Here is a 72089-nt window from a genome sequence, read left to right as displayed (position 1 = left end):
AAAGAAGGAAAAGGAAAAAAAGCTGCAATAACCTAAAAAGTGGGGGGAGAGATCTTTGGGTAAGAGGGTTGGTTATACGAAGGGAAGGTATTAGCACCCAACGTATCTATAGTACTCTATAGGTTTCTTTGTTATGTTTTATTCCATTCTTGTTGTGGTGAAGGTTTTTGTGAGAAAGAGGTGGGACCTAAGGTGTTTGTTTGATTATGCTCGCAAAGATCATCGCGATCCTCTGCATACATATCCCCTAGAGGGAATCAGAGCATCTGTAGCTCGGGGTCTACGGGTGCTAAGGTTTGAATGGTTTTTTTTTTTTTGGTTTTGTTTTGCTCGCCAAGGATCGACCTTGTGCCTACGTATTCTCAAAGGGATGTTGAGAAAGTCAGAGCAATCGTAGTTCCCACTTATGCTAGTGGAAGCAAAGAAAAATAGACAAATGTCGTCTAAATGCTAGATGTATCTAATCTATATCATCACATACATCTGTTTGATTTTGTTTGAAAATCTTTTCATTATAAGCCCGGGGCCATGCCACTTAGGGTGCTTAGAATGATAAAGATGTTTTTGTTTGTTTAACCAGCCTTGTGGCAAAAGTTTCAATGAAGTCAGCCTTGTGACAAAAACTTTGATTAATCAGCCAGCCTTGTGGCAAAAGTTTCAATGAAGTCAGCCTTGTGACAAAAACTTTGATTAATCATCCAGTACGGTGGTAAAACAGTTTGATTGATTAGCCAGCCTTGTGGCAAAAAAAGTTTGATTGATTGATTGATTGATTGTTTGTGATGATATATAAGAGATACTCCTAGCATAGAGATGAAAAATGTCTAATCTCCTAGGGTATTTGTTTGGGATATTGGGGATGCTTATAAGAAGCCCGTGGGTCCTTGTACGAAGCCCAAGAGGAGGCTATCCGAGGGTCCTTGCATTGTAAGCCCAAGAGGAGGCTATGGGAGGGACAATCCAGGGTCCTTGCATTGTAAGCCCAAGAGGAGGCTATGGGAGGGTCACTCGTTTGTACAAAGCCCAAGGGGAGGCATGGTATAGTTGGTTTGAGCTCTTAGAGCGATTTCACCGGGAAACCATACTCTATGTCCTAACCTAAACTAGTGGAGATTCTTTGCACGAAGCCCAATAGGAGGCTATGGGGAACCTAGTGTTGTACTAAGTTGAACAAGCATATAACATAATCACAAATGTGAACAAGTACAAACAAATATGCACAAGTACATGAACAGTTATATGAACAGTTATATATGACAAAGTGTGCGTGTATAATGGAGTTTATGAAGGAAATATACCTGTAAGCATGATCCATTTGTATACACAGGGCTCGGGACTCACACTCGGGGAGAGGTCCATTATGTAAACAGGTATTTACAAAAGGGCTTGGGACTTATACCTACATGGAGGCCCATGGTTTTTTGGGAAGATTTAAAGAAAAACCTTCATTTTTGATTTGTTATTCAAAGTTAAAAATCAGATTGATCGAGATATGTACAAAAAGGCGTACGATGAAATACCTAATTTCATGTACTGGAATGGGTATGTACAAAAGGGGCTTGGGACTTATACCTACGTGGAGGCCCGTGTTTTATTTACAAAACATGGTTGATCGTTTTATTTACAGTCGCGTTGTTTGAAAAACGGTTTGAAAGTTTGTTCTGAAAGAAAGTTTATTTATTTTGAATAAAAAGACTGTGTAAAAAGAAAAAGGAGTGGGTCTTATACTCTCTAATATTCGAGAGGCCCCACATCGTTTTGAAAATCAATTGATTAATTAAAAGATTTAATCAAAAGTTTCAAAAAGAAATGGTTCATTGTTTTTGAAAAGAACCGCGATCGCTCGTTTTAAAACGATTTGAATTTTGAAAGAAGTCAATTTAATCAAAAGATCATCCTCAATTAACACTTAGATGATTAGGGTTTGTTCAAAAAATATTTACAAGTGATTTAAGTTTAAAGATTAAGTGAAAAACAATATTTAAAAGTATTAGAAAACACTTAAAAATATGTTATTTTAAACTTAATTAAAAATGTATTAAACAAATATATTTTTGTGATTTTTTTTTATATTCATAAAATACATATATAAAATAATAAGTGTGTAAAAAATGAAGAAAAAATAAGTTAAATTGAATGGTTAAATTAATGGTTGAAGTTGTGTAAAAAATCAAAGAAAATAGGTGATAAAAAGAAGGGTTTGGTCCCATAGGGACTTGAACTCGTGACCTTGAGGTCACTACTCAAAACAAAAGCCAACTGAGCCACGCTCGTGGCTTGTTAGTAATACGCGCTGGGTACAATATATTTTCAAACTGAATTTTAAAACTCATGAACCAAAAAACGCGCCAAGAACACAATCCCATTTTGAATTTGAATTTTCTGAAAACTGAACCAAATTGATCAAGTGAAGGGTCTAACTCACTCGTTTTTTCATAAGGATCATGATGGTGCCCTCATAATTCATTTATTTTTGCTCTAAGGTGATCAATTTTCTGATGAACACGAAGAACCCTAATTCTGAGATTGATCATGAAATCGTGTATGATTGATGAATTGTGAAATTGATTGAGGGTTAATGATCAGTGATAGTGCAGAAACAAGATAGCAACTCAATTTTTCATTTATGATGCATGTATGTATGAGTTTGAAGTTCAAGTAGCTTACCTTCAAAAACGGCCAAACTGGAAATTGAAATCGTGCCTGGAGGTGTTACAGATGTTGTTTCTTGATCTGGACAGCATCAATGGACCTTATGGAACATGTTTGAATGCTTGGAACAGTTTGAATTCACCTGAGCTAAGCTATGGAACCTGAACTGCAGTTGCTTCAAGTATGAATCGAATTTGAAGATGGAGATGTTACAGGTCATATGTGAGTGTTTGGATCATTCATATGAAGTATATGGAAGGTGTTAGAAGTGTTATTTTGGACAGAAATGATCTTGAATGGATTTTGGCATGATAAGGCTTAGATTATGCATATTTGAGAAGTGAGGTAGTGATTTTGAGTTTGAGATGTTTTTGGAGTGTGTGAGTGGATCAAACACATCCCATATGATGTTTGTGGTTTGTGGGAAGCATCACTTTGGTCAGAAATTCAAAGGTTTAGAGGTTGAGCATTTTACCTCTTTGAAACTTAAGAAACTTGCATTCTAAGAAAGAAAGAGAAAGCCTATAATTTGTGTGACTTTGGTGTGATTTTGAATGGAGTTTGGACCTCTATTTATAGGCCAAAGAGTCTGAACTCAGAGCTTTGCAACTTGATCAAAGTTTGATGATTTGGCTTAAGAGATAAAAAGGAATCTTTTACATTTAATGCAAAATGGTTAAAGTGACCAAACCATGGTTAAACTTCAAGCTTCTTATCCTCTTCCATTCTGATCTTCTAATCAGAAAATATCTTCAATTATTGTCTTGATGCATCATTACTTGCATTATTTGGCAATTTGGTTCATAACTTTGCAAAAATGGCTTGAAATTTCAAGTGAAATGGTCACTAATGTCAAAATTCAAAACCATAGCTACACTCCATATTTTTTCATGCTCTTGGACATTTTGGAAAGCTCATGTTACATACTTCAAAACTCTAGTTGAAAGTTTCTTCAAGATCTTTAAGGAAGTGAGTGAAAAAGATCCATGAACTTTGAGAAAAATGAAGTTTCAAGTGAATTTTTCAAAAGATGCCAACTTTGAAGCTCCATATCTCTTAAATGGTTGATCTTATGGAAAAAATTTATATGTGTCAAAGTTGTTTATTGGATCAAAATCTACAACTTTCATGTTGGAAGTTTTTTTCAGTTTGTAGGTGAAATTTTGAGAAATTCCCTTTCAAAGTTTGGAAAAAACCATGAAAAAACACAGAAATTTTTCTAAGTATGGAAAGTCAAACTTTTGACTTTTTGATTCTTGATTGATTTTCTTGATTTTTCTTGATCAAATGACTTCTCATATCATATATTGATGATTTAAAACTTCAAAAGTCATGGTTGACCAAAATTCCCCAAAAGTCAATGGTGATCTTGTACAGTTGACTTTTTCAGACGAATCGCGTTTCTAGAGATTTCAAATGAAACAGGCTATCCTCATCAAATGAATAGTATGAATGGATCACATTGAAGCATTAGAGGATATTGAGCCATGGTTTGAGTTGTGACACCATGTCCTGATTAAAAAGTCAGTTGTTCAGTGAATTAGGTCAAAAAACCCTAATTGTCGACCTGATGAAATTGATGACTGTAGGTCTTGAATTGAGATGCAATTTCCATGGGATATTGTCATAGGGATTATTTGAGGATGATTGAAACCTTTGATTGACTTCCTGGGGGTTTTTATGGTTTCCCAAATGTGATCCCTGATTTCAGTCCCTGATAGTTCAAAACCCTGATATGAGGATTTGTCTGATCAATCTTTGTGTAGGAGATGTTCTGAGCCAATGGATTAGGTCAAAGTGATGTACTTGGGGTCTTGAGGTCATGTCCCAAGCCATTAGGTCAAATTCTGAGCAAAAGTCATGAGTATGCTGTCTTCAGTCAAAACCCTAATTCAGTCGATTCAAAGCTGTTGAGTTTGTTGAAGTGAATCTCTGAGGACCAAATGTTGATTGTTGATGAAGATAGTTCTTTTGAGATGAAGGGAGAACAAAACCCCTAATTGATTGTTACTTGTACTGATGAGTGATTTCCTGATTAAATCCTGCTGAGTCACAAGTAACAAACACAAGCTATGCAGTTTGTTAGAGATGCAAATGATGCATATGCAGATGATATGAGGTGGTATCTTAGGTCAAAAATTGGGGTATGACAACTGTGTGAATGGAGTGTGGTTATAGGAGGATTGTTATATCATTAAGTCGCACGAGTTATCAGAGGCGATACTACGCTAAGAGAATGAAGGTGTATGGTTGAGTAGAAGTTGTGTAGAACTGCTAGAGTTATCATGAGCTGCAGTACGTCGTGAAGGGTTCGATATACCGGTTGAGCAACAAGATTGGTTGGAATGAAAAACATAGCAGTTGTACGCTGTGGAAATCAGTGCCAAGGACGAACCTCTAAGTTAGTGAGTATTTGGTTTTCAATGTCCTGAGGATGAAACGTGTACCTAAGTTGTGGTAGATGAACTATATGGAATGGCAGAGTAAGTAGAAGCTTGATTCTGGAAAGTACGCAACTTCAAATAGTAGTAGTCGATGATGGATGTATATAGAGTTCTGGCACGTGTTGTAATTGGACGACTGTAGATAAGGAATCATTGTGTATTAATGGGAACTAAGTGAATTATGGATATAATATGACTCAGAGGATTTCAAGGTGTGTGACTTGTTGGGATCAGAGTAGCGCAACGGATCAAGGAAGAATCAGATAAGTCTGAGGTAGGAACGAACAGACTTTTTGTAGGATTTTATGTTGGGATGAAAGTATCTTCCTAAGGGAAATTGTCGAAGCAGCGTTTCGTTCATTCCAATCACTCGAGGATCCACCATAAACTCAAGAGGTGTTGTCTATGGGCCAACTTGGGAATACTTTTTGTGGATGGCATGCAGTCCGACGTTCGTAGGTCATCAGTTTAGCTTGCAAGTCACAAGGGTTGGACTGAGTATCAGACCGTCGAAATGCTGAAGGCTAGAGAGGACATTCTGTTGGCGCAAGTTCTTTGTGGTTATGCCTTGTGTACTATGATTGTACAGGAAGACTGGTACAATGGTTACAGGTCAGTTGTTGAATTTCGCGTCTTATCAGTAGAATCTTGTTCGAAGTTGTCGAATGTCAAGGCGATAGTTGCAAGACGATTACACCTTCGCGGTTTACGGTGACAGTTGTATAAGTAAAGATAAATTTGGAACAATCATCCTAAGACCTTAGGAACCAGAGGTTAAGACCGAGGAATTTGGAGATCACCTAATGACATTGTATGGACTCGAATGGAGAATAATTTGAAGTGTTATCGCAGAAGTGACGTGGTGGCAGTAATTCTCAAACAGGAAGTAATTCAAGGAGCTGAGTGGATCAGTAATGTTTGTTGAACGAGGGTGAACACATCAGAGAATGAAACGAAGGATATCCGACATGAGTGGATTATTAGAGTTTTTGAAGTTTTGGAGATTCAGAGCAGAGCAGTGAAGGTCAAGGACCCTGGAAGGATATTTCCCCAGATATGTCAAGACGAAGTATCAGATTAGACGTGTTGCTTGAGAGTTAAGGTTTCTAATCATGTGTAGTGGGATGCAAGCGTTTTGGCAGATTATGTTTCTTCGTATGGAATGACCCTCAGACAGAGTAGTGAGATTATCTGAAGAGAAATGTGAGTAACATTCTTTTCCTTGGTTGGATAGATGTGAAGAGTTGGTTTTTCGCGATGATTGAAAGGAATTCGAGGACGAATTCTATTTAAGGGGGGAGAATGTAATACCCCGATCCCCCGACATCGGTATTTTTCTTAAATCGGCTAATTAGTTATTGGAATGCATATAGAATCATTCTATATTAATCTAAGAGGGACTATTGAGAAAGTAAGTGGATTAGTGAGAATCCAACTAGATGGCAAACTAGTAATTTTGGCATGGTTAGAGGGCACATTGGTCATTAAACATGGTTGCATGAGGACTTAAGGCATTGTTTGGTGGTAGACCATTCCAAAATCAGAATTTATGAGAAAAGTGCTTAAGAGCATGGAGGAGAAAGAAGAACTTATGTCCACCTTCTCCATTTTCGCACCTTGGGTACAGCTCCACTAAATCAGGTATATCTCTCAACTCGTAACTCCGATCGTAACGATTCTGGTCCCATTGGAAAACTAACGAATTTCTCTTCGATTTGCACCTATGGTTCGCATTTATAGCTCCTGTTTTGAAGGAGAAAAACGAGTTTGAAGTTGGGACATGCATGCTGAATGTGATGAAGAATGGGCTACGGGTTTGATGAGTTTGGAGTTGGAGTTTTGATCAAGATAGGAACTCAATTGCAGCATGTTCATCATCTAAAGCTCTATTAATCCAATGTGAGTCCTTAGATAGCAACTTGGGTAGAAATTGGGAAATTGTATGTTATGGGGCTAGGGTGAGATACACTTGATGCATGATATATGTCCTTTGCTGATTAAACTATATTGCATGTTGATAGTGTGTTTGTGTTCCATGTTGTTTCTATTAATAATCGATAATGCACTCTTTTGGAATGATATTGGGATGTTAGAAGTGTATGGATTAAAGTTAGAATGGATTTAGAACCCTTAAAATGCTGAAAAACACATTCTGATGCAGAGTAATCGGTTACGGGTCTTTGGGTAACCGATTACGCTGTTAAAAATGCAATTCTGGGCTGTTTTAGAGCCAGTAATCGGTTACTGGACTCTGGGTAATCGGATACCCTGGGCGCAGGGGGGGAAAATCAGCAAACTTCGGAAATTCGTAACTTTCGGCTCGGGTATCGGAATTGCGCAAACTTTATATCGTTGGAAAGCTAGCGACGTGTACTTTCTAATTAAATTGGTCCCCAAATCAGAATGTGTGATTTAATAATATTGGAACCCTACTTAGTGAACCTCGTCGAGCGAGATTTTACATTACTAATTCCCCCGAGAGCAGTTCTGTTCCGAATAGAGAACCGAACGCCTCCTTAGTCGTGTGAGACTTGTTTAAATTGTAATTGAACATGTTAATGATGTTAATGATCATGGATATGTTATTTTTAATATGTGAATCATTCATGATTAGAATGGATTAATCTCATTGCACTTAATTGCTATATTATGTTTAAATACGAATGCTATGTTGTGATGAGATGTGAATATCTTGTTAATGCCCGTTGTTTTGGCTAAACAATTGGGATTGTGTGCTTGTGTGATTTGGCACTTGATATGTGTGTATGCTTGAATCGAAACGGGCCGGGGTGATAAGTGCTTGATTCATGCTAAAAAGACTTATTATAACATAGCACTTATCTTACTTATTTAACATATTTCTCACATAAAAACCCTCAACTATTGAATAAAGTATCATTGTGCAAAATTACTTGGTTTAGTTTGCAGTTGTGCAGGTTATAGTATTAAAGCAAAAACCAGAAAACAGGACTTTCGCTGCAGCGAACTATATTTTGCTGTAGCGAACTCCAGGCACTCAAAGGCAAAAGACCAGAAAACAGGTCATTCGCTGCAGCGAATGGTAGCGAAGGCCCGATTCGCTGCAACGAACCTTATTTCGCTGTAGCGAACGAAGTCAGAATCAAACCTTCCAGTTTTGCTAGCAGCGAGCAGAAGCGAAGTACATTCGCTGCAGCGAACCATATTTCGCTGTAGCGAACTTTGGCGGTTTCTAGAAGATTTGAATTTCTTAAAGCTGAAGAAAACATTCGCTGCAGCGAAATACCCTTCGCGTAGCGAACTCTGGCGGTTCAACAAAAACTTAACAATGAAGCAAGGCATTCGCTGCAGCAAACTTCTGTTCGCGTAGCGAACTCAGGCGGCCAGAACAGCTATAAAAGTAGCAGAAACCAGTTCAGAAGGAGATTCAGTTTCTATCATTGTAATACCATTGTAATAGTAATAGAAATAGAGGTTTGTAAGGAGAGGGAGCTGGATATACATCGAGAGTCGGGAAATCGTCATTGATGTCGTTCCAACTCAATTCTTCCGTTGTTCATCAAGCTACCATGAGTAGCTAAATCCCTCTCTTGTTGGGATTGGTCGTAGTTCACCGAAACAGTATGTATTTTCTTTGATCATGGCATTATATATAATTTATGTTTGAATCATTATCGTTGTTATCTTTGTTTTACCGTTTATTTCATGGATTAAATTGATATTGACAAATACAATTCTAATCTTGATCCAAGATAACATCTATTAAACTCTAAATGCTAGACATAGATTTAGGTTTAATACTCACTTTAAGTATTGAAACTTAATGCTACCGTATCGTTTAATAGGCTGAGAAATTGTCGATTAAACTATGAGGTAGAAATCTCAACAAACGTTTAGACATGAACCTTGTTGTGAGCAATACGTGATGATAATGAAACAAGCATAGATTGTGTATAACTGATCCAAGATTGACATATTGAATCGGTGGATGAAAACCAATTCTCAACAAGTCTATTCCTCTGAAATTATCTTTCGTTATTTACGCACTTTTCCTTTCCGTAACTTTAAACCAAACAAATCTTGAAACTTATGCTTAGAGATATAGAAACTGTTGAACGGTTTTGATATCGCTCCAATCCCTGTGGATACGATAATATAAAATACTTACATTTGACTTGTACTTTCTACAACATCAGGGGGCTAGGTTGCGTTACATCCCAGGCTTTGTGATCAATGGGACAGCCCCGATCATGTGATCCTGGGCTCACACCTGAGCTACCGTTGCAGTGTGCTTGTGAGGGTCTTGAGGCATTTCCCACTTGGCGTTAACACACTTGCGTGCTCGGTATGATGGCGTTGTGCGGCCAAGTAGGCCTACGCATAACAGGTAAACCATCTCTAGCGGTGCCATGTAGGCTACATCACTAGGCTTTCGCCCGATGGACCCATGTGTCAAGATGGCGTATTGTACTCGGCGTTAACACATGTGCGTGAAGATGGTTAATGGGACAATGACGCCAATTAGGCTAAGGTCATCTCGCACCCATTTAGGCTTGTGCGAACCCGTCTAATCATCTTGCGGTGTGCTTGTACAAGTCTCTTGACAAGAGGCATGGGCGTGATTCATCGAGGGTGTGTTTTTATAACCTAGTCGAGGCATTAACGCGTTTCTGGATTCCTCGTATATGGATGCGGGTTTTGCATACTTGGTTTCTTATATAATTGCATATCTGCATTAATCGTCCAATGGTGGATGATTCCTTGTTTTCTTCGTACTTGTACCAGATGTGAGGATGAACCCCGAATCAGTGGTGGATTCGGTTTTGATGCATGTACCCTGTAGATCCGAGTGGACCCATAGGATAGGAGGACTCACTGAGATTTAGTAATCTCATCCCAATCAACTTATATTTTTTCAGGTGCAGTTGAGTAGTGCTTGGTCAGTAGCAGGTTCAGATTGAAGACTTGGAAGTGGTGTTGGCTCGAAGACCTCGTCAGATCTCTTTTTCCGCTGTGCAAGATCCATTGAAGACACATCTTTTGTAATTCTTATTAGGATTTCATGTTGTATTTTATATGGATCTTTCTATAACTTTAGCTTTTGTATGTACTCAATATCAATTTATAACGTTTCATGCATAATATACTAGTCAGTTATGTATGGGGTGTTACAGAAAAAGGGTAGTCTTAAACCCTAGCTACCTCCAAAACTCTAAACGAAACCCTACCTGTTACTTCCATTTCGTCTCTGATGTCTCCTTTACTTCCAAAACGAAATTCCATGGATAATCTCAAAGCTTTCCTATGCACTACGAACCAAGACAAGAACCCTACATGATTTCTCATCCCATCACAATTCCAAACTCAGAATATGATTTCTTCCTTAGTATTTTGCTTTGTGATTTTAGTATTTCAATCTGTATCTGTGAAAGCCTTTGACAAACTCGTTTTGTCAATGATCTGGTCTCCGACAATCTGTCACCATACTGAACGACCGTGTTTACATGAACCAAAAGAGGACAACGTAAGTATTCATGGATTATGGCCTTATAATGATCGGGGATTGCAACCACACAACTGTCTTCCAACAAAAAAAAGTTGAAAAATATTTGTTCCATGGAAAAAAGGTAAACATAAGACACTTTTGCTTTCTCTCCTTTTCAAAAATAAGATCGCTCTGTTTAGAGGATAAATGACCTATTCAATTGGTTTATTGTTAATTTTGTTATTATTCAATTTAGTATCCCACGTCTTTAGGAGCAAATGTAAAAATGGATGGTTTTCTATTCTCTTGATGTAGGGCTATTTAATAGCCATCTATAATATAAGAAAATTAATGGTTGTGGAAAAGTCCAAAATACCTTTATTTGACTTTTTGCCACCATATTAAAATTGTGTTTTTTTTGTGTTTGTATCATAAAGTTCTTAATGTTATTATTAAAATAATACAACTCTTATATTTTATCAAACTTATCAAATCTCTCTCTCTATTCTCTATCTTTCCTCACTTTCTCACTTCTTTCTTCCATAAAAAAAATCTATCAATCTATAATATAACAAAATTAATGGTTGTGGAAAAGTCCAAAATACCCTTATTTGATTTTTTGCCACCATATTAAAATTGTGGTTTTTTGGTCTTTGTACCATAAAGTTCTTAATTTTATTATTAAAATAATACAATTCTTATATTTTAGGCAAAATACTCTTGTTGGTCCTTTATGTTAACCTCGGGGTTCATTTTGGTCCCTTAACTTCAAAAAGTATCATATTGGTTCCTTAACTCTTCAAAAGGTGTCATTTTAGTCCTTTTTGTCATATTAGCGACTGATTTAGCGACCGATTTTTGAGTTTTTCCGTCGCTAATGTGACAAAAGGACTAAAATGACACCTTTTGAAAAGTTAAGAGACCAATATGACACTTTTTGAAGTTAAGGGACCAAAATGAACCTCGAGGTTAACATAAAGGACCAAAAAGAGTATTTTGCCTATATTTTATCAAACTCATCAAATCTCTCTCTATTCTCTATTTTTTTCTTTTTCATCACTTTGTCACTTCTTTCTTCCAAAAAAAATCTATCAATCTATAATATAAGAAAATTAATGATTGTGGAAAAGTCCAAAATACCCTTATTTTTGTAAATGATACCTAAACAAAAATGAAGTCTGTATACGGGAAAAAATCTATTATTGACCTAAATATTTTTATATATGAGAAATTGTATTTATGATCAAATATTTTTGATCAAAAAATGGTATACGAGAAAAAATATATTATTGATCTAAATATTTTAATATATGAAAATTTATTATTGATCCGAATATTTTTGTAAATGATACCAAAACAAAAATAATATTTGTATACGGAAAAATAATCTATTATTTACAAAAAACCGGTATTTATGACCCAAATATTTTTTATTTAAAAATGGTATACGGGAAAAAATTTATTATTGATCTAAATATTATTATATATGAAATTTACTATTGATCCAAATATTTTTGTAAAAGATACCTAAACAAAAATGAAGTCTATATACGGGAAAAAATCTATTATTGATCTAAATATTTTTATATATATGAAATAATCAATTATTTATCTAATTTTTTTTTCTTTTTTAACATTTTTATTTAAAATAAATGATGTATCCAAAAAATATAGGAGAATGAAAACCGAAAAGGGGTAGTTTTAAACCCTAGCTACCTCCAAAACTCTGAACGAAACCCTACTTGTTACTTCCATTTCGTCTCTGATGTCTCCTTTACTTCCAAAACGAAATTCCATGGATAATCTCAAAGCTTTCCTATGCACTACGAACCAAGACAAGAACCTACATGATTTCTCATCCCATCACAATTCCAAACTCAGAATATAGTTTCTTCCTTAGTATTTTGCTTTGTGATTTTAGTATTTCAATCTGTATCTGTGAAAGCCTTTGACAAACTCGTTTTGTCAATGATCTGGTCTCCGACAATCTGTCACCATACTGAACGGCCGTGTTTACATGAACCAAAAGAGGACAGCGTAAGTATTCATGGATTATGGCCTTATAATGATCGGGGATTGCAACCACACAACTGTCTTCCAACAAAAAAAAAGTTGAAAAATATTTGTTCCATGGAAAAAAGGTAAACATAAGACACTTTTGCTTTCTCTCCTTTTCAAAAAAAATATTTGTTCCATGGAAAAAAGGTAAACATAAGACACTTTTGCTTTCTCTCGTTTTCAAAAATAAGATCGTTCTGTTTAGAGGATAAATGACCTATTCAATTGGTTTATTGTTAATTTTGTTATTATTCAATTTAGTATCCCACGTCTTTAGGAGCTGATGTAAACGTGGATGGTTTTCTATTCTCTTGATGTAGGGCTATTTAATAGCCATCTGTAATATAAGAAAATTAATGGTTGTGGAAAAGTCCAAAATACCTTTATTTGACTTTTTGCCACCACATTAAAATTGTTGTTTTTTTGTCTTTGTACCATAAAGTTCTTAATGTTATTATTAAAATAATACAACTCTTATATTTTATCAAACTTATCAAATCTCTCTCTATTCTCTATTTTTAATCTCTTTTATCACTTTCTCACTTCTTTCTTCCAAAAAAAAATCTATCAATCTATAATATAAAAAAATTAATTGTTGTGAAAAAGTCCAAAATATCCTAATTTAATTTTCAGCCACCACATTAAAATTGTGGTTTTTTGGTTTTGTACCTTAAAGTTCTTAATTTTATTATTAAAATAATACAACTCTTATATTTTATAAAACTAATCAAATCTCTCTCTATTCTCTATTTTTTTCTCTTTCATAAAAAAAAAAATCTATCAATCTATAATCTATAATATAACAAAATTAATGGTTGTGGAAAAGTCCAAAAATACCCTTATTTGATTTTTTGCCACCATATTAAAATTGTGGTTTTTTGCTCTTTGTACTATAAAGTTCTTAATTTTATTATTAAAATAATATAATTCTTATATTTTATCAAACTTATCAAATCTCTCTCTCTATTCTCTATTTTTTTTCTCTTTCATCACTTTGTCACTTATTTCTTCCAAAAAAAATCTATCAGTCTATAATATAAAAAAATTAATGGTTGTGGAAAAGTCCAAAATACCCTTATTTTTGTAAATGATACCTAAACAAAAATGAAGTCTGTATACGGGAAAAAATCTATTATTAACCTAAATATTTTTATATGCGAGAAATTGTATTTGATCAAATACTTTTGATCAAAAAATGGTATACGGAAAAAAATATATTATTGATCTAAATATTTTAATATATGAAAATTTAATATTGATCCGAATATTTTTGTAAATGATACCTAAACAAAAATAATATTTGTATACGGAAAAAAAAATCTATTATTTACAAAAAAAAACGGTATTTATGACCCAAATATTTTTTATTTAAAAATGGTATACGGGAAAAAATTTATTATTGATCTAAATATTATTATATATGAAATTTACTATTGATCCAAATATTTTTGTAAATGATACCTAAACAAAAATGAAGTCTGTATACGGGAAAAAATCTATTATTGATCTAAATATTTATATATATATGAAATAATCAATTATTTATCTAATTTTTTTTCTTTTTTAACATTATTATTTAAAATAAATGATGTATCCAAAAAATATAGGAGAATGAAAACCGAAAAGGGGTAGACTTAAACCCTAGCTACCTCCAAAACTCTGAACAAAACCCTACAAGTTACTTCCATTTCGTCTCTGATGTCTCCTTTACTTCCGAAACGAAATTCCATGGATAATCTCAAAGCTTTCCTACGCACTGCGAACCAAGACAAGAACCCTACATGATTTCTCATCCCATAACAATTCCAAACTCAGAATATGGTTTCTTCCTTAGTAATTTGCTTTGTGATTTTAGTATTTCAATCTGTATCTGTGAAAGCCTTTGACAAACTCGTTTTGTCAATGATCTGGTCTCCGACAATCTGTCACCATACTAAACGGCCGTGTTTACTTGAACCAAAATAGGACAACGTAAGTATTCATGGATTATGGCCTTGTAATGATCGGGGATTGCAACCACACAACTGTCTTCCAACAAAAAAAAGTTGAAAAATATTTGTTCCAAGAAAAAAAGGTAAACATAACACACTTTTGTTTTCTCTCCTTTTCAAAAATAAGATCGTTCTTTTTTGAGGATAAAGGACATATTCAATTGGTTTATTGTTAATTTTGTTATTATTCAATTTAGTATCCCACGTCTTTAGGAGCTGATGTAAACGTGGATGGTTTTCTATTCTCTTGATGTAGGGCTATTTAATAGCCATCTATAATATAAGAAAATTAATGGTTGTGGAAAAGTCCAAAATACCTTTATTTGACTTTTTGCCACCACATTAAAATTGTGGTTTTTTTTGTCTTTGTACCAGAAAGTTCTTAATGTTATTATTAAAATAATACAACTCTTATATTTTATCAAACTTATCAAATCTCTCTCTATTCTCTATTTTTTATCTCTTTCATATCTTTCTCACTTTCTTCCAAAAAAAAAATCTATCAATCTATAATATAAGAAAATTAATTGTTGTGAAAAAGTCCAAAATACCCTTATTTGATTTTATGCCACCACATTAAAATTGTGATTTTTTGGTCTTTGTACCATAAAGTTCTTAGTTTTATTAATAAAATAATACAACTCTTATATTTTATCAAACTTATCAGATCTCTCTCTATTCTCTATTTTTTTCTCTTTCATCACTTTCTCACTTCTTTCTTCCAAAAAAAAAAATCTTTCCATCTATCAATCTATAATATAAAAAAATTACTAGTTGCGGAAAAGTACAAAATACCCTTATTTGATTTTTTGCCACCATATTAAAACTGTGGTGTTTTGGTCTTTGTACCATAAAGTTCTTAATTTAATTATTAAAATAATACAACTCTTATATTTTATCAAACTTATCAAATCTCTCTCTATTCTCTATTTTTTTCTCTTTCATTACTTTCTCACTTCTTTCTTCCAAAAAAAAATCTATCAATCTATAATCTATAATATAAGAAAATTAATGGTTGTGGAAAAGTCCAAAATACTCTTATTTGATTTTTTCCACCACATTAAAATTGTGGTTTTTTGGTCTTTGTACTATAAAGTTCTTAATTTTATTATTAAAATAATATAATTCTACTATTTTATCAAACTTATCAAATCTCTCTCTATTCTCTATTTTTTTCTCTTTCATCACTTTCTCACTTCTTTCTTCCAAAAAAAATTATCAATCTATAATCTATAATATAACAAAAGTAATGGTTGTGGAAAAGCCCAAAATACCCTTATTTGATTTTTTGTCACCATATTAAAATTGTGGTTTTTTGGTCTTTGTACCATAAAGTTCTTAATTTTATTATTAAAATAATACAATTCTTATATTTTATCAATCTCTCTCTATTCTCTATTTTTTTCTCTTTCTCACTTATTTCTTCCAAAAAAAATCTATCAATCTATAATATAAGAAAATTAATGGTTGTGAAAAAGTCGAAAATATCCTTATTTGATTTTTTGCTACCATATTAAAATTGTGGTTTTTTGGTCTTTGTACCATAAAGTTCTTAATTTTATTATTAAAATAATACAATTCTTATATTTTATCAAACTTATCAAATCTCTCTCTATTCTCTATTTTTTTTCTCTTTCATCACTTTCTCACTTCTTTCTTCCAAAAAAAATCTATCAATCTATAATATAAGTTAATTAATAGTTGCGGAAAAGTCCAAAATACCCTTATTTTTGTAAATGATACATAAACAAAAATGAAGTCTATATACGGGAAAAAATCTATTATTGACCTAAATATTTTTATATACGAGAAATTGTATTTATGATCAAATATTTTTGATCAAAAAATGGTATACGGGAAAAAATATATTATTGATATAAATATTTTAATATACGAAAATTTAATATTGATCTGAATATTTTTGTAAATGATACCTAAAAAAATAATATTTGTATACGGAAAAAAAATCTATTATTTACGAAAAATGGTATTTATGACCCAAATATTTTTTATTTAAAAATGGTATACGGGAAAAAATTTATTATTGATCTAAATATTATTATATAGGAAATTTACTATTGATCCAAATATTTTTGTAAATGATACCTAAACAAAAATGAAGTCTTTATACGGAGAAAAAATCTATTATTGATTTAAATATTTTTGTATACGAGAAATGGTATTTATGATTAAATATTTTTAATCCAAAATTGGTATACGGGAAAAAATCTATTATTCATCTAAATATTTTTATATATGAAATAATCAATTATTTTTCTAATTTTTTTCTTTTTTAACATTTTTATTTAAAATAAATGATTTATCCAAATTCGCGTAACTGAACGGAACCCGTGCGTATGCACGGGTTTGTTATTAGTATCTACACAAAAAACCAAAAAGAAAATCCGAAAGAGAGAATATGCTATTTAAGACCCGAAAAACATACCAAAATCACTCCATCTACTATTTGCTCATACACATGATAGGATTTACAAGCCAACTAGAGAAAGGGGCAAGATATGTTTGAAGATTTCCAAAGGTACCATTTCCAAGCAAGAGCATTGCACATGTCTTTCAAGACCTTCACGTTTATAGGAGTAGCTACAAAAAACCAAATCATTTTTAGACTTCCAAAGAGACTAAACTAGTGTTTGACAAACCATAAGGAACCCACATCTTAACTTAAGAGATCCAATAAGAGATAAAAATACTTCACAAAGTTGCAGAAGATTATTAGGAAGAATAAAATACAAACCTACCCAACAAAATATCATATACCATCATTTATAGGTCATCCCACAGGTCACAAAGAGATGGGAAACAAACTATATCTACATCACACAACTCACAAGACTGTTGAGTTTGGATAAAAATATATATGTTGAAGGAGTCTCACATTGCTTAGTTTTGTAACGGATGAGGGAGTCAAATGCTATATATATATATATATATATATATATATATATATATATATATATATATATATATATATATAATACAAGTTTTTTGAAAGTATCACATTGCTTAGTTTTGTGAAGGAGGAGGGAGTTCAAGGATATATATAGGATTCAAGTTCTTCACTCCAAGATGCATCAGTCAAAAACACTTTAAACTTGTATTTGACTTTCTATGTTCTCTTATGTTCTTGTATTAGAATGTTGTGAGATGTAGTTAAAAATTTGTTTTGAAGGGTGTGGATGTATTAGGGACCTGGATTAGTTGAGGGTATATTATGTGTTGTAACAAATTTCACATAATGTTATTCTCTGGTTATCTATTGACAACGGTCGTGGTTTTTTCTCCGGTTTTAGAGTTTCCACGTTATGTCCTTGTGTTGTTATTCTTTTCCTCTTTTTTCTATGCCATGTTTTGTTTTTTCCCAACAAAGACACCCTAAGCGGATTAAGCGTACAAAAACTTAGCCTAAAATAAAACTTATAAAAAAACTCTCAAGAGAAGACTACAGGCTTAAAAGGGGACTCAATTCACCCAGATAAGCGACAACAACCAATTTAATCTTAGACTCTATGAAAAGGTTAAATGAGACATGGCTTCCATATTTTATGAGCTCAATGGCTTACACATATTAACAAATATTTACATATTTCCTTCACTGAACTAGACCTACTTTATTGTCATAACATCTCTATTAGACACATTACAAATAATTCTTCCTTCCATGAAAACATCAAGCACATCGACCTGGATTGTCACTTGTTCATGAAAAAACTTCAACAAGTCCCTTTTATTTGTTGGATGTCTCCTTATCACAAAAGGTGTTTGATATATTCGTCAATCCCTTGGACTTGCATCCCTTTAACAACAATTTGCGTAAGCTTGGAGTACATACTTTATACTCTTAAACTTATGAGTGGATGGGGGAAGAGGTATTAGAATATTAATTAGTTAGTTGTTAAGTTTGTTATGTTGGTTAGGATTTTGTTAAGTTAGTTATTCATATAAGATCAAGTATATATAATACCTTAATCATCGTCTTATATTAGACAAATTTCCTTTTCCTTAAGAGAAAAAGCCTTTTGGTTATTCAAATGGGTAATGTGCTATATGCATATTACAAATGTAATATGTAATAAATAGTTATGCTTTGATGTATAAGCGAGACAAGTTTCCTATTTCTTTTGTAATTTCTTCTTCGTTTCTTTTACACTGATAACATATTTTGAGTATATTCCCACCCCTTTTGTTTATTGTGGTGTATGTGCTCCTATGGGGTACAGACGATCAGGTTAAAGAGTAACTACTTGAGGTAGAGGACAAATTCAACGCCTCCTTAGTTACTTATTCGTTTGAGTCTTTAGTGGAGTCGCTCTGACATGTAACATTGTAGACGACCTGTTCTTTTGTTTCTTATTACGTGTTTATGTTAGTTGAAGTTGTTAACCCAATTTTGATTATTCTGCAATTAATGAGACTTTGATGTCAAACTTTTTTGTTGTTCTGCTGCGTATTTCACAAATAATACTTTGCTTTGGTTTTTATGATTGATGGATCATGTGTGACATTCTAATTGGTTGAGTTTAATACTGAATTTTCTTATTTTATATTGAGTCGGGAATTAGGGTGTTACATAGCATATATCATCTGATGTAGTGCAGTCACGAAACACTCTAAAGGGCTCAGTTGCCTAATTCCCTATGAGTTAGATAAATGCGCAAGCATGTGGCTGATCCTCAGAGTAGTCATCAACATATGACTAGCCGGAGGTGCGTGGAAAATGTTGGAGGATCCATGCATAAAAATGGCATAGATGAAATTTTAATAATGGTGTAGCACAAGTGTTATGAAAATGGTACATTAACAATAAAGGTGTCAATATATTACCATAAATATCATGCAAATTATTGTGATCTATCTGGTCTTCCAAAGATAACTTTCAACTAACTTTGAGTGCTGGTAAATCAAACAAGTGACCCCCTAATTGTACTCATGAATCAGCTCGAAGTCAATAAAGTATCTAAGGTAAACCACATCGACGTAATAAACATTTATGTCCATTAATATGGGCATGTTAACTAGATACATGAGGTATGACCTCACTGGATATGCTCTATGATGCATAACTTGTGCATCATCACCACCGGCCTCCACTGTTGCTGCCATGTGGTCTCCAAAAATGTAAATCTAGTATGACACATCCTCTGATGTCTTTTAGCTCCTTTATGGCATCCTCTGAATCATCTCTAAAATAGGTCACCATTATCTCCAATGCTTTAAGTCTGGTCATTTTAAAGTGGTCTAATAATATTCCCCTTCTCAGAAGATGTACCAGGGATGACACATCATCCAATGTGATGGCATCTCATTGTGTAAAAGATGAAAATATGCCGTCTTTGAGTGTCATCTCTCTATGAAAGATGACAAGATACCATGGTTAATAACAATATAATCGGTCATGCATAAATTTCGCAACCTAGATAACTACATGGTATCATGAAACCATTGCTCCTCGGGATGTTGTAGCCTCCCAATCTTCCTACCATAGTTGATGCACTTTAAAGCATCACGGTACTAAAAAAAATACATCATCGTCAAAAAGTTCAAATTGTAACACATGTGTTTCAAAGAATAAATGCAGATAAATATTATCTCTCAGTCTCACACGTGCCTAATAACATGGTTTGCATACAAATGGAGTAGTGAAGTGTCATAGAGTCCTCTTTCAAATTCTTCAGGAACGACAACATCAACAACATGTGCATCAATCTGGATTGGTGGGGCTTCTGGAGCAACAACATGTGACACATGCCTCTAGGAAGATGAAGCTAGAGAAACCTGAACCCTATAAGTGGATGTTTTCATATCAAATGAATTGACATCAATTTGTGGTTGAGAGGATTGGACTTTCTCCCTATAAACTGATGCATGTTATGATAGTCTACCATCCCTCAATCGTTCTTGGTTGTCAGCCATGTTACATATTAATAAACCAGACAGAGTAGAAAAAATCAAACTCAAATGAAAGTTATCAAATACAAACAATGCTGACATAATATGAAAGTGCACTTCCATATTTCTAAAATAATCAAATTCAGAAAGAATATGAAAGTTCACTTTTGTAATTTTTTGAAATACAGAAAATGCAAAAGTGGTAGAAACACAGGGAAAATGAAATACACCACAAAACACATGGCTCAATAAACTTCCTAACAATGAGTTTAACTATCTATATAGTAATATTTCTTACACAAACTAATGTACCTATTTTGTAATTAATGAAGAGTAAAAAAACATTTGGATTGAAAAACTTACTAAATTTGTAGTTGAAGTTTTAACACTTAGATTGAATGAATCTTGAAAAGTAATTGATAAACCATTTGGATTGAATGAAGTTAAACAAACATTTGGATTGTTAAAGCACTTGGAGTATTAGAAACGTGAAAAATAATTGAGAAGTGATTTTGCTCGAAATAAAGAAGGAGAAAGATCTGACGCATATTTGACTCAAATCCTATATGAATGTATATTTTCTTAAGTTATACGGAGATGCATTTCTGTATTAGTTTTTGTCAAAATAAAAGTGTGACATTCTTACAAATAGATGAAGTGTGGAATGAGATATATCTATAAATTCTAGAAGCATTTTTTATTTTTCACCGGAATACATGAGCATTAAAAATAATGGCCTTAAAAATAAAAATAAAAACTCGATGAGAAAGAAAAAAATAAAAAACAAACCTACTACTCCGGCCTTATTGATAAGCAAAGATTCATTTTTTAATTCATTGAATAATGAATGTATCTAGTCTACCATACAAATCAGATACATTCGTTACTCAAATAAGATTAAAAATTTAAAATGGAGTATATTATTTTCAAAAAATTAAAAAGGACAAAACCCTAAACCCTGCTGGAACCATTTCCACCACCAAGAAATCAACGATGAGAGGTCTCAACGGAGCGATATCCATCGCCAGAGCGTTAAAAGCCAACTCCACCGCCGCAACCACTCTTCTCCGACCACCGCGAGCAGCTCCATATGTCACACCATGCTGGACTTCTTCCAACCTTCGGAATCTCGTTGATCGCCCCGACCTATCAACTACCCTAGTTCCTCGAAGCAACACCATAGAGTTCAGGTATTACAGTTCTTCTACCGCCACGTCTCTCGCGCAGCAAGATCTCAAGGTGAAAAGCTCAGAAGAAAATCGCTTCAATCCCAAAGAAGTTGTTCTCTTTCAGTATGAAGCTTGTCCCTTCTGCAACAAGGTTAAAGGTGAATTTTTTGTTCAAATTATTCATCCTTGAATTTCTAATCTTTGTGCTATGAATTTCTTAATTTCTTGTGTTTTTGGTTCCTTCAGCTTTTCTAGATTATTATGATATTAAGTACAAAGTGGTGGAAGTTAATCCGATGAACAAGAAAGAGATCAAGTGGTCTGATTACAAAAAGGTGCCTATTGTCACTGTTGATGGAGAACAATTGGTTGATTCTTCAGGTTCATATAATTGTTTTATTGATACTTCCATTTGTGGTATACTGTGTATTGTTCATGTGTATAGAATGTTGTTCTAAAATGTGAATTTGCCTCTTGTTAGATATAATTGATAAATTGGTCAAAAGGATACATCCAGATTATGACCTAAACGCAGATGAAGAGAAGAAGTGGCGCGGGTAGGTTTTTCTAATCATTTCTTGTTTATTTGAACCGGAATAGTTAATATCGGCACTATCCCACTATAGTGGTGGCCTTCCACTATGAGAAGAGCCTTAGCGGTGCAGAACATTATAGTGGCCACTATAGGGTAAATAGTGGGATAGCGGAGCAGAGCGGATCCCGGGCCGGAGCGGTTTCTGACCGAATATCCTTTTCCCTCTAAAAACCGAAATTATCCTTTAAATTTAGAACGTTTTAAGGGTAATTTTGGATTTTTCAATCAAATTTGAAATGAGACTCAACCTTAACCTTCCCTCATAGTCATTTATGCACTTCAAGAGTTGCTTTGATTTATGAATATTTTATGAGTTGAGTTATTTGTTTAATTTTACATTAAATATATGTTTATAATTATTATATGTAATTTGTTCAAAAAATGATCAAATAGAGTGGTCATCCTGCCATACATTATCCCACTTTTGGGTCGGCCGCTCCGCTCCGCGCCGCTATCCGGGAATGACTACTCTGATTTGAAACTACTCTGTTGCTTACCACTAGGAAAAAAGCTATATTCTTTGGTTAAAATATAATTGCTCTTGCACCACTGCCAATGTTTTAAATTGCGGTTGTGGTTATGTTACGATTGTAGAGTTGTGGGTAAATACAACTGACATGGCCACAACTTGCAGCTACAAGGTAGTGGCAGACTGCTATTTGAAACCATGGATATTGCTGCCATTTTTAGGAGTCTTGTTTTTTTTTGTTGTCAATATTAGCTGTACTTCCTTCTTGTAATAGTAGATGTAAGGTTAAGTTCATATGGCTTTGGCCTTGATTCATGACACTAGGGCTATGCTCTGACTTGTTTTGTAGGTGGGTGGATAATCACTTGGTGCATGTTTTGTCGCCAAACATATATCGAACTGTTTCTGAAGCTCTTGAATCATTTGATTATATCACCACTAAAGGTAAGGTTTTGACTACAGATGTATCTGTTGTGAACAGTTGCCATTCTGGTTTGCTTGGTTCAAACTTAAGTAAGCCCTGTTCAACTAAGCCATTTTTTAAAAAGGATACCAGTAGAGGGAGAGGTATGTTTTAAAAGGATACCGATAGAGAGAGTGGTATTTCCTTTCAATGCCCCGCAGAATAACGTGCACCTCACTTTATGTTCTTCCGTTTCGCACTCACCTTGAAAAGTAACACTACGTTAGTTTAGGCTTTTGCAAAGCAAGATTTATCAATCATTACAAGTGTGATTACTTTTTATCATTCCGCTTCATTGTCGGCCGCGTCCTTTTATTTTTCTCATTTTCTGTTTGTTAGACTAACTCTAGTATGTTATTGAGTGTAAAGAATTTTTTAATTTCTTCCTCTAAATACGCAGGCAATTTCAGTTTATATGAGAGGTTAGTGGCAAAGTATGGTGGGGCTGCTGCCATGTATTTCGTGTCGAAGAAATTGAAGAAGAGACACAATATCACTGATGAGCGTGAAGCATTGTATGGAGCTGCTGAACAATGGGTTGATGCTTTGAAGGGCCGAAAATTTCTTGGTATGTCAAGTTCCATGAGCATAATTGAGCTTGAAATATGCTAGAATAAATGTTAGTTATCTATGCTACCATAAAAGCTCAAACCTCGGAGTTGCTTATATTTGTGAATTTTGGCAGGTGATTTGGAACCTAATTTAGCAGATCTTGCAGTCTTTGGTGTTCTGAGACCTATCCGCCACCTCAAGTCAGGTCGAGATATGGTAGAGCATACAAGGATTGGAAAATGGTTTTCTGAGATGGAACATGCAGTAGGACAGGCTTCCTGAATGAGTGAGTATACATAGGTAGAATATTTCTAAGTGAGTTTCAACTTATAGACAAGGAAATACGAGGAAACGATAAATGAAATAATTTGCTTCTACCATGTTTGGTCTTTGTAAGCAAAACAAGTTTTGTTCTATTATTTTTCTTGTGGTTGTATTGGGGATATGTAAAATCCACGTATCTGTATAATCATACTTTTGTTTTTCAACGGCAGGGTTGGATACAAGAAAAGTCTAGGGTATATACTATTCAATAAAAAATCTCTCCACTATAGATTGAGCTCAATAATCTCTCTCTCTCAGTATGTTATACTTATATGAGTACAAGACTGGAAAAGTTGACATTTGTTGTGAATCGTGTAGGAATTTTAAGGACAATGCTGATCCAGGTGATAAATCACTAGTGATAAGTTATATACTATTTTTTATATAGAGGGAGATAGAAAGAAATGAGAAGACACAAATAAGGAATGCCTCTTCATGGTAAAGGACGAAAATGAATTTTGATTTTTTTTATTTAATTTTAGAAATAATGTCTTGTTGAGCGTTGAATCATTGCGACATCACAGGCTATATATACATAACATTTGAACTTTGGCCTTTCTTGGCATATAAGGTGTGGTATTAGTTGCCTCTACTCCCAGAGAATTTTCTTGCTAGTCCCCTCTCCAAATTAATCCCCGCACCCCCTATATTTCATTATTTTGAAAAATTACTCTTGGCGAAATTCTTTAATTCTTTAAACAAAATTTTTGGTAGTTTATTTGAAATTTATTGTATTTGTAAACTATTGGAAATTTATTGAAAATTTCAAATTTATCACTAAATACCAAATCTCTGGTAGTTTACTCATTTAAAATTTTTCAACGATCTAGGTTTTGCCGATATATTTGAAGGGTTTTGATTGTACCGACAAATTTGTGTGGTCTAAAATAAATCTTTATTTATATAAATAGGAACATATGTTATAGAGAAAGACATCTCAAAAAATGTCTCTTCTTAAATTTCTAATTAAGGCAAAATGGACTACCCGGTCTGTTTTGGGCTGTGACGGACTCGGGCCAAAAAACCTAGAATTTAAATGGACTATAATTTAGTTGTCCAAACCCGGCTTTTTACGGGTTACGTTATTCGGGCCGGCCCAAATTATATATAATAATATTTTTTAATTAAATTTAATTTTTTAATATTAATCTTGATTATATTATTTATACAAATTTATACAAATTAATTTATTTTTAATAAACTATGAACTAAAATCTAAAATATATGAGTTTAGAGTTGTGTCAAATATATATATATATATATATATATATATATATATATATATATATATATATATATATATATATATATATATATATATATATATATATATATGAGAAGGGTTATTCCAAACGTAAGTTATCAAGACTTACTCCTCAGTATGACCATTAATTCTTTTCAATTTAATGGTTAAAATTAATAAGTAATTAAATGTGGAGAGAGAAAAATAATACTCATTAACTTTAACCATTAGATTGACTTTATATATTAACTTTATACGTTAACTATAAATCTAGCAATACATCTAATTCTTAAGATTTAAATGAAAAAAAATCGAGTAAAAAGGAAAATGGAATAAGTATAACAAATTAAATAAGTAAAAATTATTAATTTATAGTAATACAATCTCTACAAATAATCTTTCTTTTATGAGAAAAAATAATATGTCTTTTGTCAACCAATCACTATTATGTATCATATAAGTTATCCTGATATTTTTAAGTTAGTTGTATAACATGACTAATTGATGAATTTTTATTAAATGACAGTGTAAAACTATTTTATAATGTCAGTGCACTACTTTTAACGTCTTCTTTTATATTTTCATATAATTTGTATTAATGTAAACATGTTATTATTTATAAATAAATAATTTTTTTAAAGATATAAGTGTAAGGAAAAACCATAAGAAATAAAACAAAGAATAAAATCAATACAAATTTTATCACATGAGGAAAGATTTGTTCTACATAAAAACTAACTATAAAGTCCATCAAAATAGCATAACAAACAAATCATCCTAATTATTATTCTTTTTAAATAATACAATTTTTTTTATAAGTTGGAAAAAAACTTAATTGATAGAAAATTAAGGGTTTACTTTATTCCATTTTTATTCAATTATTTTAATAAATTCAAAATTACGAATATTTAAAATGGGAAGATGCTAAGAAGAAGAATAAAGAGAAGTGGGTTTGTTTTGCCTGAGTTTCGAAGTAAGTTCTAACCCATTCTCCACGATCATCTTCTCCAAAAACACACAAATCAATATTCTCTTCCACCTTACAAACACTCTTCAATTCATCAATTCCACCGCAATTAACCATGCATCAAGGAGATTATACCTCCGCTCCATACTACCAATTCCCTCACATGCAAAACCCCAACCCTACGCCACCGCCTCAATCCGATCCAATTCCCAACCACTACGCCTCCGCACCACCGTTCACCCCCAATTACGATTACCCAAACCCTGCCTATTCTCCATATCCTCCTCATAATCCCGATCCTGTTCCATCCTCAAACCCTAATTTCAATTCGCAATTCGACTCCAATCCTCCTTATCAACCACCACCGTCACAACAACCATATTATCCTCCGTATGATCAGCATCAAGCACCTCCGAATTATGCCCCTCCTAACCCTAACCCTAATCCCAATCCTATTCCGAATTCATCGTTATATAATCAGCCTCCGCCTCAGGCTCCGTATTCCCACATTCACACCGCGTCTTCTGTTCCTCCGATTCCGACTTACGAAAGCCAATACGAGAATCCGGTGAAATCCGATTACGGTGGTGGTGCTTATTTTGATGACAGATACGGAGGAAGTTTTAATAGGAGCCAGTCCGATTTAGGATCGGAATTATATGGTAAGCGTCACGATGGTGGTTTGTCTAGATATGAATCCGGTGGTGCTGGTGGTGGTTTGTCTAGATATGATTCCGTTGGTGGTGGTGGTGGTGGTGGTTTGTCTAGATATGATTCCGTTGGTGGTGGTGGTGGTGGTGGTGATGAAGGTTATGGAGATGGCGTGTATGCTTATCAAGGGGGGAAAGTGGAACCATATGGTGCGCGGGGTACGGGTTCTAAGTCTTCTACTTGGTCTTCCACGCCGTCGTTTGATGATTTTGGGAGACCGATTAGTTTTAATACTCCGAAGGAATCTTCGGTGGCTAGTAAGATTGTGAAAGCAGTTCCTAAGGTTGATACTCAGGAAGATGTGAAAAGTGGGGTGCAGAAGTTTCGTGTTAAGATGTTGGCTGAGAGTGGTGGTCAGAGTACAATGGATGTTCTATGCCAGGTATGAAGAGGATATTAACTAGGGGCATTTGTTTTGGTTGTGTGTTTTCTTTTGCTAGTTTTGCTTTCAATTGATCAATTCCAGTTATTTATTAAATTTTAAACTTTTGTGAGACTTTTAGGAGAACTTATGGAAACCAACTTATGACCTATAAGTTGACTATTTTATAGGTTATAGGAATAGCTTATCCATAAGCACTTAGTTAAGCTGTTTTCAAACATGGCATATATACATTAATGCAATCTGGCTATTTGTTGGATACCTGTGTGCAGTGTTATCGAATATCTGCCATGGCAGATATCAGTGGTGGTTTTTGGACTCGCCTCATTGGTAAATATAGGCCAATATCGTGGGTTTTTCTGCCATAATCCTCTATCACGGTGCCACAAAGCTGCCGGTATGGCATTATTTTGGCTCGTAATGGACCACCATTTGCAATTGACAAAACTGCCTGGGTGGACTGTGCTGCTTTTGTATTTGTATAAGTTGGTTTATTAATGCTGGATCTGGGTTTTTGACCTTGAGCAATAATAGAAGTAATTTTAGTCCATACAGATTTGATAATATGAAACCATAATAATTATGCTTGGCCTACTGGATTACTCTATTAGTGTAAACAAAGTAATAAGAGGAAAAGGCTTTGTCACGCCTTTGTTCGATTATTATTACTCATCTTGTCCACTAACTGTTCGGTGAATTTTATTAGAAACTTTTAGGTATCAGATGCAGACAATTTTTTTTTTTTGTGTGAAAAGAATGTTTGCATATCATTTGGTATTGCTGCTGGTTTGAATATACTTTTTTTAATGTCTGTTCTTTCAGGTTGGTTTGGACGGCCTTCGAATGCTAGATCCAAATACCAGTAGGACTTTGAGAATATATCCTCTTGAGAACATTACTAGATGTGATGTGAGCTTCTTGATTACTTTCATGTTACTTAATTGTATATGGGAGATTCATTTTCCTAATCAATCTCAATATAATGTTTTGTTTATTAAATATCGCAGAGATTCGATTCAACTACCTTTGCATTTTGGTCGAAGAGCCCTGTAGATATTGAGCCAAGACGAATCAGATTGCAGTCTAATAGTTACACTACAAACACACTTTTGGATACAGTGACTGCTGCAACCATACAGGTTTTCAAAGAATTTCATCCTTCTGTTATGACAATAGATTAGATACAGTTCATATTTGATATTTTTGATTTATTGGTTACAACATGTTTCATTTTAGTAAAAAATTCTGGAAAATATATTGTGCTCTGTTTGCCATGTTTGAGTAGCAATGAGATTGATTAATTGACTGGAACTACATGAAATCTGAATTATACTTCCTCTACTGTACTAATATGGCTCTGTTTGGATAAACAATTTATTTGTGTGTTTGTGTATATGCTTACATAAGATATATTTCTACGGCAAAAGATATAATTAATTTAATTTGTTTTTATATATGCTATAAGCTGTTTTCATAAGCTTTCTTTGGGAGTTAAAATGAGCTGAAAATAAGCATATGAAAACGCTTTCCCAAAACTTATGCTTGTTGATAATCTTAAATAAGCCAATACAAACAGGCCATATGTATGACAAAAGCAGGGCTATAGTGAGTTACATAAATGAACAAAAATAGGAAAAGTGCAGATTGCTATGAGAATGCTTGATTCTCTCCCTCCCTAAACCTTATATTCTTATATTCCACGCCCTTCACATTATCTTTTCTCTTCTGTAGCCTGATTTCCCCCCTTTATCCCTTCTCGTGCTTTCCATGCCTCTTACATTTCCTATCTCTTCTCTAACTGAATTCCTTCTCCCACTTGACCCCTTGCCGCGTAGGCATTTAATTAGGTCAAATCAAAACATTCCTAAGCAGTCTCGGGGTTCAGATCTCTGAATATCTTCGAACCTCTTCATAAAATACATCTCATATGGTGGTAGGGTTATCACAAATGGAAAGTGTTTCTTGAACATTTTTCCCTGTGATGCTCTATATGAAGACTGAATACCAACGAGTATAATTTATTATGTTTGATGTTACATATCTACCTCAAATTTTCTATCTAATTTGTCTCATGAAAATGTAATCCATTTTTGAGCATGTGAATTATCAATAAACGTTCTCTAGAAAAAACAAAACAATCCGGGGCTTCACTGTTGTTTACACTGAATCTACGCTGATGTAAGGATCACTAGACAAAATAGTCATTCCCGTGTAATAGTGTTGCCCATGTCTCATGATAAATTCATTGTTTTGGCTGCTGACCCTAGCAAGCCAAACAATGGAATATACTATTTAATTATGTTAATCACTTAATCACCAAAAAAATTAACACATTGTTTCATATTCTTTAAAAAGCTGCCAGTTTCTACTGGTGTCTCTTGCAATTGATTAAAATACTAATAACTTTTTGTCATTATTCCTGCCCAGTTCCTAATCCACTTAAATCACTTGTAGTTGTTTTGTTCTTGGGGTCTTTGGCTATTTATCAAATTCCCCCATGTTGTTATCAATGGTGACAACTGCTTGTTATACATGTCTTAATTACTCATTTTTTAATGCAGTTCAAGGAAATGGGTGGAAACAGGAGACCTGCTGAATCATTGAAAACAAATGAACAGTCTACTGAAAGAAAGAAAGGCCTTGGTGATTGGATGAATATGATTAAACCTGCCAATGAAGAGAAAGATCATTGGGTAACAATAGATGCAATTTGAGTTTATTCCCTCTTTCCCTAATTAAATGATCTTCAGGTTTTATCATTCAAACCATTTTCATTTTTACTAGAATGCAATTTGTAATTTTATTATCTTATGGTAGTTGATGGTGATTGTTCTAAACATGTGCAATAAGGCGGTCTTTAATATGGACCCACTCGAACAACAAACCACTATTTTACCCATTTTGAACTGTATTTTGCATTCTTTTTAACACCTCAATACTATGTTTTTATTGGTTTGCACAAATAAATGAAATAATTTAAATCAGATGTACCCAGTTTTAGCCACCTTTGAACCCCTAAAATCTTGCTCATATTAGGTGCCATCTTATTATCCAGTTAATTTATCTAATGTTAGCCTTCCTCTCTATTAACTCCTGGAAAATTTCTAAATGTCATGTAGTTTTTGTAAAAAATCATTGATCAACTGTGTTATCATAATTTAGTTTAACCTGGGTTCATTAGTTCTTATCATTATTGGACTCTTTACCCAGTTCTTTTCATGTACAGGTCCCAGATGAAGCAGTCACAAAATGCACCGCATGTGGCACTGATTTTGGGGCTTTTAACCGCAAGGTTTATTTTCTTGTTTCCTTTCTCATGCTATATTTTCTATGTTCTGTGTTGTGTTTCTAATGACAACGTCCTCTGCTTGTACCAGCATCACTGTAGGAACTGTGGTGATATTTTTTGCGACAAATGTACGCATGGTAGAATTGCTCTTACTGCTGAAGAGAATGCTCAGCCAGTACGAGTTTGCGACAGATGCATGGTATGTGTGACATTTTTTATTTGTTTCAGATATCATCTCTGGTCTACCATTTCCTTCATATAGTTTTTCCACTCCTTCTAGAATATTCTCTGCATATCATCCTATACCTCCTACCATGTCTGTTAGAGCACCTAGCTTACTGAGTTACATCAGTTTTTCTCTTGATCTCTTTGGAAATAATAGAAAAGAGGATAGTTTTTGAAAGTGTTTACTTGTGTAATTGCTGAGGTAGTAAGTTAGTACTGACATCAACTGTGATAACAGTTAGGAACTTTTTTTTGTCAAAAGGCATCTTCCTTTCCCCCCACACTCATTTTCTTTCCCCCCACACTCATTTTTGTTACTTATTTTTCAATAGATTTAGTGTGTCAATTATTCAAGCCGTGCTCTTAATTTTTTTATTATCTCACTGCACAGGCAGAAGTGACTCAGAGGCTGATCAGTGCCAAAGAATCATCAAGTAAACCTCTTTTGCAGAGTCACGAGGATCTTGCTCGGAAACTTCAGGTTTAATTTTGGGCATAGTTGAACAATTTGTGTCTAGTTTTTCTTGCCCATCGAAGGCTTTAAATTTATAATTATATCGGTAAATTTTACTTCTGTTGTGTATGCATATCTGATTTGTTTTATCGGTGAATGTCTTGGTAGGAGGAGCTGGAGAGAAATCGGAAGACATCAGGATCAGGTAACATTATCTAGGTTCAATTTTAGGAATCTGTTGTAATATTGCTCAAGATTTTGTATTCACATCTTTTCAAAGGATGTAGGTTTCAAGTATTCTGTTGTGTGGGCAATTTAGTTCAAATAGACAAGTTTTCATTTATTAAGATTTGCAAAATAATAGTTGTGGCTCAGTTATGAAATCTGATTTGTAGGTTCCAAGTCTGACGGAACTGGAAGACGGATGAAGGAAGTTGCATGTCCTATTTGCACTGTCCATCTGCAGGTTTGTATATATTGCTTATTTCCCCTGCTGATATTCTGCCTCAGTATGTATACATCATTTTCATTTTCCATTTTTGGCTTTGTTTTGGAATATTTGCAGGTTCAGGTACCTACCTCAGGTTCAGAGACCATCGAGTGTGGAGTTTGCCAGCATCCATTTCTTGTGAGTTCGTATTGAGAGTTCAAATAAATAACATGGATACGGAAGGCGTCTTTAAGTATCAAGTTCAAAAATCAATTATTTTACCTATCTATCAGCGCTTGCACATTAATGATTACCTATTGGGATTGCCTTATGTTTACTTGTTATCTTTGGGCTTGTTTTGTGACCATTTGTTACGTGCATCAATTTATTTTTGTCCTGTGAGCTTGGTATTTATATATTTTTAACTTTTCATCTTCTTGTGTCCTGTATAAAATAGAAGCTGAACTTTGATGTATATGTGAAATTCATTCCGGGCTTGAGTCAATATGATGAATTGTTAGTGCTGAATATAATTGTTTAGGCTGAAAATCAGATAACTTGTTATGTGTAGAGTCAACTGGTCAGCAATTATTTCTCACTCAAAGCAATGTTTTATATAATGTAATAACCGAATTTGGCTTTATGACTGAAATCATAATTTGCCTTTTTTTTTTTATAGTATGAAATTTGTGTAGATTTAAGCTCTGTTTGGCAAATCATTTTTGAGCTTATAACTTATAAGTTCATATGACAATAAAAGACATGTTTGTTAACGGTCTTTTCATCATGAATTTATAGTTTATTTTATTTACTAGTTTATAGTTTATTTTTTATTTTTCAGACGCTATTTCTTTTAGTTTATATCTTATTATTTTTTCTTTCATTTTTGTCTTTATTATTTTAAATATAATCTACTAATATCCAACACTTCAATTAATTTATTCACTAATTAAAATGTTAATTTTATCCAACACTTTAATTAACTTATCATTTAAAAAAACCATGAGTCTATCTAACACTTCAATTAATTTATAAGTAAATCGTCATTTTTATCCACCTTCATATTTTATTTTTTTTGCCATATAATATATAGGTATATCGCATAATCCTGAGAAGGGACTACACAATTGTATTTTTAATATTTTATTGTACTAGTTGCATATTCTTTTCAAAATAGGATTCCGTTCAGCTGGTTTTTGAAACTGTTTTAAATTGCTGTTATCGGCTTGGATTCAGCCATTTTAAGTTCAAAACTTCTTTCCTAAATGATCAACATATCTCCACCACTAGTTTTTGCCCTCCTAATTCCCCTTGTCCTTCAACATAGGGGTGTTCGCGGTGCGGTTTGGGCGGTTTTGAAGGAAAAAATCATCCGAATCGCAAAAGAAAAAATAGTGCGGTTTGGTTTGGTTCGGTTGGCTTTTAAAAAAAATCCGAATCAAACCAAATTAATGCGGTTTGGTTCGGTTCGGTTGGTTCGGTTTTTTAAAAATATTTTATTGAGCCATACATACACATATAGATGACAACATAATTTTGTATTTAGACATTCATACACTATCAAATAACAACAAAACTCGTCATATTTTGACAACAATTTTCCATTTAATATGTGAAAATTAAATTAGACAAAAGTGGAATATTAAACATAAAATAATAGCATAAAATAATATAAAAATTATTATAATGAAACAAAAAGTAGAAGAGACGAAAGATTAGTGAAGGTGAAAAAGAAAAAAAAAAGTGTTAGAGATTAGAGAAGAAGATGTGCGATAAAAACGAAACTGAAATACGAAACATTTACATAAAAATGAGAAGGTGAAAAAGAAAGAATATAAAACAGTAGAGATTATAGAAGAAGAGAGAAGATGTATGTGGCAAAGAATGTGCGATAATGTTATTAGAGATTTGAGAAGATCGGGACTGAAATTATATGTGTAAGAATGAGAAAATTGTTCGTAATCATAAGGCTAATGTATAATAGGTTTAAGTTTGGATTGGATGTGAGTTAAGTAAAATTTAGGTTGTAACATAATGCGGTTTGATTTGGTTTGGTTCGGTTTACAAAATACAAACCGCAAACCGAACCGAACCGTGCGGTTTTGTTAAAAAATGACCCAAACTAATCCGAACCAAATACGGTTTTTTGCGGTTTCGATTTGGTTTGGTTTGGTTTGCGGTTTTCTATTGGGTTGATTTGGTTTTGAACACCCCTACTTCAACACGCTTGCTATTAAAAGTGTATAAATCAAGTGATTGTTGGAATAAGAATAGGAATAAGGTAAATTCTTTGATATCCATGAGCTTAAGTTGGATATCAGTACTTTTAATATAAATTGTATTTTAATTTTAATTTATTTAAAAACAAAATAAATAAGTGATTTGATATTGAATTTTACTATTTAATTGGACGAAGATACATGTATCCAACTAAATTCAAGGGTAGCAGAGAGTTCACGTAAGAATAAAACATATATCAAAGAATGAAATTGTGATATATTTACATCGAATAAATAAGTTAAAAGATCATGTTAGGCGTTTATAATGCATAAAGTGTAAAATATATGTGTGTTTGGATTGGCGGTGAACAAAATTGATTCTAGTAGAATTGAGTTTGGTAGAATTGATTTTAGCAGAATTGAGTTTAGCAGAATTGATTTATGTTTGGATACATTTTTGTAAAAGTGAGTTGAATAATAAATTACAGTGTAAAAATCATCCAGAATCAATTCTGGAGGCAGAAGCTACAAATTCTAGCTTCAAGTAGAATCAATTCTGGAGACAGAATCAATTCTACTTTTGTCAAACCAAACATCTTAAAATTATCCAGAATTGATTCTACACCTCTAGAATTGCTTTTGGCTTATTCAAAAGCCAAACCAAACATGCACTAAATAGATTAAGGCACAAACAAAAGATATGAAACACACTACACCGTATTAGCACGTTTCAAACTCACGGCTACACAATGTTCCAGCCTCTCGTGCCATATACGCGTGCAGCACTTAGGTCTTCAGTTTGTTAGTTATGCCTTAGGCTAAAGAATCGTCGAATTAGATCAATATCGGGGCCAAAATTTAGTTTTGATATTAATTGCAAATTTATTTGAGAATCTCTTATCCCACTCTTTGGACTTTTTAGGTATCAATATCCATTGTTTTTGTAGAGGATGGTAGGAGAAGACTTTCAAAAACAAAAATTTTAAAAAATATAAAAAAATATTAAACATTTTAAAAAAAATGATTTTGTTTAAAATAATAAAAGAGTCATTATCATTGCTAAATTTTTAATTTTCAAAATACTATAACAACCTAAAAGATATTTGAAAAATTTATGTAAGCCATCAAAAACCCTCAATCAATACAATTGTTGAGTTTCCCCATTTTATAAGATTTTTAGTGTTATAAATAAAACCAAACCCTCCTACTTATAATCTTTCTATTCTTTTCACTCAATCCTTCATATTTTCCAAAGCGCTCTCATTCCTTCCCCCTTCAAACTCGCAAACAAAACCTAATGAAACCGACTTATACATAGGAGGGTTACACAGAAAGAATAAAATAAAAAATAGAAGAAAAAATTACAAGATACAAATCATAATCTCAAAAGCAATTTCAAATAATATTAAAAAAATATCAAAAGCTAATAAAAAAACTAAAAGCTCGTGCTATCAAATTGTTTCCAATTTTTTTTCATGTAAGTTTAAAAGGTAAAAACTACTCTATCTTATAAATCTTGGTTATTGAAAAAATCTAAGTTACACGTTGGTTAAGAATAAAGATTGAAAATCTTTTTATATAAATCTAAGTTACACGTTGGTTAAGAATAAAAATTGAAAATCTGTTTATATAAATGATCATCTCTCATCTTATAAGTTGCTTTTTGTATAAAAGAGTTAGATTTAATTTTAATTTTAATATGATATTAGAGTTTATCGATAAGATCTTGAGTGAATTCTCAAATCTCAAATTTCACTTTAAAGATAAATAGAGCTTAGAAAGACTTTATATAGAATGAATTCGCTTATCTTACAAGCCGATTTTATATGAATGAGTAAGACTTAATTTTAATTTTAAGTAAGGGTGACAAAACGGATTCAGTCCGCCAGACATGTCTGTTTCTCCCGTATTTTTTTATGGAGCGAATCAACATTTTTGATTCATACCTCGAATATGACTGTCTGCACCGTCTTTTTTCTACACACGCAAACGTTAACAATTTTTTTTTTTACAACTTTTAATTTTAAAAAGTGCAAGACCCACATATTCGTCTCATCCTCCCTCATTTTTTACAAGACAGTGTTTTAGGACCGCACCTTCAACTAAAACTAAAGATATTCTTCCATAATCTTTGTAAGCTTTTGTAAGAGATACCAAAACGGGGCGAACAACGCCACCATTAATTTTAATATTGATAAATATGCTCATACACTCTTTTGCAAAATAAAGAGATATAACCAAATATACGAAGGTGGTTGTGGAAGGTGGGTTGAATTCAAAGTTATTGTACGCTAATATTAAAGCTAGCAGGATATATCTGATTGTTGGGTGTCTTAAATATGCATGTCAGTGGTTGTTTGGTGCTATTCTCATAATTTACATATACGGAGAGGCAGAGACACAGACGAGTCAAAGACTAAAAACTTGAACTCGCCAAGGCAAGTAAGTCCCATTACATTGGAATTTTCTACATCCACCAATTAGGAGTGTGGTCACACATTTTTATGTGTGTATCGCATTCACTGTTTCCTCAATTTCTTATTCTCTGATTGTGGTGCACATAAAGGAAATCATTGTTTGTCAACCAATCAGCAATCAGTATAACTCTTTTATTTTCTTTGCCAAATATATATCTGTATAAGGTTGATGCCAGAATAAACTCTTAATTAAATGACCCAACTTATATTATTTAATATAAATTGACAACATGGGGCTAGTTGCTCTCATTGAAGGAAGTTCTTCAACAGCTGTATTTTGTCACATATAAAATATGCTTGTGTTGCTATTGTTGACAAAATTGAAAATGTGTCGGATAGGATTTTAGGCGGCAAAAATAAAGAGTTGAAATTTGTTAAATATGTAATCTTTAACAATGAGGAGGTAGCTAAAAGATGGAAAGATTTGGAGTAATACAGGGTCGACCAAAAGAAAGATAACAAAAACAAAAGTTGAATACATTCAAATTATACACGTCTAACATTTTAGTGAACGAGCCACCTCATTTTTCTCAAACATATTTTTGGGGATGCATTTCTGTAGTAACTTTTATTTGAAATCACTTAATTGCATATCTGTAATAACCTTTATTTGAAATTAATGAGTTTTACACTCAGTGAATTTTATGGAGATACATATTTGGACACGTTTTAATTCATATACCTCGTGCCAGAACCTTTCACATTCCTTCTTCATTTGTTACATTTTCACAGACCTTTTTCGAAGAGCTCTGAGCAAAATTCAAGTGTGTCATTTTTCAAACTTCAACACTACTTCAACTGTATTGCAATCAATCCTAGTAGATTTCATTCACACAACAACTCTCAATTAATAAGCATCTCATTTTTCTTTCTATTTTTGAGTTGTGATACACGTATTAGGTAAAATCGGTTGTTTAAAATACATTAGTTTGTAGTTACATCCAAAGTGGTTACTTTGTTTAAACATTTAAATTTTTGTGGGTGTTTAGGGCATCGTCTATATTTTCTTGAATTTAAGCTATGACACACTTTTACGGAATTTATTCTTTACAATTTTACGGAGATGCATCTCCGAATTTTTTCTGGATTTTGCTTTTCTATTTTACAGAGATGCATCCCCTAATTTTACTTGTCTTAATTTTAATATTGTTTTCTATTTTATATTATAGGAACAATAGCTGAAAATTAGAACAGGTTGAGGCATAGTCGTCTATCTCAACATGCGATTGTTCGTAGGGAGAGTACAGAGTGCTTGAGGCCACGAGTTATTGCTAGTTCTTTGACGCGAAGGCATCGACTTCACATGGTCGCTCATATCATCACTAGTGCAGAAAGTACTTTTTACATCGGGCGAAAATTACTTTTTACATCGGGCCTGAGCCCGATGTAAAACCAGGCGATGTAATAAGTCAGAGACATTTTACATCGGGCCAAGGACCGATGTGAAAAATTAACATACCACATCGGTTGAATTCAGATGTCTGATGTGAAAAATAATGCAATTTTTTTATAAAAAAATATATATGCCATATTTTACATCGGTTGTCATGTCCGTCCGATGTAATAGATAGTTTTTACATCGGTTTTCCACTTTGCCCGATGTAATAGATAAGTTTTTACATCAGTTTTCCATTTTGCCCGATGTAATATGTTTTCTGTTTTTAAGCGTATAATAGCTGTTTTTCCTATTTTAACCTGTAATTTTTTTTACCTAATTTTTCATATAAGGACCAAAGTTAGGTCGCTATTTTGCACATTTTTCCCACAGCACACAGACCACATTTAGATCACTATTTTCATATGTTTCTAACCAGTGAAGGATAAAATTTCATTGCACCAAATAGTTAAGAAGCATATATATGTTCTTCTAAATTTACAAAAGTATTAATCTAGCATACACAAGTGTACAAAATTATAAGAAAGTTTACAAACGGTGGACTACTACAAAATAACAAAACAACAAATATCCAACCATTTATGTCCTTTTTCGCGCACTTGAAATACCAACATGCATCCACGAGAAGATGAGTTGTAGCTCCTGAAGATAACACCAAAATCACATTTGCTGACAATAAACAATAACACCAATTAACATCAGCAGACAACACCAAAGTCAAGAAACACAAATCAGGTATATAGACAATTCCATATAACTCACTAGATAAAGCTTAAGCTTTATATAACTCAAAGAAACATTTTGCCCAACGAAGTCGTAAATCATACAAATCATCATGTCGTAATTCTATAGTGTCATCAAATACCTACAATACGTAAATTAAAGTTGCTTTGATTAAATGAAAATTAAAGCTAGCCTAATCTACTATATTGCCAACCTACTTTGTATCGAATTGAGTGAACAAAAATTGTCAAAATTCAATATCCAACCTACTTTGTGTGATTAGGTTGAATGGCATACTCTGTAGCCAAAGACAGATAAGGTATGTTCCTTTTCTTGATGTGATACTGTAATTCGCAGATGTTGGAACAAAATCTAACTAAATATTCATTTTTGCCATTCACAATGACAACATTAAATTCTTACAACCAACATTGTTAGTCTAAAAGCTTCTAGATGATAATGGAAATTGTTCTAATGTGAAATCATAGCTCGCTTTTTCTAATGATTTTGTTAAACATTTAATTTAATTATTATATTTCAATATTAGTATATAGATTAAATGTCACTACTTAACTACTAAATTTAAAATTGAATTGAAGTAAAAAATGAAGGGTAAAAAGAGAGGGGTTTGTAAGGAAAATTATAGTAAAAAATCTATTAATTAGGATCATATGAATCACTTGAGATCTTTTGATATTAAAAATTAAACTACATAGTAAAATAAGGGTAATAAGAAGTTGTATTACCTCTTTGGAATAAGATTGGCCCATATAGTCAATGCCATTTAACCATTGGCTATGAAAACCAATCGCCACCATTTCGGCACGAGAATAGAACTGATATCCAACCTCAACACCTTGAATATTAGAAAATTAAAATACATTACAAGCAAAAAATGAATGGTAATTATTGATGAAACATGAAATAAGCTAATAATGTCACACTAACCTTCAAGTCAAAATACTATTTCAGATAGTGCTTTCAATTTTAAAATGAAAAAACCAGAGATGCTTCATAGAGATCTCTATGACATAAGATAATTAATTCAACCAGAAATATTTGTTAAATTCAGCATAATTAAACATTGAATTTTAGGAAGGAAAATCCCATATGTGCTACATTTTCTTCACTTATTTATCAACAAATCTGAGAGGATAAATACTTGAACTATTCACAAATTATAGTAAACAATTTCTAGTTACAAAACTAAGGCACTCAGTTGAAAAAATAACAGAACCGAAGAAGAAATTAATAGATACTTGAACAGAAAAATACAGCATTATGATTACTCAAGAAAAATGAAACATCTCTGTAGTAGCTTTCAAGGTTCAGAATGACATCAAGTAAAGAAAATTAATCACTATTGCAAGTTAGTAGCTGACAAGAAGCATGAGAAGCTGAATCACAATTCACAACCACAACAATTCAGAATATGCAGTAGCCTGTCGTAGGTGGAACATTCACATTCAAAATTTAATATGATTTTCTAAAAGGACATGGTCAGTAGAAAGTATCTTACCTTGAACTTACAGGAAGGTTGGTTGGCAAGAAGATGAATCAATTCTTCTAATGTCTCTAGCCGATGGCCCACCAATTGAATTATTATTAACTGCACTAGTGCAGCTGCTAGCATGATACCTTTGCATTTCCCCTCAACTATAACCGGCATACTGCCCTCAGCATCAAGCCACTACAAGTAGCAGTGCTAGCTGAACTGCTTCATTGAAAATATCATCTGTGCCATTTCCAACCAAGGCAGATAAGAAGCTAAAAACACAATAAAAACCATAGCAGAAGGAATTAAAAAAAGGCACATAAATTGTAATAATTACAGCAAATGACCTACTTGCCAAATCTATGCCTCATTGAACTGCCTTCAGCTTTCAAAAAAACCACTGATATCCTAATGCCCCGAAAACTATATACCTTGATCTTGACGCCCAATTTGTGGTCCCCAAATATGTAATGTAGAGCGCTACTATTCTGACCTGCATCGCAGAAAGAGTGACAATTTTTTTATAAATAAAAGTTCCAACGAAATCACCTAAGAATCATCAAGAAACACCAAGTATGCATCAGAAGAGTGCAACTCAGAGGCAATGTGCATGTTCTAACAACTAAAATAAAAATTATATTCTTTTTTGTTTTGGTAATAAAAATTATATTCTAGTATATATACTAATAGCGTACTTGAAATACAAGGAATACAAAATATTTTGAAGAGTGGAAAATAAAAGAAAATGAGATCCCAAAATCTTGCCTGCGCTGAATCCATTTTAAATACAAAGTTCAGCTACAGCTATATGAAATGCCACTTATTTGAGAGTGACTAGAATTGTATCTTCGAGTCTTCAACCATACCCTATGATAATACATGATACATTATAACAGAAATGCTGTTATTTGAAACTTATATTCCCTAATGGCAGCAAAATGAAAGGGGCAAAAGTTAAAGAGACAACCCACAAGTTGAATCGTTGAAAGATCTCAACTTTATCACCAAATCCAATCTAAAATCTACAAAACCAAATCTAATGCAACAAAAAAGGCTTCGGAATTCGAAAAGCTAGGGTTTTTTTCAGAGGCGAAATTCAGATCACTATTTTCCTATTCCCCTAGCTCCGGAACTGGAGCAAATTGCATAGTTGAAAACTGTGAAAATTGAAGCGCAAATAAAACTAGGGTTTTTATTGAGAAAATTTCCTAAGAACAGAACAAAAGGAATTTACGATTAAAAAATATATAAACAATGCAGTGTTGATTCCATATCCAGTTCAAGGAACAAAAATGCAAACAAGATCTAAGGTTAATAAACACTAAAACAAACAAAAAATGAATTACCTGAAACTTTGGTGAGGAATTCTGGCCGGAATACATGGAGGATGTGGAGGGAGCTTGGTGACGGCAAGTGAAAATAGTGCTTGGACGGTTGGGTTGAAGAGCTTGGACGGAGGTGACGACGAGGGAAAATGGAGAAGGCAGTTTGGTGACAGCGAGAGAAAAAAGGTTTGGAGGTCGTTTACAGGAAATAGGTTTGGAAACAAAATGGGTTTGGAAACGAAGGGTTTATGTGAAAAAAGAAAATTGGCTCTCACATCGGTTGGGGACTTGGACCGATGTAAAGGCCCATGTGACTATGACTGTTATATCGGTTGGGGACATGAACCGATGTAATGGATTGTTATAACAAAATTTCACTTTATTTACGATACTGCCACCGTGTTATTTTTTTCCACCAGTCTACTTTTTACATCGGGGCAAATCTAGGCCAGACGTGAAATCCTTTTAATAAAATTTCATTTTATTTACCAAACTGCCACCGTGTTATATTTTTTCCTAAACCAAATATTTTTTATATCATTGGAAATAAATGTCTGATGTAAAATCCTTTGACAAATATTTTTCACATTATATATTTTGAAACCTGATGTAAAATCCTTAAATCAAATGTCATATTTTTAGTAGTGCATACTTCACAAGGTCGCATGTCTCCTACTGACCCTCTAACTTATGAAGCCCAACATGAAGTACCTACTGCTGCTACTGATTCCGATAGTTTCCAGGACGCCCTTATGATACCTCCTTACTTTCTCTCTATGCAGAACATGTTGCTAGGCATGTGTGAGAAGGAGAAATATATATATATATATATATATATATATATATATATATATATCTTTACTTTTACGTTACACCAGATTCATAGTAATTGAGTTGTAACTGATGTTGATATATTTATTTTAACATGAGCGTGAAAACGACAAAATCTGTAAACCATGCTAGGAAGATTTGGCACCTAGGACAGAATGAAGACGCATGGTTTTAAGATATAGTGTGTTACTCTAGGCTAACAGGTTTATGCGCCACGGACACTATTAGAAAATTCATTTTTAGTTACCGATTTAGTAACCGAAAAATAAGACATATGACTGGAAGATGGACCTTGTTTATGGAAATTTATTTGTAACATTTACTATTACTAATATTTTCACAACGCTTGTGTTGCACTTGTTACTAATATTTTGTCTAAACCATTTTTCGTGTGTGGATTATCTCTTATTTTCCTCGAATATTTGGGTGGAAACTTGAGATGGACTACACTAAGGATTAACCACGTGTTTGCGCCCTTGCCCCGTACAGAGAGACTCAGGCCATAAAGTTGTTCTGGGTGTTTATTGACCGCACTGTAGCAGATGGAATATGCTTCTGCCCGTACGAGGATCCCTTTTAGACACGTCCCCTAGACGACATAGCCTTCTACTCTGGATGGTTGGCTTGTAGGTAGCACCTGATGTATCCATATTTTCCTAAGTGTATCATGTGCCAATTCATGTTTCTTCATATTATTCCAAGACCCCTTTCCTTGTTTGCTCCTCCGGCAGTCCACCGCATAGATCTTGATGTCATACTCGATGATTTATACAATCATCTAGCATCAGTTGAGACTGACAGTGAGCTAGCTCATGATTCATGATCTTATGCAGAAGGCTACATCTAGTGGTTATATCAAGTGTCACATCCTTACCTGACACCAGATGTCATAGGAACACCATCTAGACCTGGTAATCAGGAGATATTTGAAAAGGAACGTGCTAGGGATGACCACACGCCGGACATGTTGTCGGTCTGTCAGCGTATTATATAGGTTGTGACTTGTGAGAGATGCCATTGAGAGAGGAGAGACCTTGCGGAAGGCTGTCATGGTATGGACGCCTTACATACCATCTTACTTCAGGCACGAAATGTCTTGGGGTACAGGCGGCAGCAGAGGAGAACCAGGGGGTTAGAAATACACAATAGTTTATTTTTATTTGTATTTTGGTAACAATGGTATTTTATGAACAAATATGCATCGTGGTAACATTTTCGATTAATTGATTAATGTTAGGATTTAAATTTATGTATAACATGTTTGAATTACATTAATATACCTAGTATGGTGTTAATATATCCTTAGTGTAAATGGCCTAAAAAAAATTAATTTAGAATACTTGCTGCAAAATGTTAATAACTCCTAAATGTTTTTAGGAGTTATTTCGGAGATGCATGTATGAAATCACCCCTAAACAATTACGGAGATGTACCTTTGATCTATTTTTTTGACAAATTTAGAGTATGTGGTTCCCATCACAAGGTGCTTTTAGGGGATAATGCGCACGCATTAATCCATTTTGCTTAAAATATAAATCGTAGTGAGTATTTGTCCACACAAGAATTAGAGTTCTCATTGCACTTATTAATCCCCTTTGCTTAACAATATAAATCGTAGTGAGTATTTGTTCACTAAATTGAAAAGTGACAAAATGATTTTTAATATGGAAAAAAACATTATTTTTTTGAACATGTGTGCAACTTGAGTATGCACAGCACAGTTGCATAGATACACTACACCTAGTGGGCATCTTATAAATTATTACGACCGTATCCTCTCTTTTCATGTAGCTATCTACTTATAATCACGAGTGTAAGCTTTAGGAGAAAAAAATGTTGGTATACCCTAAAGAGAAAATTTTGTTGAAAAATCAATTTTATATTACAGAAATTTAAAATAATTCGTATAAACCAAATGACTCGTGCTCCTTGTTTTTTTTATAAAAAATTGACCCTTACCCTGCGGTGAAGGTTTAAGTTTACTTAATCAATATTAAATTTGTAAAATTGATATGAAAAAAATAAAAGACAAAATAGTTCGTACAGTCAGAAGTTAGATGAAGTGATTTCAGTTTTCATGCCAGCAATAAATGAGTAAAAGCTAAAATGATGTATCTTTAATTCAGATGAAAATTGAGGGGAAGAGAAGAAGAAGAAGCACTTGCAAGAAGAATTATAGCTAGACATCTAGTTGTTCTTCAATGTGTACCTTGCTGATATGTTTCATATTGTTGGGAGGAGTTGTTTCTTACACAACTCATGCTATAAAACTTCCACCAAATGTTTCATTACCAGCAGTGTTTGCTTTTGGAGATTCAATCATGGATACAGGTAACAACAATAATAACATGAAAACACTTGCCAAGTGCAATTTTCCTCCATATGGGAAAGATTTCAAAGGAGGTGTCCCAACTGGTCGGTTCGGCAATGGAAAAGTTCCATCCGACTTTTTAGGTATGTCAGGCATGTAAGGCGTGCTAACTTACACTTTACAGAATCTCATAAAATATTTAAACAGTGATTAAATATGACTTCTATTTATTTTTCACAGTTGAAGTATTAGGTATTAAGGAACTTCTTCCTGCATATTTGGATCCAAATATTCAACCTAACGACCTCATCACGGGTGTTTGCTTTGCGTCGGGTGGTGCCGGATACGATCCTCTCACATCGCAAATAGCGGTAAACATATATTTATTTTAATTTCCTTAAACTTATTTGAATAATTTTTTTTTTCTTTCTATTCCTTTCTAATTATGTAATTGTTCTATATCATATAACTAGTCAGTTATATCATTGTCCGATCAAATAGAATTGTTCAAAGAATACATAGGAAAGCTAAAAGGACTTGTTGGAGAGGAAAGAGCAAACTTCATCATAGAAAATAGTATCTACCTTGTTGTTCAAGGAAGCAATGACATCTCCAATACATATTTTTTGAGTCATGTTAGAGAATTACAATACGATGTTCCCGCTTACACTGATCTCATGCTCAACGCCGCTACAAATTTCTTAACGGTATGTCCCTACTCAAAATATTGTGTTTCAACAAAGTAATTAAAAATTTAAAAAAACTTAAATGATTCAATTGAATTTTTTCTGTTTATAGTTTTTTATATGGATATAATATTTTTTATTCTGTTTGTTTGTCTGCTCTTTCTGTATAATCTTGATTATATTAATGAAAAAAATATTTATATACTTATGTTTATATTTTCTCTTGAATGTAAATAAAAGGAAATATATAAACTTGGTGCAAGAAAGATAGGAGTATTTAGTGCTCCACCAATTGGATGTGTGCCTTTTCAAAGAACAGTTGCTGGAGGAATTGAGAGAGAATGTTCAGAAAAAATCAATGATTTGTGCAAGTTATTTAACACTAAATTATCAAAGGAGTTGACTTCTCTTAACCATAGGTTGACTAATTCAAGGATGGTTTATCTTGATGTTTATGCACCTCTTCTTGACATCATTGTAAATTATCAAAATTATGGTATAGTTTGAAATTTATTTTTTATTACAATTTGTTATAGTAGTTAATTAATATTGCAATGACATTAATGTGGAAAATTTATGTGTATTGTTTTATAATGGCAGGTTATAAAGTTGGAGACAAAGGATGTTGTGGAACAGGTGAAGTAGAGGCATCAGTGTTGTGTAATCAATTCTCTACTACGTGTGAAAATGCCAATGACTATGTTTTTTGGGACAGTTTTCATCCCACAGAGAGTGTCTATATAAAGCTTGTAGATTCTCTTATTCAAAAATATATGCACCAATTTCTCTAGTTTTTTTTTTTGGGTTAGTTTGATATAAATAACTCAATTGCATGTTAGGCTTACTAAATTCTTGCAAAACAAATTTATTTGGTGTTGAAGGAGGAAAGTGTATGAAATGTTTGAGTTACAAAGATGAAATTGTAGCCTTTTGAGATGATTTTTATAGACCAGACAATATATGATGTCAAATGAGATTTAAAGCTTATCTAAAATTTATAAGGCAAAGCAAGCAATTTTCTTAAGACTCTTTGATTCATGTATATTTTTTTATAATGCTACATATACATAAGACATGGTATTATAGGCTTTCTATACTTAACATTTATGTGAGCAATCTTGGGCATTAAGTAAATCTATCACATGCTATAGGCATTTCATACATTCTGGTCCAATGACATGCTTTTCTTAATATTGAAGAATGAGAATATGTCATGTTATTATTTAGTGATTCCCAAAAAAATCTAAATATCTAATTAAAGTTTTCTAGTTGCGGTTTCCAACCAAATTCTAGAATACTTGACTCATTTGAATTTTTTTTTTTTAATTTGATTTAATTATTATATTGTCTCCCTTAAATTAAGCTCGCATTATATTTATTCCCATCATTCTCTTCAACTTATAAAATAACTCAATTTTTAATAGTTTTGTAAAAATATCTGCAATTTGTTCTTCAAAATGGATCAATATTCGATCAGCACTTCTTTCTCGGCTATTAACTCTCTTATCTTGTGAAACCGAATATCAATATTGAATTCTTACTCAGTGCAGTACCAAACTTGTTGTCACAAAATATATTTGTTAGACTATTTTGCTTTTGGTGTATGACTTCTAAAATTCTTCTCAACCATGTTGTTTGAGTAGCACAACTAGTCGCTACTATATATTACGCTTATGCTGTTGAAAATATAACAATAGGTTGTTTCTTCGAAGACCACAATATTGCATCAGTAACCAAATAAAATGCATAACTTGGTGTGCTTTTTCTTGTTTCTATATCACTTGTCCGATCACTATTTGTGTATCTGACAAACTTCACATCTTTATTATTAGCATAAAAAATACCTCTGATCAAAGTACCTTTGATATAACAAAGAATCCTCTTTGCTCCTTGCAAATGACTAATGTGTGGCTCTTCCACGAACTTGCAAAGTAATCCAACTCCATATACTATATATGATGGGAAATTAACACACAATAACAAACTAATACGCAGCGGATATAAAATTCCTCAAACTTGTAAGAATCTATTAGGAATAACAGCAAATCAAACAAATAAAGGCACAAAAAGAACATCGATATTTTAATGTGGAAAACCCCTCAATATGAGAGTAAAAACCGCGAATCCAGATGATGAATAGAAGGCTGCGCACAAGGATAAAAGGAAGAAAAATGGAAAATCTTTATCCTTGATTCACCAGTGTGTGGATCCTAACGTGTTTGATAAGATTATTGAAGAAGAATCAACTAAAGGAGCGTGAGACAAGTTAAAGAACTTGTACGACAAAGATGAAAAGCTAAAAATTGGTGAAGTTCCAGATGATGTGAAATCAATTCAAGATGACTCATATGAAGGAAGATGGATCAGTTTCGCAATACTTTTCACGTATGGTGCTGTTAACGAACCAGATGAAGGCGTGTGGTGAATCAATCAACGATTTGCAAAAGATTGAGAAAATGTTTAGATCTCTGGCTGCAAATTTTGATTACATTGTAGTGTCAAATGAAGAGTCTAAAAACCTAGCTGAGATAAAGTTAAAAGAACTTCAAACTTCATTAGAGGCTCATGAGATGAGGCTGGAGTAGAGAAACTCAGAAAGGGAGAAAGTGTCTAAACATGCACTGCAAGCAAGATTCATCGAGAAGTCTGGAAAAACGAAAGCGAAACGAAGAAAGAATCTTGCTAATGATGTAAAGTAAAGCAAGAATTCAAATAATCACTCTAATTTAACAAAGAAATACATGTGCAACAAAGTATTCAGCGAAGAAAGTTGACATGATGGAGGTGTAATGTTACAACTATCAAGGATTTTGCCATTATGTTCGAGAATGTCGAAGAAAGAAGGAAGCACGATCGAAAGAGAGCGATGAAGTGCAACATGCAAATGTTGGAGAGAATGATTTTGATGATGTGTTACTCATGGCCAACACTTAGTCGAACACCGAGTAAACCAATATGTGGTACTTGGATGCAGGATGCAGTAACCACATGACTAGAAATAAAAACTAGTTTAACAAGTTAGATGAATCAGTCAAGAAAGTGATCAAGTTTGCAAATGGCAGGTAGGTCATACCAGGTGGAAAAGGAAAAATATGTGTGGTTAGAAAGGATGGTCAAAAAGCCAATATCACTGATGTGTTGTATGTACCTTTTATGACAAGTAACTTGATAAGAATAGGTTAATTACTTGATAAAGGGTACAACATCAAGCTAAAAAAGAAGTAGATGGAGGTGTATGATGGTGATGAAATATTGATTCTGAAAGCACCATTGGCAAACAAGACCTTCAAAGTAGAGATCAACATGGTTGATCACAAATGTCTTGCTTTGATTGCAGAAGAGGACAAGAGTTAGCTATGATATCACATGTATGGACATCTAAACTTCAAAATTTTAGGTATGCTCAACCTGGAGAAATTGGTGACGACATACCTCAGGTGAAGGAACTAAGTCAGGTGTGTGAGGAATATTGCAAAACAAAGCAGGCTAGGAAAGCATCCAAGCATGACTAAGTGGGAGGAAAAGTTGAAGCTACTTCACTCTGATGTGTGTGGAACTTTTGAAGTAACACCGAATGGAGGTAACTGCCATTTCCTAACTTTCATAGATGATTTCACTAGATATATGTGGATTTACCTTATTGTAAGGAAGAGTGAGGTATTCACACAATTCAAGAAATTTAAATTGCACGTTGAGAAACAAAGTGGATGAAAGTTGAAGAAACTGAGAATGGTGGTGGTATATGTCACGACGCAAAAAATACTCGAGCGTTCGCACGCTCGAAATACAATAGAGTCACCACCAAATTTTATTTATTCTAAAAGGAAAGGGAAAATATCGATAAAACCCACGAAAGAAGGGATAGGATGGTCATCACAACCAAATTAGAGTTCAATAATCGGTTATGCAAGGGGAAGGTATTAGCATCCCTCACATCCATCGCACTCGATGGTATCCATTTAGTTAGTCTTGTGATCGATTGTTAGCTTGATGTTTACTCGCGTTCTTAATTATTAAGTGAGGAGAAAGAAACGAGATTTGATTTTTTTTATTATTGTGCTCGTCAAGACATTGCATCTTGTAACTACATATTCCCTCATGCAGTGGGAAAGTCAGAGCGTCGTAGTTCGGGGTAGAAAGAAACTTTTTGTGTGTTGATTGATTTTATTTATGAAAATGTTCGCACTTGGGCGAATGAAATTCGCGCTTGGGCGAGAAAAAGAGATTCACACTTGGCGAAAAATAAAGTGATGAGTTTGAATTAATTTTAAATATTTTGTGAAAAAGTGAGACAAATCGAGTTTAAGGAGTCTTTAATGGAATCCAAGCATTCAAACAAAGGTTTAACGGTCATCGCCTAAATGCTTTAGAATAATTTGTGCAAGTACGTATAAACCCTTAATTCCTCAATTATGGACAAAACTCGATTCGATTATTAAAGTGTTTTTGAATATTAAAAAGAAATTGAAAAAAAGAACTTGATGTTGACCAAGGTTTATTATTTATAAAAAAAAATATTGTCAAGTTATTTTAATTAACCAATTAAAAAGCATAATTAACTAATTAATTAAATTAATTAAAAATCAACTAACATCATTAATCAATTAAGTCAAATTCAATCAATTTACTATTGTAATTGAAATTTAATTAACATGATTAATTATCTAACACGAAATTAATTAATTGATTAAGAAAAGAACAAAAGAAAAATGATAAGGAAAAAAGAATATGTGCTGAAATAGATCCAAGAGGCCCACCAGGCAACCATGGGGCGCTAGGAGCTTTGAAAAGGAAGTGCGGTGGTGCTGAGCAACAAAACCCGAACTGGGCCAATTTAGGGGAGGCCCATATGGCCATAAACCAGAAAGAAAAAAAGGACAATTTCTTTATAGATCTCATGGGGTAAAAAATCTACTGAAACCCCAAAATACTCTTCGAAGATGCATCTTCGAAAAAATTGAGATTTTGGTTAATTCGGAGATGCTTCTCCGAAAAAACCCCAAAAAATGGTCAGAGGTTTTTTCTGATATGCATATCCGAAAAAATCCCAAAAAATTAAAATTTTTTGGATATTGATTAATTCAAATATAATTTATAAGTTATGAATAATAATAATGATAAGTATACGGTTGATATTTCTATTCTAATTCCAATTATAAATTAAAAAATAAAACTCATAAAAATTTAATTATTTTTTGATAAATTTGATATTAATAATTACTAAAATTATAACTGATACACAACAATTATGATTATAGAAAAAATAAATACATTACTAATTATTTAACAAAAATTTAAAATAAAAGAGATCAAGTAAGAATAAAATTATTTACTACTTTGTTCATATTTTAATATAAATTTAGAATTACATAGTTTTTCAAAATAATAAATAAAAATCACAAATTTAAAAATTATTTTAATAATTAATTATGATAAAAAAATCATTTTTCATTTAGTTTAAAAAAATTACAAGAAGATTTTGTCTTAATTTTGTTTAGTGAATAAATTATATATTTAATTTTATATAATTCAAAATTTACTCATGAAATATAATAAAAATATTTTTCATTTATATAAGTTAGTAAAATAATTTTTAACTCTAAAATTGTTTTGAAAATTTTGTTTATAAAATGATTTTTTTTAACTATAAATTGTTTTTGAAAATTAGTTTATGAAAAAAAAATATTTATCAAAAAAGAAAATAGTAAATAAATATCTTTATTATTATTAATTTTATGTATAAAAATAAGATGTTGATTAAAATATTTATTAGGCTAATATTCACCTTGATTTTAATTTTTTAATAATTATTGAGTTTTTTCGGATATGCATATCCGAAAAATTTCAAGACCAAAAATTAGAATATTTCAGGTATGCATCTCCGAAGACACACCTTTCCAAAAAAAAAGGTGTTTCCGGAAGTGCATCTCCGAAATCACCTTTTTTTTCAAAAAAATAAGGTGTTTTCGGAAGTACATCTCTGAAACCAACTTTTTTTCATAAAAAGGTGACTTCGGAGATGCACTTCCGAAATATATGGACATTTTTGGAAATTCGCCGCGGGTTTCCAAGAAGGTTGGTAGGTTCATAAAAAAATTGTCAAAAAAAGAGAATATCTCAATCTACTCCTTGATACTCTTAGGCACATAGTACAATTTCATTTATGCCCTCTGCTTCCAGAGATGCACATCATGGAGCACATTTTTTGGACAAAATTTTGTTTTTCCAGAGCTACACATACAGAAGTATTTTAAACTGGTAAACATTGGAAAAACTTCGAATTAATTCAACTCAGGGATTTTCCGGAGCTATATCTACGGTGTGTCTTAGCGCCAGAATGTTCCGTAGATATAGCTCTGGAACGTTCTGCTATACTTTGAACCAGCATGATCACGCCCCATTGTTGCTTTTCTTCTTCAACACTTACCTTCATCGACCTAAAAAACCTTATATCATCAATATCATTTTTCACTTTAATTTTAGGTAAAGATTTAACTTTGTCCATTACATTGCTCATATTAATCATCATTTTTTTATTAAAAAAAAAAGTAACGTGGTTTATGTAGGTACAACTCCAAAACGTGTTGAAGATGAACATGTTCCGTATGTACTTTTATGGAATATGTATGTGCTATTTTTTTACAGGAGTTTTGTAATTTTTTGTTATTTTTGTTATTGTTTACAAATAGTTATGGTGCACCCCAGTAATATCTCAAAATATTAGTTTCTACAAAAGATATTTCTCCTAATGTTAAAGGGGTTGTCATAAAGGCGGTAGATATCAACGATGACTTTAATAACAAGCAAGAGATTGATGATCGTGATAGCATGCTCACATGGATTTGTAAGGTTGCAACTATAGTTGGTTTTGGTGTGATAATAGGAAGATCGAATAATGGTTCGGAAAGAAGAAATGCTTGTGTAACAATGTTGTGCGAAAGAAGCGGGAAAAACCATACTCCTCTATGGAAGTTTAAATGAGACGACACGGGTAGTAGAAAATGTAAGTGCCCTTTTAAAATTTATGGTTATTAGTTGGCTAACAAGAAATGGAAATTTAGTGTTATTTGTGGGACGCATAACCACGAATTGTGCTCGAAGTTATAAGGTCATTCTAGTGTATGTCGGCTAAAATCGGAAGAGAAGATATGTATTAGTGACATGACCTTGAATCTTGTCCAACCGAAAAATATACTTGCCAATTGAAACGGAAGGAACCCGACAATGAATCAAATATAAGGCAAGTGCGTAACATTCGGTACCCGACTAACAAGGCGATTAGGGGAGATAGAAGTGAGATGCAACAACTGTTGAAATTATTGGATGATAACAGTTACGTGTCCCGGTACAGAATTTGCGACAATGGAGTTACGGTCCGAGATATTTTTTGGACTCGTCCAGATTCGATAAAGTTGTTCAACACGTTCTCAACAGTGCTCATTCGCGATTCTACCTACAAGACCAACACGTGTAGACTTCCATTATTTGAGATGGTTGGTGTTACATCTACTAAGAAGACATGTGTTGTTGGTTTTGCTTTTTTGGAGTGTGAAAAAAAGGATAATTTTAAATGGGCATTCGAGGTGTGTCGGTCACTTTTGAAGGAACAAGTTGAGATGCCTAAGGCGATTGTTACGGACCGCAATACCGCATTGATGAATTTGGTGACAAGGGTATTTCCTTCTTCTAATGCATTACTTTGTCAATATCACATAACATGTCATGTGAGAAATAAGGTTAAACCCTTGGTAGGGACGAAACAATTAGAGTCCGGAGGTGGAAAATTGGTGAAGCCCGGTGTGAATGTTCAACAAATAATTGATGCATGGAATCGTATTATAAATTCTTCAACAGAAGAATTATATGCCGATTCTGTCATTCAATTTTGGAAAGTGTGTAAAAAGTATCCTGATTTATTGAAATATGTTGAAAGCACAATTCTCGATAAGGTGAAGGAGAAGTTTGTCTGTGCATGGACTGATAATGTCTGACTCCTTGGGAATACAACCACAAACAGAGTTGAGTTGGCACATGCTAGTTTAAAAAATTGGTTAGGTAATAGCCATGGTAACTTTTGTCGAGATTGGGACTCCGTAAATCTAATGATTAAAAATCAACATAATGAGATACAAACCACATTTGGTCTGAGCATAACGGTGTTGGAACATCAATTTAAGGACAATACTTTTTATTCTCAATTGACCGGCAGTATGTCTCGGCCCGGGTTGAACTATAATTTTCACGAGGCCTCACGAGGTGAAACTGTAAGTTCCGATAGCGCTAAATGTGGTTGCAATATTTCAAAAACACATGGTCTCCCTCCCGTGTGCTTGTGTTATTGCTAAAAAGATGAAACTAGGTGAGACAATAAGAATGGACGAAGTTAGCCCTCGTTCAAAAAGACTTAGTTTCGATGATGATGATTGCATGGAAGGAGGTAAACGGAATATCTCTAATTCTACAAAATTGGAAGTGATACAAGAGATATTTTCGAAGGCCAATGACAACATGAAACTCCAGATCAAATAAAAATTGAGGAAGATTAGATATCCCAAAACAATCAACATGAAACCGCCTTCTCAACTGGTAAAGGCAAATGGTCCTCAGAAGAAAATAAAGCCTACACCGAATGACAACTCGACTACACGGTCTCCTTATTATTGTGAGCATTTTGATAAACTTTTTCCCGACTCACCGACACCTTAATCTCAAAAACGTTCCATGAAAGGAGCTCGCATAACCAAATCGCCTTCGACACTGATTCCACCGAAAAATTCCATTCATCAAAGAGATGCCAGTTTTTATGCACAAGTACATCGAACAGGTCGTCAATATAGAGAGGGACTGTAATTATGGTTACCGATCCGTTTCAGCTTTACTTGGTAAGGGAGAGGATAGTCATGCGCTTGTTCGTCATCAACTTATTCATGATTTGAAGACGCATAAAAAGTCATACACGCGGTTATATGGAGAGAAAGATAAATTTTAATCGGTTTACGAATCTCTTGATCCTTTGTTGAGCGGTCACGCACCGGTGTCAACATGGATGATATTCACGAAAACAGGGCATCTTATTGCATGTGCATATGATATGGTGTGCATTGACTTGACACAGGTTTTCGAAAACCTTTTTCGCGCTCCGTGTAACAACCCTATTTTATTAGTTATTTATTTAATTATTTTATTAATTATTTACTTATTTAATTATTATATGGTATTATAATTATTTAATTATTTAATGGTGTGTTATTATGTTAATTAATTGTTTAAGTTATTAGTAGAATAACGAGGTAATATGCTATTGGGCCTAATTATTGAGAATAGAAATAATAAGTGAATGGGTAGCTAAGCCTATTAGACTTAAAAAGGATAGTAAAAAGAAATTAGGTTTAGTTGTCATAATTATCATTGGGAGAAAGAGAGAGCTCAAGAGAAGAGAAAAAAGAGGAGAAAAGAGGAAGTGTGGAACTAGAAGAAGAAGGAGATTCTTCAAGAGATAAGGGTTTGACTTCCCATTATTATGGTTCTATGTGACTTTATGCAATGGGTAGGATATATGTTTAGAATTGGGTGTTTCAATTTATGAGGTTTTGGGATAGTTAGGGTTTTGATATAACTCTTGAAATTGATGATGAAATAGGAGAAATTGATGTGACAGGTTAGTACCCATAAAGAGTAATGCATTAGGTTGCTATTGTATGGTGATAATTTGGTGTTTGATGGGTGTATTTTAGACATATAACATGAAAAACTCGTATTTGGTTTTGTGTTGGAAGTGCTGAAAACGCACAATACTTTTCTGTTTCTGGTGTGATTCGTCGGACGAGCGACCTTTTCAATGCCTTCGTCGGGTGAGTGAGGGCTTTCGTCGGGCGAAAGTACCCTGTTTTATGAATTTTCTAAAGGGCATAAATTTTGATTCGTAACTGTTTTACGTGTCGTTCGAAGCATTAGGAAAGTAAATTAATTATCTTTATGATAGAAGTAGAATGTTTGGAACTTGATGAATAAATTATGATGTTGTTGTATGAATAACATGAGTTTAGTATAACTTGTGGTATGTTATTCATGATGTGTGCTAATAAATGTATGTTATTTGAATGCACTTTGTTGAGGATGTTTACTTGATGCGTGTTGTGCATCTTTTGGTGGATAATTCATATGAGTGGATTATTGTGGTATGATTGAATAATTAAGATTGAGAGATGGTCTTAATTTGCATATGTGGTTGTTGAATTGCACATGCATCATTTATGTCAAGAGGAAATGGGTGCTAGTTCTCGCAGAGACTAGTGACTTGTCCCAAGCTCAGAGAGGGGGGCTTGAAAGCTTAGAGAACAGGCTTTTGCAAGTTATCTGTCTGGGAGATAGACCCGGTATGTCCGAAAGAGATAATAGAGTTGGTACCACATGCATGAGTTGCATATGTTGTTGTCGAGTCACATGCATTATGATTTGTGGATGCTATGTGATGATGTGATTTGTGATAATTGTGTTGAATTCTATTTTGAGTCTTGTTGCATATTTGACTATGTGAAATAGATTTGTGAAATATTATTTACATGATTATGCAAGGTGTGATGAATTCTTATATTTGCATTGCTTATTTTTACATATTTATATGATGATTTGAATTCTCACTCTTCTGTTGGAATGATGTTCTATGCGACATCGCTCGGGTATCGAATATAGTGGTGCTTTGCACGAGGATAGCGGAGAATCCATGTTGGTCTTCTTTTTATTTAGATGTATTGTGATAATTACTTATGGATTATGTATCTTTGAGATAATGCTTTGTTGTTGAGCGACCTTGGTGCCTAATATTCTGGATTTGGTATTTGGTGATGATCCTCATGAATATTTTGAGACATGATTATAGTATGAGATATGATCATTTTGCTAATACATGAGTAATGTTATTTTCGCTGTTGTATGCATTGAAAAGCGTAATATTTCATGTATATTGTATTTATGACCAAGTGTATCTGTTGACTGAGATTTGTTTTGTTGGTTCTTGAAAGCTTTTAGTTTTGGGAATGTCAATGTGACACCCTTTTCATGTATGCATGCTAATTTACTCTAATTGTATGTTATATTTTTGGGGTTATAGATAGGGGGTGTTACACTCCGCACCGCACCACCTAGAAATCCAAATGACCGCATCATGTGTATTATATGGCTTGCAAAATCAAGTCATTCTGTATAAGTTTACTTGAAACCGAGATGTCGCATACCACCTATGTCACTAGATTGGGCAACTTATTCTACCGAAAATGTCGAGACGTGGCCGGATCTTTTCGTTGATAGGATGCACGAATTCAAAAGATTGAACAACATCAAAGAGAAATCGAATGCGGAAAAGTCAAACATGGAATCCCCAATAGATTTAGCCGACGACACTTATTTTGATTTGTTTTGAATTTTGGAAATGTAATATAGTCACTATTTAACATTACAATATAATCAATTTTTAACATTTCAATATGCTAACGTTCCTTATTATTCTTTTCTGTTGTAAAAATGTAACAACGAAAGTTTCGTAGATGTATATACGGAAGGTTATTAATTTGCAGTCTCTAGGTATTTTCCGGTACCAATCTACGAGTTTTTGTCAAATATTTCAAAAAATTATGTAGTGTTAACTTCATTTTTTTTGCATATCAGATATGAACTACTGAATTTTTTAAAAATTTGGAAAATTACAAAAAATTCCGGATTTATCAAAAAATACGATAGTGTTAACTTTAATTTTTTATAGGCCCGCTCGATATGAACTATCAGTTTTTTTAATATACTACCCATTTTTTAAAATTTTACGGCTTTTTTAGAGTGATTCTTTTTTACCAAATGCTATTTTGAGATAAAGTAAATGTTGACAAAAACATTTTGGTTAATACGAAAAAATAGGAGGTCTCAAATATAATTGGGATTGACAGTGTAAAATCTCAATACTCAACCTTTTCAATTTAAAGTTTGGACCCTTTCAATTAAAACACCAGGCAAATAAGGAAACTCCTCATTTCCTCATTTTGTACTCCACATTTTATCTATTTTTCCTTGTTAATCTATATCTCTCTTTCTTATACATCTTTGCTCTAATTTATTCTTATAAATCTTTAATCTGATTAAAGAAACAATAAACATGAATATAAAAGGAGAAAAATATGGGTAGAGTTTTGCAAATAAAACAGAAGGAAAAGAGAAATGTGTTAGTGTTATTAATGTTGCTTGCAATTTCATATCTAGGTGAAGCTAATGAAAAAGTGGGTCCAACCCCTATAATAGGCTAAACCCAGGGCCGCCTTTGAGGGCGTGTAAGTAGAGCTGTCAAAATGGGCTACCCGACCCTAAACGGGTCAGCCCATGCGGGCCTCGGGCTTTTCAGGGCCGGGCAAAAAAAGTCCATTTTTAAATGGGCTCCATTTTTACTACCCAGACACAGCCCTGTCTGGGCTGCGGGCTACCCGGTCCTAAATGGGCCCAGGCCCTAAACGGGCCTATTTAAAAAAAAAAAATTTCACCTTATTTTTTTAATAACCATGCAATTGCATGCAATAATACTTATATATTGATTTTCATATCTAAAATTACGATTTCTAAATAATCTATATAAGTTAGAATTAAAATGTAAAACAACATATTAACTTAATTTCTATTCAAAATACATAAGAAATTATCTAATGTAGCACACAAAATTAAGTAACTTGTTCCAACAAATTTTAAGATATAAATATTTGACAATTATAATTTTATAACAATAATAACAATAAACTGTTATAAAATTTTATAAGAATTATAATTAGATTGATGGGATATTATTTTATAGCAAATTGTTATATATATATATATATATATATATATATATATATATATATATATATATATATATATATATTTACGTCATGGTGCCTTTTCTATACTATCTACATAATTATAGTAGGATGAAACCTTTTAGTTTGAAATTAAGTCAAACCATCAACTTTTGTTTGATATTTATACCTTTTATTAAAAAAAAATTACCAAAAAAAATTAAAATACATAATACGCAAATTTTTTATAGCATACTATTATTAATTAGGAAAGGATAATTTCTAGTTATATTAAGCATTTTAATATTTTCGGGCTTGCGGGCTACCCATGGCCCATATGGGCCGGCGCATATTTTTTAGGGCTTTTTAGGGTCGGGCTTAAAAAGGCCCGGATGTAAATGGGCTCGAAAAATAAGGCCCAAACCCTAACTATTTTCGGGCCTGATGGGTCGGCCCATGGGCTTCGGCCCATTTTGACAGCTCTACGTGCAAGGCAGGCTACCGCACAAGGCCTCAATTTTCAAGTCATTCTGTATAAGTTTACTTGAAACCGAGATGTCGCATACCACCTATGTCACTAGATTGGGCAACTTATTCTACCGAAAATGTCGAGACGTGGCCGGATCTTTTCGTTGATAGGATGCACGAATTCAAAAGATTGAACAACATCAAAGAGAAATCGAATGCGGAAAAGTCAAACATGGAATCCCCAATAGATTTAGCCGACGACACTTATTTTGATTTGTTTTGAATTTTGGAAATGTAATATAGTCACTATTTAACATTACAATATAATCAATTTTTAACATTTCAATATGCTAACGTTCCTTATTATTCTTTTCTGTTGTAAAAATGTAACAACGAAAGTTTCGTAGATGTATATACGGAAGGTTATTAATTTGCAGTCTCTAGGTATTTTCCGGTACCAATCTACGAGTTTTTGTCAAATATTTCAAAAAATTATGTAGTGTTAACTTCATTTTTTTTGCATATCAGATATGAACTACTGAATTTTTTAAAAATTTGGAAAATTACAAAAAATTCCGGATTTATCAAAAAATACGATAGTGTTAACTTTAATTTTTTATAGGCCCGCTCGATATGAACTATCAGTTTTTTTAATATACTACCCATTTTTTAAAATTTTACGGCTTTTTTAGAGTGATTCTTTTTTACCAAATGCTATTTTGAGATAAAGTAAATGTTGACAAAAACATTTTGGTTAATACGAAAAAATAGGAGGTCTCAAATATAATTGGGATTGACAGTGTAAAATCTCAATACTCAACCTTTTCAATTTAAAGTTTGGACCCTTTCAATTAAAACACCAGGCAAATAAGGAAACTCCTCATTTCCTCATTTTGTACTCCACATTTTATCTATTTTTCCTTGTTAATCTATATCTCTCTTTCTTATACATCTTTGCTCTAATTTATTCTTATAAATCTTTAATCTGATTAAAGAAACAATAAACATGAATATAAAAGGAGAAAAATATGGGTAGAGTTTTGCAAATAAAACAGAAGGAAAAGAGAAATGTGTTAGTGTTATTAATGTTGCTTGCAATTTCATATCTAGGTGAAGCTAATGAAAAAGTGGGTCCAACCCCTATAATAGGCTAAACCCAGGGCCCGCCTTTGAGGGCGTGTAAGTAGAGCTGTCAAAATGGGCTACCCGGCCCTAAACGGGTCGGCCCATGCGGGCCTCGGGCTTTTCAGGGCCGGGCAAAAAAAGTCCATTTTTAAATGGGCTCCATTTTTACTACCCAGACACAGCCCTGTCTGGGCTGCGGGCTACCCGGTCCTAAATGGGCCCAGGCCCTAAACGGGCCTATTTAAAAAAAAAAAATTTCACCTTATTTTTTTAATAACCATGCAATTGCATGCAATAATACTTATATATTGATTTTCATATCTAAAATTACGATTTCTAAATAATCTATATAAGTTAGAATTAAAATGTAAAACAACATATTAACTTAATTTCAACTATTCAAAATACATAAGAAATTATCTAATGTAGCACACAAAATTAAGTAACTTGTTCCAACAAATTTTAAGATATAAATATTTGACAATTATAATTTTATAACAATAATAACAATAAACTGTTATAAAATTTTATAAGAATTATAATTAGATTGATGGGATATTATTTTATAGCAAATTGTTATATATATATATATATATATATATATATATATATATATATATATATATATATATATATATATATATATATATATATATATATATATATATATATATATATATATATATATATATATATATATATATATATTTACGTCATGGTGCCTTTTCTATACTATCTACATAATTATAGTAGGATGAAACCTTTTAGTTTGAAATTAAGTCAAACCATCAACTTTTGTTTGATATTTATACCTTTTATTAAAAAAAAATTACCAAAAAAAATTAAAATACATAATACGCAAATTTTTTATAGCATACTATTATTAATTAGGAAAGGATAATTTCTAGTTATATTAAGCATTTTAATATTTTCGGGCTTGCGGGCTACCCATGGCCCATATGGGCCGGCGCATATTTTTTAGGGCTTTTTAGGGTCGGGCTTAAAAAGGCCCGGATGTAAATGGGCTCGAAAAATAAGGCCCAAACCCTAACTATTTTCGGGCCTGATGGGTCGGCCCATGGGCTTCGGCCCATTTTGACAGCTCTACGTGCAAGGCAGGCTACCGCACAAGGCCTCAATTTTCTCAGGATTAAACTATAGGTAAATAGGATCTCATAAAATATTTGTCGGGTTGAATCGTGATTAAGAAGGGCATGTATTTTTTTCCATGTTATACTATTGCTAAGCTACACAGGGCCTCCGAAAACTTGAAACGACTCTAGCCAAACTGTCGATTCTTTCAGTTTATTTTGGTTTTTGTTTGGTTTTTTTATTTTTGTATGGATTCTATAATAAGCCAGTTTTTAGAGTTAAAAGGGTCGGACACAGTTTCGGTTCCCAATTCAACAGGCCGGTCGTGTTTTGATTACCATGCATATAATAATTTCCGTACAAGGGAATATGATAATTTCTCTTATCTAGATGCACATGATCATTTATACTTGATCTTTTAAGTGGTCAAACTTATTTCACCTTGGCACTAGGGGTGAAAATAGATTAGGATAGGTTTTAGAAGGCTTGAGTCTGGCCTACGATAAACTTACAAGGTATGAGTCTAACCTATGGCCTACTATAGGCTCGTTTTTTCGGTCTGGCCTGAGTTTTTTAAAAGTCTGGCCTCACTTGCAAGCCTATTTAAAAGTTTGTTTCTCATTAAGGTTTTCAATTAATCCATATTACTTAAGAAGCCTTATAGGTCGGCCTATATATACATGTATAGGCCGACCTATTTAACAATTTTTCTAACCTATATGCATATATAGGTCAACCTATTCAACTTTTTTTCTAATATACATGCTAGTCTATTTATAATATATATATATATATATATATATATATATATATATATATATATATATATATATATATATATATATATATATATATAGGTCGACCTATAAGGCTTCGTAGGCTTTTTTAATAGCCTAAGCATGCTCTATTTAATTAAATAGGGTTTTAAAAGATCATAAGCCTGACATTTTTATTAAATAGGCCCTGCCTGACATTTTTATTAAATAGGCCCTGCCTGACCTGACCTTAAATAGGCTAGGGTGTAGGTCCCTATAGGCCGACCGGGCCTATTCCCATCGCTACTTGACACAAATGATCATTGTTCTATACGGGGGAGATGAACATCTCTTGACTTAGCATTGGTGATCATTTTTTCCTGTACAAAAACAAAAACAACAACAATAACAACAATCGAACCTTATCCTACTAAGTGGGATCGACTACATGAATTAACTTTCGCCATAATATTCTATCACCTTCTATTCAAATTGCTAATCTTGAGATCTTTCTTAATGAATTCTTTTCCTCTAGATGTTTGACTTTTTCTTATCGAATCTACTCTCCTTACCATAAAATTTATAAATTTTCTCTCTACATGTCCAAACCACCTAAGTCTATTTTCCACCACCTTCTATACTATAGGTTCTACCCCAACACTCTTTCTAATATTTTCATTTCTAATCCTATCATTTCTAGTCTTACGATACATCCAACGCAACATCTTCATCTCTGCTGCACTTACTTTATTCCCGCGTTGATTCTTAAGCGCCTACCATTCTGATACATACTTCATCACAGTTCGATAAAATTTTCCATTTAAAAAACCGATAAACATGCACCGAATATTTTAAAAAATCGATACTTTTTCATACAATTACCATAAAATAATGCTTTTTTTATCGATATTTCTTCAAATAATCAGATAATTTTTTATAATATCCGATATTTTTTCATATATATATATATATATATATATATATATATATATATATATATATATATATATATATATATATATATATATACAAAAAATCTGACACTATGTAGAAAAATCTGGGGTCAGGTTTCAGTAACTTTGGTGAATCATAACTTTGGTGACTTTAGTCACTTTTTTTATCAATAAATAACTCATAAGTATTATATTAATATTAACCAAAGTTATCAAAGTTACCCTCCAATAACGTCCGGGATTCTTTGCCCAAAAATCTGATACTTAAAGATATTTTTAAAAAAACCAAAATTATTAAGTAAGGGCATAATAGTAAAAGTATTGTATACGGGATGGTAGGTTTAATTTGGAGTGGCTGAAAAGTTTCTCAAAACCCTAGTACTTGGCCCAACTATTTTTGCGGATATATTGGGTTTTAAGAGCCCACACTTTCACTTCTTTTTCTATTTCCCTATTTCTTCAACCTTCTCCTTTTCGTTTAACCTAGAAGCAACATTTATGTTGGAGCCGCCACTGTTATTCAACCACGCCGCTCCTTCATACTCCTTCGCACTGAAATTCTTCAATTCCTCTTCACCGTTCATCCTCCTACCGTAATTCTCCAGCTTTCTCTATCCAGGTACTTTTTTTCGAACAAAAAATCTCAATCGTTACTCTCGTTAAATACATCTAAAGCAGCGATACCTATCATCGCTGTAACGGCCAACGGCTACTCCACTTGCGCCGCCGTTATTGGCCGCGATTAACTACCTAGGTTTTCACGAAATTATCTTATTTGAATTTCTCTTTCTTTTTGTATCAGGTTGGAGTGTGATTACGAGCTTAAATTTGAAGCACTTATTTGAATTTAAGTTGAAGGATTTAAAAAATTTGCGTCTTTATATTTTGTTTGCCAGCCACTATCATGGCTGTTCAATCAAAATATCGTCTTATTACTTACTCACCAGAGATTATAGATGGAAAACCTATATTTGTTTCGTCGAATTCTCTTCCGTTGAAGGTGTCGAAATTTGAGCCGGCAGGTCATTCTTTTCATGCTGTAGCGCTTAAACTGCGCGGTGTTAAGAAAGAAGAAGAAAACAAAGAAGCTGATGTTAAGAAAGTGGTTGATGATAAGGATCAGGCTTATTTGCCGTCTGATTCTTATAGTAGTAAGAGTAAGAAGAAATCGGGTGATGGTGAGAAGCAGCAGCAAGATCATTATGCTTTATTGGGGTTGAGTCATCTTAGGTATCTTGCTAATGAGGATCAAATTCGGAAAAGTTACCGAGAAACTGCTTTGAGGTTTCATCCGGATAAGCAGGCGTCTTTGCTTCTTTCTGAGGAGACTGAAGCTGGGAAGCAGGCGAAGAAGGAGGAGATTGAGACTCATTTTAAGGCGATTCAGGAAGCGTATGAGGTTTTGGTTGATCCTATTAAGAGGAGGATTTATGATTCGACTGATGAGTTTGATGATGAGATTCCTACCGATTGTGCTCCACAGGATTTTTTTAAGGTGTTTGGTCCGGCTTTTATGAGGAATGGGCGGTGGTCGGTTAATCAGCCGATTCCGTCTCTTGGTGATGATAAGACTTCGATAAAGGACGTTGACGGTTTCTACAATTTTTGGTATTCGTTTAAAAGTTGGAGGGAGTTTCCGCAGTCTGACGAGTTTGATCTCGAGCAAGCTGATTCTCGAGATCATAGAAGATGGATGGAAAGGCAGAATGCGAAACTGTCGGAGAAAGCTAGGAAGGAAGAGTACACACGGATCCGAACTCTTGTTGATAATGCATATAAGAGGGATCCTAGAATATTGAGAAGAAAGGAAGAGGTAAAAGCAGAGAAGAAAAGGAAAAAGGAGTCCAAGTACTTGGCAAAGAAGTTGGAGGAGGAAGAAGCTGCTAGAATTGCAGAAGAGGAGAGACTAAGGAAAGCTGAGGAAGATAAAAAAGCTGCTGAAACTGCATCGGCACAGAAGAAAGTGAGGGAGAAGGAGAAAAAACTCTTGCGGAAGGAGCGAACACGCCTTCGGAATCTGTCAGGACCTGTCTCGTCAAAACATGTACTAGATATCTCTGAAGACGACGTAGAAAAGATTTGCTTGTCATTTGATATGGATCGGTTGAGGGGCTTGTGCGAGAAAATGGAAGGAAAAGAGGTATTAGAGCAGGCAGAAGCTCTAAGAGATGCACTTAGTAACAAGGAAGATGGTTGCAAGAAAGATGTGGCTGATGACAAAAGTACTCAACAAAATGGCACTGTCAAGGCTAATGGAAACCTTAGTTCTCTTGCTGGCTACGCGGAGAAAAAGGAGAAACCTTGGACTAAAGAAGAGATCGAGCTTTTGAGGAAGGGAATTCAAAAGTTTCCCAAAGGAACTTCAAGGAGGTGGGAGGTTGTTTCAGAATATATCGGCACTGGAAGATCTGTTGAAGAAATAATGAAAGCAACTAAAACTGTTCTCCTTCAAAAGCCAGATACAGCCAAAGCTTTTGATACATTTCTCGAGAAGAGGAAGCCTGCTGCACAATCAATTGCTTCTCCACTGACCACCAGAGAAGAATTGGAAGGGGTATCCATACCTGCCGCAACACCTGAAAACAGTACTGCCTCAAAAACACCGATACCAGCCGCAACTCCGATTCCAACAGCCACACCGACGGCAACTACAAATAACATTAGCTCGGAAGACCCTCAAGAAGTTTCTGAATCAGACGTGTGGTCTGCAGTGCAGGAAAGGGCACTAGTTCAAGCATTAAAAACCTTTCCAAAAGAAGCTAATCAGAGATGGGAGCGAGTATCTGCTGCTGTACCTGGGAAAACTGTGAATCAGTGCAAGAAAAAATTTGCCATGATGAAGGAAAATTTCAGGAACAAGAAAACTGATGTTTGAATTATCATTCATTACCCATATCTGTGAAATTTTGTCCTCGTGCTTTTAGATTTTTGTTTACCGCAACTTAAACAGAATATGGGTTGTTACTCAATCTTAGGTTAGGTATTATCATGATCATTATTAAAACCAATATTCTATCATAGCATCGGATATATGTACCATTTTTGGTTTAAGAGAGTTTTGCTTCTTTAATTCCGTGTTGTCTCATTTATGTTTCCAGCCGAAAGGGATGCTTTTGTAGTTTATATACTTGCTTCTTTAGCTTTATATTTATGAAATAATTTTGTCTGAAAGTTTTCAATCCTGCATAACTCTGGGATATTTCTTATATGATTGAAAAAGTACTTTTAGTTATTTTTTGTTGTTTATTACTAATGAACCTTGACATTGGATTGGAATAAACGAGACATACAATTCCAAGTGCACTCGCACTTTCTCAAGTAGCATCGCAAAAAACTCTCATTCTGAACCTACGGTATAACCTTTTCCAAGCAATGGATGCAAATTACAAGGATTCATTCGTGCTACTTAATTTGTAAGACCATGTTGATCCCTGCTTCTCCTTCTTCCCTTCATGAAGTATACAAGGATACAAGGATGGGTGGTAATTATTAAATCTTGAACCAGGTAACTTCGATCCCCTTGAAATTTCAATCTCTGAAATAGCTTAAATGTGAGGTGTATTCTCTTAGTAGGAATTGGTCCCTTGGTTGAACATTTTCTTTTGACTATGTATGTCTCTAGACTCATGGTCTTTATTCAAGAATGGTTTTTTAATATGTCTGTCCTGTAACATCTAAAATGATGAAGTTGTGAGGTTTATCTATCTATTTGTTTTCCCTTGATGGACTATACTGACAATACTGATGTACTAGTATATATCAGGTAACTTCTATCCCCTTGAAATTTCAATCTCTGAAATAGCTTAAATGTGAGGTGTATTCTATCAGTAGGAATTGGTCCCTTGGTTAAACATTTTCATTTGACTATGTATGTCTCTAGACTCATGGTTTTTATTCAAGAATGGTTTTTTAATATGTCTGTCCTGTAACATCTTAAATGATGAAGTTACTGCCAAGAATGGTTTTTTCAAGAATGGTTTATCTATCTATTTGTTTTCCCTTGATGGACTATACTGACAATACTGATGTTCATATCTAGTAACAATTTTTCCACTTTCTGGATAAGTAATATTGGGGGTAGATAGTTGATATACTCAAAACCAACTGCGGAAGAAGCAACCTTTATCTTCTGTAAACTACTCGACTGTTCAAATGTTACAACTTCCGCGCAGCCGAATTAGGTTAAAAATCATAATGCTGCAGCAATTGATGACATTCTGCAATTGATTCTAGGTTGTATGTAAACAGAGACGGGATACACGGCTAAAGGCTTTGAGTTAGGATTAGAGGGTCCAAACAATGTTGCAGCTGACCAACAATTAGTTAGTCTAGTTGGAGTTGCGACCGAGTTAACAGAGGCAAGTAGGGGAAAATTAGGGGAATCAAAAGGAACATGTTCAAATGCCATCTCTAAAAATCTGATTAAGCATTCTGCACAAAATTCCTTTTTTTTTCTTTCTCTCTTTATCTTTGTATAGCATTAACAAGCTTCTAGCTTTTGTCAAACAGAAAAGTTCCTCAACTCTACTGAAAATGGCAAGAGATGAAGAACATAGAATTTTACTTTCTGCTTTACAATATTTTATTCCTTCATAAATCATTTGACTGTTGAAAGTGATATGAACAATTATGGTTTGAACAGAACATGTTGGCTGTGAAGGAGGCATAAAATTAAAAGGTATAGGGAGAGCACCCTGAAGCTTAACCACATGCAGTTAAAAATTCATTTCAGAAAATGAAGATTGGACAATTGCTGTTGAGGGTGCTATGATGGTGGCGTGGTGTCCCTAAAATTGTACTCCTTTCTTCTCTTATTATTCGATTCTTTAAAAATTTCACAGTATTACAAAAAGATTTTTACATCAAGTTTGTACGTGAATTTTATAAAATTCAAAAATAAATAGTTATTAATACAATGAATGTTTGTTTATAAAATAATTTTTCTCTTATAAAAAAGCACTACCGCTATAAAAATGAAATCTTATAATTATAATTAGGAACAAAGCGAATTAAAAATACTACCTCCGGATTAAAGTTAAGAATTAAAGTGTGGTTTTCAAGTACATGTAGTTGGTGAGCAATTTTTATTTTAAAATAAAGGTACATTTGTGAGTTTTAAAAAAAGAAACCCTCTTTTTTAAAAGGGGACGTTTGTTTATGAGTAGAAAATTATAAGGATTGAGAATAGTTATTTCTATGTTTATTATAAGGTTGCGCAAAAATTATTCCTCCCATGCTTTTATTTATGAGTAGAAAATTTCACATAATATTTTTTAAAAAATATATAACTATCAATTTCCAAAGGATTTCTAATTATATGCCATATACATTTTAGAAAAATACTCAGGAATTAAATCTTCAAACGCCCAAAAAAAATTATAGAGGTCGATTTTAAGTGTATTAAATTTAAATTTTAAATGTATAAAATAAGATGATCAATCTTATTGAGTGTTTATAATAAAATTTATTATTATTTATTATTTTAATCATTCGATTTTTTTAATAAATAGTACACGATTAAATATTAAAAATGTATAGAATTTAACAATGAACCATAATTTCGGTCTTTTTCTCTTTTGATCATCTTCATACAACTTTTTTTTTTCAAACAAAGCAAGATTTAAATTAAACTCATACCACTGATATTTTAAGGAACCACTCCAATATTAAAGTCACAACTTTTTTTTTTGACAAAATTAAAGTCACAACTTAAACTCATTAAATCTAGAAAAATTTACCCATACCTTATCTAACAATTAAAGCCCAAAATATTTGGAGATTACTTCTTCCACCCTAAATGGTGGAAAAACATCCCATAGAAATCCAAAAATGTGCATCTAATTACATATCATATTAGTATTTGTATTAGCCATAATATTTTCGTATGTTTTCTTAGGCATCTATCTAATTACATATATACACGTGTATGAGTCATATCTCTTTTTGTCAGAAATTAATCGTATTTTTCCTATATGTACCATATCCATTATTAATTGAAACATCCTCATTTGAGATAATTTTATCTGAAAATGGACCTCCATATCCAAATACAAATATACATATCGGTATTCACTCTATAAGTAATAAATTTTGGCTTTTTTAAAAATACACTAATTTAATAGATCATGTATTACAATTTACAACTATGCTATAATAACAAATTTTCTATTAACTAAATCACACACTTATCTAATAAGATGAAAATGTCATATATAAATGAATTAATTTTGAATTTATAATCTAATAAAAATGAATTACGATAATATTATCGCTAATACAAATATAATACTACTGCATATATCTGACCTCGGCTCTTCTTTGCTACCTAATAATATGAACTGAACCGATAAAACTTAAAGAAATTGATCCTAATGATATGAGTATATGAGAAGGTCAAAATTGAGGTACACATGAATACAATCTTTTTCTTAAAAACCTCGTTGATTATTTTTTCCCTTTTCCTTTTAGATTTTTTTATATGTTTGAATTTGAGTGTTAAACATCATGAATTCTAAATTGAAATTGATTTACATCTTATTTCAAATTATTATTATTAGTATCAACGACAAATAAGCTCTAAATTGAATCAAATAGAGCTAAATTTCATTCTTTTTGAGTTGAATGTATTTCATATTTGAGACAAGGGGTCTGTTTGGTAAAAATATCGGTAGACTTATAAGCTAGCTGATAGCTTATAACTTATAATTGATGGATGATGACGGATGACTTATAACTTAGAGCGGATGGTTGAGACTGATAGCTTATAAACTCATTGAAGTGTTTGATAAAATTAGCGGTTCAATTAACTTATAAATGTAAAATGACATAAAAAATATTTAATATATAATTATTTTATTTTAAATCAAAATAAATTATAAGGGTTAAAGATAAATTTTAATTAAAATAATAAAGATAAAAAAAATAATAAGCTATAAGACATAAGCTAAAATGCTATTTGAAATAACGTCTGAAAAATAAGCTATAAGCTAGTAAAATAAGTTATAAGTTCGTGATGAAAAGACCGTTATCAAACAGATCTAAATTATCATATGAACTTATAAGTTATAAGACATAAGATATAAGCTATAAGCTCGAAAATATTTCTTACCAAATATAGCCAAGATAACCATTTTAGAATTATAATATTATGATAATTTAATTTAATTTTTTAAATTATTTTAATTTAATATTTTTATAAATGAATTAAATATAATATAATTATAAAGAATGTGGAAATTATTTTTGTCACTGAGATCTCGCCACATCATCAAACTGACATGTCATGTAAAATCATATATTTAAATGAGATTGAGGACTAAAATTCAAAAACAAACTAAAATTTTGAATTTTAAAATAGGAAAATCAAAATTAAAAAAAATGTAAAATAAAGGGACAAAAATTGTGATTAATACTAGTATAGTAGTATTATTAATTTATAGGGTCCAAATACAAGAACAAGAAAGGGTAAAATGGGATGTTCATGTACTCCATCATCACACACACACACCACATATCAAAACGTGCTCCTCTCACTCCTTCACTGTAGCGACAATCCATCGCAGTCTCGCTTTCAACGGTAAGATTTCAACCAAATCGTTACTCTTTTCTTTACTTATTGTATCATTCATTCTTTTATTTTCATTCATAACTGTGATTTCTTATTAGGGCACTTCACTATTCATGCTTAGGTTACATGCTTTCAGATCCATTAGTTATTTAGTTTATTAAGCTTTTCATATTTGAAAATTACTCTCAGATCTATGCAGTATGATGTGATTCCAAATATTTTGAAATCGGATGCAAATTTATTCTCTTTTTAGTTTTTAAGGCAGCTCATTTGGTAGCTATAGAGTCATGGGCATCAGATGCATGGGTGCGGGTTCGAACCCGCGACATTCTAGTGCTTCATTCCGGTCATTAGACTATTTGATAAAAAACAATTTAAAAAATATTAGTTAAAAAATTATTATAATATTTATACTTCATTTTGAATTTGTAGTTATGTAATGACTTTGCTCAACAAGAAGGCCAATCAAAGTGACAGAATCAGTGACTTACCAGCTAATGTCATTGATGGCATCCTAGGAAACTTGAAAATCCGAGACCAAGTTAGAACTAGTATTTTGTCAAGAAAGTGGAGGTATATGTGGACTTCAGCTCCGGAACTTTGTTTTGATAACAAATTTTTTGAAAGGTATACCTATCTTGAAGGCTCTGACCATGCCTCTGTAGTCTCTAAAATCATCACGGATGTTCTTATGCTCCGCAATGGGCCGATACACAAGTTTACTCTTTCCATATCATATGACTTTCACTATGATTTCAAGTCTAATTTTGAGATCACACTGGAAAACCTCAATATGTGGATTCCCTTTTTGTCGAGGGACATTAAATATCTCGATCTTGTGGACCGCTGGGAATCAGTTCATGAAATGCCATATATTGTCTTCTCTTGTAAGGAATTGACCTACTTTAAATTTGGCGGATTTCACTTGTTAATTCCACCTCATTTTTGCGGCTTTAAAAGATTGCTTGAACTTCACTTATATTTGGCTAGATTCAACTCCGATGCACTTGAGAGTCTTGTGTCTGGTTGTCCATTTCTTGAAAAGCTCTGCATTGAATTATGTGAAGGTTTTCAATATCTTCATATTTCTTCTCATACTCTCAAAGTCTTATTTATAGACCTACTTTATGATGTGAAGTCAATTTGTCTCAAGAAAGCAGACAATCTGATTGATTTTACCTTTGAAGCTAAGCACGTCGGCTTAAGTAGTTTGTTCAAAAGTTTGCCAAAAGTTAAGCTGGTCGGATGTAATAAGGTTAGAAAACATCACTAGTTGTAATATTTTCATTACTGTTCAGTTTAGAAAATGTTATCTTACTCTTTTATTGTATATAATTTGATTGACGGTCTATCCAATATTTATAATGAAAGTTGTGTTAATGCTACTTCTAAGCGTTGTACAAATAATCTCATAGATTTTTTGTTTTGTATGCATAGAACCCATATGCAGATATCATTCCTCCCACGTGTCTAGCATGCTCATTCAACTCTTTAAAGTATCTGAAATTGGGTGTCAAGGATTTGAATGAAACAGGAGAACTTTTGCATATTGTTAGAGTACTCAAAAGTGCTCCTAGCTTGGTTAAACTTGTTATTCAGGTAAACATTAACACCTATGCTTCTTAGATTGTTTCTTATTGTCATATTTTGACTCTTTAATTTTTATACTTCAGAGTTATAACTTTTTTGAAGCCACACGAGTGTTAGATCATTCAGAAGAGTTAGAATGCCGTAGTTGTTGCCTTAAACTTCAGATAGTGGATATCTCTGTTAGAACTAAATCTCAGCATGCAATGAGTTTGATACAGTTCATACTTGCAAATTCTCCTTTGTTGAAGACTCTTACTTTTAATTTTGATATTATAAAATTAGACGCACTTGAGTTGCATAGAATTTTGTATAGAATTTCACAAGACTTGTTAGGGATGGAACGAGCATCCCCAAGAGCACATGTTAAGCTCCTTAATTGTGGTAATTAGTTGTACTTATAGTTATAGGCAAGCACAACTAATGATAGAGGAATGAGTATTTGGGGATGTTGTGACAGTTGATTTATTGTTTGATGTAG

The 72089-nt window shown here is 33.0% G+C and overlaps 5 protein-coding genes and 1 long non-coding RNA gene across 6 annotated transcripts in view; 5 read left to right on the top strand and 1 right to left on the bottom strand.

The window, feature by feature from the left end:
• Positions 1-21445: 21445 nt before the first annotated feature.
• On the top strand, positions 21446-24332 carry LOC131654886 (uncharacterized). The gene is made up of 6 exons (XM_058924807.1): positions 21446-21843; positions 21932-22066; positions 22167-22242; positions 23099-23193; positions 23613-23780; positions 23898-24332. The coding sequence occupies exons 1-6, from the start codon at positions 21510-21512 to the stop codon at positions 24044-24046; spliced, it is 957 nt and encodes a 318-aa protein (XP_058780790.1). The 5' UTR covers positions 21446-21509; the 3' UTR covers positions 24047-24332.
• Positions 24333-26256: 1924 nt separating this feature from the next.
• On the top strand, positions 26257-32296 carry LOC131660265 (protein FREE1-like). Its single transcript, XM_058929474.1, has 10 exons — positions 26257-27391; positions 28214-28300; positions 28399-28530; positions 29953-30084; positions 30618-30683; positions 30769-30879; positions 31297-31386; positions 31528-31564; positions 31755-31825; positions 31925-32296. The coding sequence occupies exons 1-10, from the start codon at positions 26414-26416 to the stop codon at positions 32000-32002; spliced, it is 1782 nt and encodes a 593-aa protein (XP_058785457.1). The 5' UTR covers positions 26257-26413; the 3' UTR covers positions 32003-32296.
• Positions 32297-39822: 7526 nt separating this feature from the next.
• On the bottom strand, positions 39823-41712 carry LOC131654884 (uncharacterized). Its single transcript, XR_009299599.1, has 3 exons — positions 41446-41712; positions 40451-40592; positions 39823-40339 (listed from the first exon to the last, which is right to left on the bottom strand). It is a non-coding gene; the product is annotated as an uncharacterized LOC131654884 (long non-coding RNA).
• A 2610-nt stretch (positions 41713-44322) lies between these two features.
• Positions 44323-46214, top strand: LOC131654883 (GDSL esterase/lipase EXL3-like). The gene is made up of 5 exons (XM_058924806.1): positions 44323-44709; positions 44807-44937; positions 45040-45273; positions 45493-45748; positions 45853-46214. The coding sequence occupies exons 1-5, from the start codon at positions 44457-44459 to the stop codon at positions 46041-46043; spliced, it is 1065 nt and encodes a 354-aa protein (XP_058780789.1). The 5' UTR covers positions 44323-44456; the 3' UTR covers positions 46044-46214.
• Positions 46215-62882: 16668 nt separating this feature from the next.
• On the top strand, positions 62883-65633 carry LOC131660264 (uncharacterized). The gene is made up of 2 exons (XM_058929473.1): positions 62883-63073; positions 63257-65633. The coding sequence occupies exon 2, from the start codon at positions 63359-63361 to the stop codon at positions 65327-65329; it is 1971 nt and encodes a 656-aa protein (XP_058785456.1). The 5' UTR covers positions 62883-63073; positions 63257-63358; the 3' UTR covers positions 65330-65633.
• Positions 65634-69918: 4285 nt separating this feature from the next.
• Positions 69919-72089, top strand: part of LOC131654882 (F-box/FBD/LRR-repeat protein At1g13570-like) — a 3917-nt gene continuing 1746 nt past the window's right edge. Inside the window, exons 1-4 of the mRNA XM_058924805.1 lie at positions 69919-70030; positions 70454-71276; positions 71459-71620; positions 71695-72089. The exon at positions 71695-72089 is cut by the window's right edge and continues 1746 nt beyond it. Of these exons, the coding sequence (XP_058780788.1) occupies positions 69924-70030; positions 70454-71276; positions 71459-71620; positions 71695-72000 (1398 nt within the window). The 5' untranslated portion in view covers positions 69919-69923 and the 3' untranslated portion in view covers positions 72001-72089. The remainder of the gene's footprint in view (positions 70031-70453; positions 71277-71458; positions 71621-71694) is intronic.

This window comes from Vicia villosa, linkage group LG3, assembly GCF_029867415.1.
Source record: "Vicia villosa cultivar HV-30 ecotype Madison, WI linkage group LG3, Vvil1.0, whole genome shotgun sequence".
Lineage (NCBI taxonomy): Eukaryota > Viridiplantae > Streptophyta > Magnoliopsida > Fabales > Fabaceae > Vicia > Vicia villosa.
This window is presented reverse-complemented; position numbering and strand designations above follow the sequence as displayed.

What these genes read in the sequence shown, in the direction of transcription:
- LOC131654886 (XM_058924807.1), top strand. Translation starts at nt 21,510, where the DNA reads ATGAGAGGTCTCAACGGAGCGATATCCATCGCCAGAGCGTTAAAAGCC. An exon ending in CTTCTGCAACAAGGTTAAAG is followed by an intron (nt 21,844 to 21,931) that starts GTGAATTTTTTG and finishes TGGTTCCTTCAG; the next exon opens with CTTTTCTAGATTATTATGAT. An exon ending in GAAGGGCCGAAAATTTCTTG is followed by an intron (nt 23,781 to 23,897) that starts GTATGTCAAGTT and finishes GAATTTTGGCAG; the next exon opens with GTGATTTGGAACCTAATTTA.
- LOC131660265 (XM_058929474.1), top strand. Translation starts at nt 26,414, where the DNA reads ATGCATCAAGGAGATTATACCTCCGCTCCATACTACCAATTCCCTCAC. An exon ending in ATCTTGCTCGGAAACTTCAG is followed by an intron (nt 31,387 to 31,527) that starts GTTTAATTTTGG and finishes ATGTCTTGGTAG; the next exon opens with GAGGAGCTGGAGAGAAATCG. An exon ending in TCGGAAGACATCAGGATCAG is followed by an intron (nt 31,565 to 31,754) that starts GTAACATTATCT and finishes TCTGATTTGTAG; the next exon opens with GTTCCAAGTCTGACGGAACT.
- LOC131654883 (XM_058924806.1), top strand. Translation starts at nt 44,457, where the DNA reads ATGTGTACCTTGCTGATATGTTTCATATTGTTGGGAGGAGTTGTTTCT. An exon ending in AGTTCCATCCGACTTTTTAG is followed by an intron (nt 44,710 to 44,806) that starts GTATGTCAGGCA and finishes TATTTTTCACAG; the next exon opens with TTGAAGTATTAGGTATTAAG. An exon ending in CCGCTACAAATTTCTTAACG is followed by an intron (nt 45,274 to 45,492) that starts GTATGTCCCTAC and finishes TGTAAATAAAAG; the next exon opens with GAAATATATAAACTTGGTGC.
- LOC131660264 (XM_058929473.1), top strand. Translation starts at nt 63,359, where the DNA reads ATGGCTGTTCAATCAAAATATCGTCTTATTACTTACTCACCAGAGATT.